General features: G+C 39.5%; 1 protein-coding gene across 1 annotated transcript; it reads right to left on the bottom strand.

Annotated features, from left to right (window-relative positions):
• Positions 1-4123: 4123 nt before the first annotated feature.
• Positions 4124-11837, bottom strand: LOC142505934 (uncharacterized). The gene is made up of 15 exons (XM_075619077.1): positions 10168-11837; positions 9944-10017; positions 9722-9866; positions 9547-9635; positions 9312-9462; positions 9186-9227; positions 9032-9141; positions 7661-7827; positions 7469-7567; positions 6566-6687; positions 6274-6375; positions 5816-5925; positions 5606-5693; positions 5129-5325; positions 4124-4523 (listed from the first exon to the last, which is right to left on the bottom strand). The coding sequence occupies exons 1-15, from the start codon at positions 10282-10284 to the stop codon at positions 4304-4306; spliced, it is 1833 nt and encodes a 610-aa protein (XP_075475192.1). The 5' UTR covers positions 10285-11837; the 3' UTR covers positions 4124-4303.
• Between the last annotated feature and the right edge of the window lie 49111 nt (positions 11838-60948).

The raw sequence follows: 60948 nt of genomic DNA, 5'->3' as shown, positions 1-60948 counted from the left end.
ACTGTGTCATCCCAGCTAGCATCTGGGCACTCATGTCAGGTGGGGGCGGTGGTGGAGGTGGAGGAGGAGAGGAGGAGGAGGTGTCTGCCTCTCTTGTCTCTGATCGTCATCGTCCTCGCGACGGTGCTCGCCACTACCTCTCGGGCGTCCTACTTGACGTCTAAGGGGCATACTATTCCAACATAACCCATACGTAACTAACATGCATAATTCCATAATTTATTTTAAATGAACACTGAAATGCTGTAAAAAAAATCTGGTCGAAATTATTTCATGGAAGCATGCTGTCAAAATAATTCATTCTTTAAATAAAATGCTGAACTGTAAAACTTACAGACCGAAGGCGTGGCTTCGTGAGCTTCTCGTGGTCAGTAGTAGTGTAACCCTATACAGAACCACCGCTCTGATACCAACTGTAAAGGCCCGAAAATTCTTACTTTGAAAATTTGCGGAGAATTAAAAATTTTCTTTTAAAAATAAATGGAGTGCCTCATCCATAAATTCAACTGATGAATCAAGTTCAATGTTTAAAAAAAATATAGCAGCGGAAGAAAATAAAGTTTGCCAAAAATAACAATTCAAAGAATGTCCAACAACTGGTAAAATGTTTGAGCATAAAATGACATGTGCTGAAACTGAGGTCCTCGGGTGCCACTACTGCCGACCCAAGCTGGCTCACTGGTCCCCGCCCTCGGCCTTGGCCTCATTAGTACCTACAACAATCAAGTCTAGTGAGCCTAAAGACTCAGTATGCAAATATCGTAGGTAAGAGAAAATGTAATTTGCATGGATAAAATATCATGTCATGAGGCATGCTTAAAATAACTTGTACTGAGCAATTATAATACGTGCATAACTGAACTGAAAGTCATAGTAAATAGAATGTTTGCTCCTTGGAGCCCTGTATTGAAATAACTGATAAAAATTTTCTGTTGAGATTATGGTCTACGCCTGTGGCCCCTGCACTGAACTGAACTGATCGGTAACTAGCTACCGGGGAGTATCAAACTGAACTGAGCTGACCGGTCACTGGCGACCGGGTGGTACCAAACTGAACTGATCGGTCACTGGCGACCGTATAAAATAATGCTCCCATAATAGTGAATTGACCACAAGCAATATCGCATAAATCTCAAAATAAGTATTTTCTATTTTCATGCACGTAATATAATTAAATTGCATAATGAAAATATCCTGTATATTTTACCAACTGGATTGGATCGCTCCCAGGCTCGCTGCAACCTAAATATGCCATAAAAAAATATGCAATAGCTTATACTTGACCAAACTATGCAATTAAGTTTGAAAATGTGACAATTACGTCTAACGACTTCGTATTTAATCATGACTCCGAACCAACCCGAACCAACACTGAACCGACGTATAGTCATGATTAAAATACGCTTAAAATTATGAACTAATGCTCCTAAAATGATGAGGGTCTAAACCTCGGTGAAATGGAGGCCAAAACAAGAAACGCTCTTTCGAGAGTCAATTTGGCACATCGCACCGTAAATTCTCGTACTGACCTCAAAAATGCTCCGAATCACGAACTGCCAAAAATATGACCTTCCTAACTCAATGGGGCACTGTCCAGTCCAAGGCCATAGGCTAAAAGCCGACCGAGAACTCGAACGAGCCTCCGAACCGACACAGCAACTTGCTGTAAATTTCCAGCGGCTGTACCATCGCGTATCTTGTGTTGTTTTCGAGACTACCGGCCATTGGGGCGTGAACCACCGAACAGAGACTCTTACCAACATCCCAAGGAATTATTTGAACCATGGCTAAGGGCCCTAGGCCAGCCACAATTCGAATTATTCCAGCAACATCAGAAAAGTTACACCCGAGAGCACCTTTGCGCGCGTGAGGGGTGCTTTGCTTTGCTTGCTGTCTCGACTCGTTCCAGTGGCCATTTGATTGACCATGGGATGATCTAGACATCCAGTGGTAGGGTATGAACCGTGGCTAAGGGCCATAGGCCAACCAAGATCCATACCATTCCACAAAACTCGAACACACACATGCTGTCAAAAACCGAAGGGGCCGAGAGGGGAGGGGCTGTTCTTGCATTTGATTTAAAACCGATGCACCATGGACCAAGCCACAAAAAGGGCAACTTAGTCACGTCTTAGACATGCTAGGGAAGTGATCCAACCATGGCTATAGGCCCCTAGGGCAGCCATGATCAGATGCTTACCCTTGGACAACGAAACTGAATTTTTGAAGCTCAATATGACACTCATGGGGGATGTGCTGTCATTGACGAATTCTAGTGTGTATGGGGCTGGAACCAACGTTCTATCATGACCTTAACATGTCCTAGTACATGTTCAGATGCAGCTTCGAGCCCCTGGAACGAGCCATCCCTGAAATCGAAACAAAACATACCAATCGTGAAGCATGGTAGAACCGAAAATCTGTGCAGAATTATTCCTTGTTCTAGTTGCTTAAAATTTCGGTTTTTGCTCATTAAAACATGATCATGTACTGAAAAATAATTGATAATAGGACTTGATTGAGGTTTGAAAGAATCTAGACATGCCTTGGTTTTCGTTTGAATGAAAAACGAAAGAATACGACGACTCGGCGCGGAGGAGGTGGAGCGTTTTCTTATCTTGCTTCTTGCTCGATTTTTCTCTCTTGTTTCTAGCTATGAGGGTCACAATTTTTCTACTCTATAAGCTCTGAATTTCGGTCATGGGGGGAGGGAGAATGATAGTTAGGAGAGTGAGGGAAGTGGGTGCAAGATATAGGGGACAACTCAAGACCAAGTCTCCACCTTTTGAATTTTGAATTCTAGTTTGATATCAAATGATTTGTTGGTGCTTGTTGGGGTGAGGTGGCCGATCATATTACCATCTAGACTAGGTGAGGATAAGGTTGATCATTAATTAAATGGTGCTCCCAAAAATAAAAGAATTATCCTACTAATTAAATACAAAGAAAGGGTCAAAGGTGTTGAGTTGGCATATCAATGCTTAATCAACTAAGGGTGGCCGAAATTACACAATAAAAATGAAGGGGAAATGTTGTTTAGTTGATAAATTTTAATACCTTAAGAGCCTTACCTATCCCTTAAATAATTTAGTGAACTAACCCCTTAATTATGGAACTTAAATGAATTTATTTTCTACTCACCTCAAGTAGCTTAAATAATTACTTAAACTTCTTTATTAACTTAAATTAACTTACTTGCTAGCTAAAATAAATTCTGGAAATGATTCTCGAATCTTAAATTCTATCTCAAAACTCCAACTCCAGTCCGGCCTCACTGAAATAACTGAAAGAATAAAATTAAACTGCTGGCTAAAATAATTAACTACAAAGGAAAGCATTTAAAAAGTCAATTAAATTCAAAATACTAGAATTATGCATGGCTCGTACTACATGATTAGTTGAACTGGCTGGGCTGATGATGCACTGAACCCGAGGACCTATTACTAGTTATTCCGCATAGTTGACTTTTGACAAGTATTTTAATTACTTTTATGTATTTTATGCGAATGAGTGGTTTTTTCGGCCGAAGCACTATTAAGTGTTTTAAAGAAAAAATATTTCATAATATAATTTAAAGAAAAACGAGCAAGAGACGTTACATTCGGTCTTCCAATATGCATAATACCTCGAGCTTCGGTTTAGATTCCAATTTTTTTATGCTGGTTATACAAACTAATATGAAGGGTCTTCCAAAATTAAGTGATGATTACATGTTTGGTCAAAAGCAACAAACGCATGGTCAAAGTTGTGATTGATCGTATTAAACTGGGCTTTTTAGTTTTAGTATAAATATTACAATTACAAAAGTCAAAAAATCTATATTACAAATTTTAGACTGTGTTAAATTATCCCAGTGAAAATGTCACGAGCTCATATATTCCCTGCTATGCTAGTTTTTTTCATGAGACAAACGATTTCCCTGTTAATAAATTTGTGCGTTTGATCTTAAAGTAATTTTTTTTGTATTATTTTAACTATTATTTAGTTCAAACGTAACCAGCAGCTTAAAGTTTTCAAAATCACTTCACGGTAAAAAAAAAAACAAAAACAAAATTAGTAGCAAACAAAATAATCTCCGTACAGTTTTTTTAAAAAACCTAAACGTATCACCTGAAATATTGCTGCCATTAACAAATTTTTCATTACCCCCAAAAATAGGTCTTCTATCGCATATAGAGCAGAATCGAAGAACAATACGAGTCAAATTGAAGCGGAGTACAAGGGTCACCTTTAAACTGATACAACATGATTAGCACAAAATGCAAATCGGTCCAGCTACGCCAAGATAAATGTCAATTTCTTTCTATACAACTGGTGATATAGAAGTCGTATACGAACCGCCACTGTATTTCAATCCTTTTAAAAATGCATTTTGTGTGTGAGGTGAAAGAGTCGCATAAGGAATATCAAAAGAGTGGCTGCTTTCTTGTAATGGTTTGTCTGTTACAGCTTGCTGAGCAGGTTGGTCCTCGGCTATGCCTAGACCAATGTTCAAGCCAATTGATGTGGATTTTGTCACAAAGCTGCATATCGATCAGAAGGTAATCGAACATTAGCTAATATGTCAGTGTCTGAATCCTTGGGATATGTAAAGGTTTAAACTCTTAATGCAAGTCATGGGTAAAAACAGAAAATAAAATAAGAAATCGGCTCCATGCAATAAGTAAAGCTCTATCTTTGAAAACATCGATTTGTGTTCAAGACAGTCAACTAGGGGAACGTCACTACAATTATGATACATTGGTTCTTGCAGAAAAAAAAACCAAAAACTGATGCTAAACGCATACATAGATAAGTATACATTAATTACTTCTGAAGGAAGTTTCACTTTGCCCTAATGGTGCTCAGATTTTCGAAGAGGAAGTAAAAGGCATTGCAACACTAGGTTATCACGATAAACTGCAGAATTGATGTGTAAAAACTGATGGTATACATATCCAATTTAATATATGAAAATTGCTTCCACTTTTCAGCCTTCTAATACTTGCAAAACGAAAAAATAGGTTTTATATAATAAATGACGAAGAAAAATTGGCGCAAGGTTGTCATTTAAAAATATAGCATTGACAAAACAGCAGCAAGAATAAATATTCAGCGGAGTCAAACTCAACAATGAAAATTTGTATACCTTGCTTGAAAGTCAACCCCGTTAGAGCGAATAGCATTGCAGATGCCACAGATCACCCATGGTGGGAGATAGACATCCATAATATCAATACTGTAGCAGATGCCGCTCAATGAATCACTATAAGGAGCACTATTCATGTCAGATTCCTTTTGCTGTAAAGATATGAAGTCAGCTTTCCTCAGTTCTCTACATATCACCTGCATAATAAACGGCGAGACAATTTTATAGATCCAACGGTGAAGCTGTCAAGAGCTTTTACAGAAAGTATCAATGCACTCAGTTTATCATGTCTTGGCAATTCTCAGTTCTTCTGAAACAATTTTGATAAGAAAAAAACTTAAATATTATTAAATCTATGAAGATTGCCTTAAATCAACTACAACTTCAAATGATTGATTGCAGGTTTCAATGCTGCTTTACTAATGATAATAAATTTCCATTATTTCTTGAGTAAAACCACATATCAGTGGGACCAACCTCTGGAGCAGAAAGAGCAGCATTTTCGAAAGCAACTGGTGAATAGAGCGTGGGAACATCACCACCAGTCAAAGAGGTCAAAAAGAATCTGTAAGCATACCAAACAAGAAATTTTGATGATTAAAGCATATCTCATATCACAAATTCCAGTGCATATCTTTTTTTGCTGACATATAATAACCGGACAAACAAAATTTACCAGATACTGACCTATACTTCAAAAGAAAATCATATAATGCATGAACGCTCGTGTTCCCAGTAAGCATCAGCAAAGATTGTGGACTGTTATCTATCCCAGTCATGGTCTCCATAGCTCGGGCCTGAAGCATAGATTATGGTTAAGCACAGTCACAATAATTTTAATTAAGTTTGTCTCATCTAATTTATTCACTTCATAGATTGTAAAAGACTGAAATGGGGATATCTAAAATATTTCATTTTCCTATAGCATAAAGCTAAGGATTGAATTGCAGTAAAACTTCACCACTATAAGAAATGTTTGTGGGGCATGAACAAGAGCAACATCTTATGGTTCAAAGCTTTCAAACAAGAAATGCTGATGATGACCAGTGAATAGTAATCATTATGCTAAAGATGCTTAACCTTTTATCTTGGACCTAAGTTCAGCTACACATAATATGCAAAAATGAAGATGGACAATTGCAAACCTGGCCAATATTATATTTTTCTATGTCAGAAAGTTCAACAAGGTCTTCTGCATCAGCTTCTTCCAGTTTTGAGTGGCAAAGAGGCATTGAGAAAGAAGCACCCTGCACTCAAATATACAAATTCAACAATGAATCTTTTGTGTTACTGATCAACAATGAAAGACTAGTAAAATGAAAATTTGCGTAATAAAAGAGACATGAAATTACAATCAGGAAGGCACTTAGGAATGTGATACGCTGATACTATAGCTGCTAAACCTAAAATTCGTCCTTTAGAAGAAAATAGCCTTACATGTTCTTTTAGAAGCGACCTTAAATTTGTGGTTGATTGAGATACATAGGCCAAGCAAGAGCAGTTGGTTTCCTTTGGACTACAGAGCCCGGTGAACATAACTACAAACTGCTCAGTGCACACTGCAAAAAGTTAAAACAATAACGGAAAAATGAACATGATTTTTCTCCTGATGAGGAAAGTCAAATAGAGTCAACTTCAAAAAACAATCTGATCGTAATTCGCAACTGCCAACTTTTTTAAGATAATAGATATTCCTTTCTAATTTGATCATCATTTGACTGTCATGTCTTATATCTATAGTTTTAATAAACAACTTATAGAACATGACGGAAAGCAGTTATGTAGAACTATAAAGCAAATCAGTGGTCACTTACAGCAATCTTTACCAGAGCAAAAGTTACTGTGATTTATTCTTACTGCTCTCTCGTGCATTTTATTTTCCTTTGTGAAGCTGCAAACATGATGCTGCTTCAGAAATTCTTCCAGGTTTCCAGGTGATTTGTATGATGTATCTCTAGGTTGAAGTATTTATTGAAAGCTTAACAAAAATAAATTGTAACAAGAGACATTTGAAGCATATTGGCCCCGACAATGGCCCTAGCTTTCACTAGATTTATGGGACGAAACCCACTATGGATCCATGGTGGGCTATAGTAATTTAGACATAAAGTGGGTTGGAAATGTTTACTCCTAGTTGGTCTACGAAAATTGGAACCGCGGGCAGATTTTATAACTGAACAAGAAATGGTGAGCACTGGAAAAGTCAAAACAGGCTACCTGTCCCATTAACTATAATAATGAACATTGTCTATTTAGAGCGTTCATGTGATGGAGAAATAATGAGCATCACAATTAAGAAGTAGAACAAATATTAAAAGAATGCAGCAAAATGTCAATTACCATAAAATATTTTACACATTTTTTTCCTAAGCATATAGTAAAGACATCGAAATGATTCCTCCCATGCCTGCTGCCGATTACTCAGGAAGTCCATTTGCCCTTAATAAACAAAATCAACATTAAGATGGGAACATAAAAACAGAAGTTCAAAAAACCAAGGCCAGAGTTTGAACAATGCTGCTATAACTGAACCGGGTAAAATTGATTGAGGGTGAACCCAAGAATGAAAATTCCGTGGATTCCTTGATTGGCAGTTATAGGTAGGCTCAGATGTGCAGCCTGTGCTTTCATTAGTACAACCAACTGACGTAAATTGAGACAAACCATTGGAGGTGCCACAATTCGTTAACCTATGAAACCTATGGGACCATGAAAAACAGTGGATGAGCACATAAATTGTGGCACACAAAATATTTATAGCTCAGGAAACAGGTTGCAACAATTTCAAAAATGACTTCCAGTCATATTGCCCCAGCAATTGCTTCTTTCCCCACCAAAACGACACAATTTTCATAGGATGAGCAGGAATCTTCCATCTCCCTCTCACTCCCTCACCCAAGAAAAATGGTGTCGATCCCAATTCCCACCCACTACTTGGCTCCTTCAATTCTCTTAGAATGCTTAATTCCCCAATTTCCCTCTGCCATCAAGGTTGTAAAAATTTTCCACTGCTTCTTCTTATTGACCACAAAGCAATCTTCTCTCCAAAAATTAATAACAAGAATTTAAACTGGCTTATCTGATGGAGAAATGGAAGAAATTTAGTCAGGATTCTGTTCATTCGATGCTTGTTCTCTGGTTTGCTCTTTCCTTTCATTTATTTGTATATGTTTGGCAACTCCTGAGACCTAAATCTCTAATTAGTCTATTGATTGATTTATTACTTTATTAAATTTTATGCAAATCTTGGTGAAATGCACAAATTATCATTTATAATCTTAATTAGTGAGCTTAAATTCTTCATTTGGGATTTATAATTCATAGTTTAATGATTAGATTGCTTGATATACATCAATTTTTCGTCACAGTGCCTTACTTTTGAAAGGCATGCGTATAGACTTTTGCGTCATACACTCTTAATGGTTATGATTTTTTTCTCAATTAGGGATCAAAATAAAATTTGATTTCCATAACTGGGACAAGGTATTAATGCATAAATATAAGCGCTTGGCGAGTATTTACGTATAGTTTTCAAGCTGCTAAGTAACCGGAAAGGATCAGTGTGGATCAAGTTCCAACAATGAGAAAAAGCACCTTAACGCATAGTTATCAATATAACTGATTGCTCAAAGAAATGACATCATAAAGTTTACCAATAAGAACATGAGCCGAATATTGGCACATAAAAAAAAAATTAAACATGAATAAACATAAGTTTGATGACTTGGTTAACATAACAGCATTCAAAAACGAAAATTTTTTATGTCCTCAACATGTCACCGTATTAAAGGGAAAATAATAGTTATAAAAAAAATTTAGGCACCGACTATTAGCATTATGTATGAATTAACAATATCTAGACAATGTTAAGATTAGCATCAATCGATGCATAGATAAACTCACCAATTCACAGAGGATGTAGATAGCACTCGCATAGTAGTTTTTATGGTCAAATCCAGAGGAATATTGTCTCCAGGTACATGAAATTCCGAACAAAAGCTTTTTGGCATAACCTGTCCTATATTATCAACAGAATCAACTAGTTGAGCTGACAGACCATGAGGGGTTCAGATGAAACTAATCCCTTTAAAGCTTTATCCTGTATATGAAAAAGATTCACAACACTTTTTGATTGAAAATGCTCTACTTCTGTTTCACATAGAACATTATGGTAAAACGTTACCATATCAACAAATGAGCAGCCATTTAACTTATCACCACCCAATGAAAGCTCTCGAACGCTCTGAAAAGTAATTTTGCTACATTTTTTGCTCGTCTTGCTCACTTGACTTGAGTAGTTTTTGCTACTTCCTGAAGCAACGGTATCATCCAAACTTCGAGGGAACACAAAATAAATCTACTAATCATAAATGTAATGGCATTGTCCTATCAATACTCTGAATCGAAACAAAAAGTACCGTGAATTTTGAGATTGATGGTTGCCATTCAAATCCATGGGAACAACAGAAGTTTTCAGGTTGCCAACATACTCATTAAAAACAGTTTCCTGCCAGTGTTAATTTCATAACAATTATATGGTGTAAGTAAAAAGGGGTGTGTAATGCAAGTAAAAAGGAGTAAAGCCAAAGTAACCTTAGGATTTTTAATTCTGGAAAGCAGCTTGAGGATGATATTGTTTTTAGTGACTGGAAACAGTTCATTCATCCGTGTGTCAATATATCTAGGTGCTTTAGATGAGTCATATTTCTTAGACCCAGAAAGCTCTCCATCTGCGTTTCTACAGTAACCAAGGAATACAAAACTAATGCAAAGAAATCCACAGAAACCTATAAAAAAATTAGAAAGAAAATTTACCTCATTGAACTAAGAACTAGGGCTGGAGAGTCATCGACAAGCTCCACTAAATTCTTTCTCTTCAGTAGTTCTCCCTACCAGAAGGGAAAAAGGCATAATTGTAAATCTCTCGACTCTGTCACACGCAATATCTTGTTAAAGCCGATTCCGTTCAGTAAATCAAACTTCATACACATCATTTCACCCTCGTATGCGTAATCTACATAGCATAACACAAATATCACCCGTAACTCTGAGGGAGTTTTCCGCTTCAATGTGGAAGTTGAAATATTTGAACCTCCACCACCAACCTGAAGAGCATTCGATGACAACATTTGACTAGAAGCAGAGAACTTTGTCATCCTCTTTGAACGCGACTACTATGCTTAACCGAAAAACATCAAATATAGTCCATAGATACAAAAGAAAAGAATCATAACTCCAATAAATTGGGTAAAATTATCAGCATTCATAACCACATGAAATAATTGGCAAAAGAATCGACTTGTTTGACTAAAATTATTGCACCAAAGAACAATGGTGCTTGAATCCATATGCAATATTAAAAACGGCCAATGCTATAGTCAAAACAATCCCATCCATTGAACCAAATTTTCCATTACAGTGAGCTGAGCCTCAATATAAGCCAATCTTACGAGATATAAACTGAAGAATAACAAATTGTGTAAACCTTGCAAGTGACTCTATTTTTCCTAAGAATGTGAGTTGACATCGAATAGAACCACAAATGCCCGTTCTTATAGCATCGGAAAAGCCTAAGGCAAGGCAAAGCTACATTTTATCACTCAACTGTAAAACACAGCAAGGCATGTAACAGATGGACGGGATATATATTGACGAAACAGAGGAAAATAACATAGGTACAGGTATTGATTTAATCGCAGAACGCTGGAAAATAATTTTCTCAAAGCTTAAGCAATGGCAGATGCCCAAACCATAATATTATACTTTAATACATTCCCCTCGTGTGTAAGTCAAAGAAAATGGAAACACAAGGCCAAAACTAATTTCCAAGATGTATCCTGATTGAGTATTGACCACCAAAAGTCTACAGATAAGCACCCAAGACCAGCTTCATGTTGAACTTTTTCCAACCTGACTCCGTCATCATATTATAATTACATTTCTCAAAGGCTAGAGCTCATGGTGGGCCCCTCCAACAGTGATTTAAATGATTTCAACTTAATTTTATCACATCTAAAAATGACACTAATAGATTATTCTAGCACATTATTAAGTATTTTTTAGAATAAAATGCGATTAATTAAAAATTAAAAATACATTACAATTCACAACGGAATTGAACATGTTGCCCCGATATTTGCAGTACCTAATGAAAAGAGAATCGATGAGTTGCTTCTCTTGCTTCTGTGCATTCAGTTTGGCTCGAAACAAGGCTCTCCTCTTTGCTTGCACATCCATTTTCAAATACTAATTCGATACGCAAACCAAAAAAAAAGGTGAATTCAATTCAACCCCAAAAATATAACGACAAAGATACCACTCTCAATTTCAAAGATTCAATTTCTAGAACTCCTAACATATGGAACCTAAGACAGTGTTAAACGGATGAATTTCGTTAAGAAAAATGAAACTTAAAATCAAGGCACAACCTTAGAATCTGCCACCAACAATCTGAGAACATAAGAAAAGTGAATTCATTCGAATTCCAAACTATAAAATAATGTCCAAAACCATCAAGCGAAACATCACAACTTCAGTGGCCGAGAAAGACAACCATCAAGCGAAGAAATACCGAGAGATAGTAGAAACCATACTGAGTAGATCCGAATGGTTGAATGTGAGTCGTCTGCTACTCTGCTTTCCCTCACACTTTCAGTCACTGAGAGAGAGAGAGAGAGAGAGACGGTGAACAGAACCAGAGCCGAGAGAAAGAAGGTTACTGCTTATGCTTATGGTTGAGTGTTAAAAATTATCATTAAAACAAAATTTTCTAATGGACATTAATTTACTATTTAATAATCATAAATATTTTTATCCCAAATACATATTATTTCGAAATTACCTTAATTTGAAAGAATTATTGCATTGTAGTTTTTTTCCAAAACCATATGTATATTGTATATCTTGAATATTCTTCTTAAAAATTCAAATCAGATAGCACAAAAAAATTAAAAAAGATAGATTCAAAAGAGTTTCAAATGAACATTAAATTACTCTCAATAAACATGTATATTACCCTCAAAAATCAGAAATATTTGACACTCACTGCATGCAACTCGGGATTTCCATAATTTGAAAGAGTTAATGTATGGTGTAATTCTGTCAAAAGCATCCAATGTATACTTTTTGTCCCTTGGGATGTCTTATTTGAATTTTAAATTATAAATAATGCAATATTGCATATTATATTATAAACCAATTTTATTAAAATTTATATAATTAAATTTATCTATTCCAAAATTGAATTCTGAAATGACTTTTCTTTTCAGTACCATATATGAGTTGAATCCTTTGAAGATGTAATGTTCTTTTAAATTTAGATTTGTTCGTTGTTATGAAATACCTATATATGGAAACAACGAAAACAACGAGACATTAAGTTTGAAATCTATCTTTCATGATCAAGAATTAAAAAATATTATTCTTCTATTTATACAAAATTTTAATTATTATTTATTACTAATGTCATAATTTTCTTCTATATTACAAAGTTCACGGATACATGATAGTATAATGTCCCGTAATGAAAATGATTAAACTAATTCTAAATAAAGCAAGCATCTTATTAGAAGACACCTTATAAAATTTGTTGACATTGTTTTGGAATACATTTAGTAAATGTTAATAAAATAACTTTTCTGATTTATACATAATCTACTTATGATCACATGTTTTATTTTTCTTTCGTAAATAATAGGTTGTTGTGTATATTATGAAGAGATTTTGTAAATTAAATCACAACCCTTATATATATATATATATAAACAGAGTTTTTGCCAAAAATAATAATTTCCCGCCAAAATGTCATTTCTAAAAAAAGAAAGATTTATCATCAATATTGATATATGTGCACTGCAATAAATGATCGCTTCAATTATTGTTTGCATTGATTGTATCAATTCATTTAATTCAATTTCGAATTTAATTTTTATATTAATTCAAATGTAATTGATGTATTATATGTTATTTTTATTTTTTTCTCAAATTAAAACTAAACTATATTGAAAAAGTAAACTATATTAAAAACTTTTGCATTAATTATATCAATCAGTTTAAGTAAAAACTGTATAAATAAATTTAAAATAAAAATGATTGCAATGTTCAGTATCACTCATGAAGTAAATCATCCAAAAATAAATTTTGCTATTTTAAGTAATTTACTACCCAAATTACTTACTAAAAAAGAAATACAATATTTAATTAGTTTATTTAAATTTTTTCTAAAAATAAAATTGATTGATTGTTAAAAATTATCATTACAACAAAGTTTTCCAATGGACATTAATTTACTATTTAATAATCATAAATATTTTTATCCCAAATACATATTATTTCGAAATTACCTTAATTTGAAAGAATTATTGCATTGTAGTTTTCTTCCAAAACCATATGTATATTGTATATCTTGAATATTCTTCTTAAAAATTCAAATCAGATAGCACAAAAAAATTAAAAGAGATAGATTCAAAAGAGTTTCAAATGAACATTAAATTACTCTCAATAAACATGTATATTACCCTCAATAATCAGAAATATTTGACACTCACTGTGTGGGGACCCAGACGCTAATCATGTTTTAATCATCATTAGGATAATTTAATCAATTATAATAAACAGGGTCTATTTTTATTTTTTTTAAATGCGGAACGTAATGGAGTCAACTTCATATACATATCAGTATAAAAGTACAAATCTGGTACTATATATACAATCATTCAAACTAGGGTTTAACAACTAGTTATCACGTGTCCGAACCCTATCTATGGCAACATCAAAGTCCGTGGTCTCCACTCTAATCATGATCTCTCGTCATCTCTTCGACCCTGATCCTGTCCCACCTGTTGTCATGCACACATACAAACACGACACTAGCCGGATAATTCCGACGAGAATATAATCTCAGTATAAATCAACGAATATGCAATCATATAATCAATCTAAAGCATGAAGCAAATATCGGATATATATCAAAATCTGAAACATAATTAATATCAAACTATCAATCATACTCGTGACTCCACGACTCAGACTAGACTCAATCCTAGTCTAGGGATCCCGGATTTCCAGATGTTGGTATTCCTATATCGGCCAACAGTAATAGAAGAAACTTCCGATTCTATCCACGTCGATATAACCAAACATCCAGTATCTTGACCTATCCGTCACAGACTGTGGCACTATCGCCAATACAATATCTTGTAACATCGTGCAATGTGCCCGTGGCGATCCCACACTATCAGGCACTTCTGTCACAAGATTACTCGTCTAATACTCGTCTAATACATGCTTCCTATAAATCAATAGAACATCAATATAAAATCAAATCAGTGCATATAACAACAATAAGTATGTGATTTAGGGAAACTCAAGTATATCCTACTTGAGTCGATCTCCCGATACCACATTGACTTATATCTTTCGTTTGTAATCTCGGTCTGAAGCAATATCAGTTCTGAACTCAAGACTTGTCTCTGTAAATCTGAACCGATATATCGAGAATCATAATATCAATATTCCATTCTCAATTCAACAGTGAATCTGATTAATCTGGATTTAAGTCAATTCAATGGCATAACGGCATAATCTCAGTATCCCCGTCAATACCATATCAACAGACATCAATTACAAATCATAACTCATATCCGATATAATTTGTAATTCATTCATAATCCAAATCTGTCCGATTTCCAAATCAATATAATCAGAAAATCATAACAATTATATAATCAATCTGTTTTTCGATCTGACTTCGATTCTACGATGTGTAGTATATCAAGAACACCATATATCAATCAAATCATAATTCCTGTAATATCACAATTTCAAATGATAACAGAACTCAATAAAACTTACGTCCTGTAGTAGCTGTCGACGAGAGAATCACAGAACTGTGTTCGGATCAAAATTCTGATAATCGGATCAAACAAAATCAAAATTCTAGCCTTGAGGAACTGTGAAGGAATTTGCTATGAAATTCTCCAATTCTTGCTGCCGAGCTTTGATGGAAGAAGATTATATATATATCAAGCAAAGCATGGCATGACAAGTGTCCCACTCAATTCCATAATTGCACTTTAGCCCCTGAATTCTTCACTATTTGCAATTCAGCCCTCAATAATTACGAAATTGCCATCAAATTTAAATCAAGTATTTTTCCACTTAATTACAAAATTGCCATCAAATTTAAATTAAGTATTTTTCCACTTAATTACAAAAATGCCATCCATAATATTTTCTTTTCGGGGTCTCATAAAATTGATAACATCTCGGGCCTTACAATTCTCCCCCTCAGAGACATGATTTCGTCCTCGAAATCTCAAGCAATCATATCACAGGTAATTAAATAAGAAATAACAGAAACTAAAATAGTAAACTCACATCAATGGAATAACTCTGGGAATTCCTGTCTGATATCTGATTCAGTCTCCGAAGTAGCTTCTTCAATGCCATGACGAGTCCACTGGACTTTCACAAGTGGGATGGTCTTCGGTCTGAGTTGCTTTTCTTTACGATCAATAATCTGAACCGGTTTCTCAATATAACTCAGAGACTCATCAAGCTCAGCCTCGTCTGGCTGGATAATATGGGAATCATCGGGGAGATATTTCCGTAACATAGATACATGAAAGACATCATGTATTCCAGATAGAGAAGACGGTAATGCAAGTCGATAGGCACGATCTCCTATCTTCTCGAGAATCTCATACGGCCCAATAAAACGTGGAGAAAACTTCCCTTTCTTGCCAAATCTGACAACTCCTCTGAAAGGTGAAATCTTTAGGAATACTCGGTCTCCAACCTCAAATACCAACGGTCTTCGTCGAACATTGGCATAATTGGCCTGTCTGTCCTGAGCTGTCTTCATTCTCTTCTGAATCAGCTTTACCTTTTCTGTCATCTCTCTAATCATATCAGGTCCAATCTCAGGAACCTCAGAGATATCATCCCAATACAGAGGGGATCTGCACTTCTTTCCGTACAATGCTTCAAATGGAGCCATCTCAATACTCGTCTGATAGCTGTTGTTGTACGAAAATTCACAAAGTGGCAATGCATCTTGCCATCCAGTGCTAAAATCAAGCACTACAGCTCTCAGCATATCCTCCAATGTCTGGATCGTCCGCTCTGACTGTCCGTCAGTCTGTGGATGATATGCGATACTCAGATGCAACTTCGTACCTAGAGCCTGCTGTAAACTCTGACAGAAGTGCGAAGTGAACCGAGGATCACGGTCTGAAACAATCGATTTCGGCACTCCGTGCAATCTGACCACTTCTCGTACATAAATATCGGCCATCTGGTCATATATGTATGTCATTTTGTATGGAATAAAGCATGCAGATTTGGTCAATCGATCAATCACGACCCAAATAGCATAACAACCTCTGGAGGACTTCGGTAACTGCGTCACAAAATCCATGGAAATGTGATCCCATTTCCATTCAGGAATGGACAAACTCTGTAACAATCCTCCTGATTTCTTCCTCTCGGCTTTCACCTGTTGGCAATTCAGACACTTGGCCACAAATTCAGTAACATCAGATTTCATTTGTTTCCACCAATACTGTGTCTTCAAATCATTATACATTTTCCTGCCACCAGGATGAATGCTAAATCTACTGTTATGCGCTTCTGTCAATATCTGATGTCTCAACTCTGAAACATTCGGTACAACAAGACGATTATTCACATATAGTACATCATCATGTACCTGAAACTCTTATCGATGACCTGATCTGACCATCTCAATCGATTTCTGTACTTTCTGATCAACTTTCTAAGCTGCTTTAATCCTCAAAATTAGCTCTGGTTCAGCTTGCACAGTATATAATCTCATCGGTTTACAATCTGTCTCAAATACCAATCCAGACAAACAACAATCCTCTATCAAATTTGAAACACCTATTGTCGATAAGGATAACGAACATACCTTTCGACTCAGTGCATCAGCTGCTGCATTCGACTTTCCAGGATAGTATTTGATTTCACAATCAAAGTCTTTCAGCAAATCTAGCCATCTTCGTTGTCTCATATTCAATTCTGATTGTGAAAACAGATACTTCAAGCTTTTGTGATCAGAATATATCTCAAATTTCTCACCGTAGAGGTAGTGTCGCCATATCTTCAGGGCAAACACGATAGCAGCCAATTCAAGATCATGAATCGGGTATCGAGTCTCATGTGGCTTCAACTGTCTCGAAGCATAAGCAATCACATGCCCTCGCTGCATCAGAATACAACCCAAACCTCTGTGAGAAATATCACAATAAACAACAAATCCACCAGTACCTGAGGGGATAGTCAATATCGGTGCACTGGTCAATCTCTTCTTCAACTCCAGAAAACTGGACTCACAGTCTTCTGACCAAACAAATGGAACATTCTTCTGAGTCAACTGAGTAATTGGTTTAGTAATGCTCGAGAAATCTTTAATAAATCGGCGATAATATCCTGCCAAACCCATAAAACTGCGAATCTCTGGCACTGATGTCGGTCTCGGCTAAGAAATCACAGCCTCAACCTTGCTGGGATCAACTGATATACCATCTCCGGATATGATATGACCCAGAAATACTACCTGTCTCAACCAGAACTCACATTTCGACAGTTTAGCATACAATTTCTCAGTTCTCAGAATTCTCAACACAGTCCTCAAATGCTCAGCATGCTCAATCATATTCTTTGAATAAATCAAAATATCATCAATGAATATGATAACAAAATCATCCAAATATTTCTGAAAGACTCGGTTCATCAGACCCATAAAAACAGCTGGGGCATTCGTAAGACCGAAAGGCATGACAATAAACTCGTAATGTCCATACCTGGTTCTGAATGCTGTCTTTGAGATATCAGAATCCCTGACTCTCAGCTGATGATATCCAGATCTCAGATCGATCTTGGAATAGACAGATGGTCCCTGCAACTGATCAAATAAATTATCAATACGAGGCCAAGGGTATTTGTTCTTTACCGTAGCCTTGTTCAGTTGTCGGTAGTCAATGCAAAGTCTCATCGATCCGTCTTTCTTTCGCACAAACAACACTGGAGCACCCCAAGGAGATACACTCGGTCTGATATACCCCTTGGCCAGTAAATCCTCCAACTATTATTTCAGCTCTTTCAATTCAATCGGTGCCATTCTGTACGGAGCCCTCGAAATCGGAACTGGCATCAACTCAATACTGAAGTCTAGCTCTCGAATCGGAGGTAATCCAGGAATCTCATCTGGGAAGACATCAGCAAACTCACACACCACTGGCAAGTCCGCCAATGATTGACTCGATTTCAGTAAATCCACTGAATAGACAAGGAATCCATCCGCTCCTTTCTGCAACAATCGAGTCATAGATAATACGGATATCAAAGGAATTCTGGCTCGAGAACCCTTACCGTAAAATTTCCACTCCTCGGCCATGTCAGGTCTGAATCTCACTATCTTGTGGAAACAATCAACTGTAGCTCTGTACTTGGTCAACATATCGATCCCGATAATACAGTCAAAATCAGACAACCCAATTACAATGCAGTCTAGCTCAATCTCATGCCCATCATATCATAGTATACAAGATCTAACAGAAGTCACTGATACAAGACCTTTCCTCAAAGGAGAAGAGACAGATACTACCGCAGATAGGGACTCAATAGGTAATGCATGCATCAATGCAAATCTCTCAGAAATAAATGTATATGATGCATCAGTATCAATCAATACATATGCAGGATAACCAGAAATAAAACAGTTACCTGCAACAACGTCATCAGGTGCATCCTGAGCCTGTTCCTCAGTCAAAGCAAAAACTCTGGCCTGCTGTCTCGGAGGCTGGCTCACTTTCTGGCTACCTCCTGGCCTCTGCTGTGACTGGGTCGATGGTGCTGGCTGAAATGAATGGACAGCAGATGGTCGTCTCCCTGTCTGAGCCACTGATCCAGATGACTCCGCTGCCTGGGATCTCTGGGCACCTCTCTGGGGACATACTAGGGCAAAATGTCCCTGCTGTCGGCATATACGAAAAGATCCAAACACTCCTCGGCACTGCTCTGTGGAATGCTTCCCTTCACAAGTGCTGCAATAGGGTCCTGTGTAACTCTGGCTCTGACCAGTCTGTCTCGACCCACTGAAACTGGAAGAACTGCTGCCAGACTTCTTGAACTGTCTTCCTCTAGCTTTCAGATAGTCCTTCTTTCCACCACTGCTCTTTCCACTCTCGAATCTAGGAGGGGGTTGCTGTGGTATTGGTGCTGGGGCCACAAACAAAGCTCCTCTCTGTCTCATCAGACCAGCTTCTGCTCCCTTTGCTCTGTTCAGGGCGTCAGCAAAGTTGTTTGGTCGCCCAGTGTTCACCAATGTAAATATCTCTGGATTCAAGCCATTGATGAACTGATCAGCCACCGCTTCTTCATTCTCAGCCACATGTGGAGCAAATCTCAGTAGTGTAGAGAATTTAGACACATATTCCTCAATGTTCAACTGCCATTGTCTCAGATTCGCAAACTCGGCCCCTTTGTCCTTCCTGTATGAAACTGGAAAGAACCGCTGATAAAATTCGGTCTTAAACACATTCCAGGTAATAGTCGTACCTCTATGCTCCAATGCCTTCTTCGTTGTAATCCACCAGTTCTTTGCAACGTCATGCAACTGGTGCCCTATCAGTTTCACTCTTCGCTCATCTGTATAGTCCAATGAGTCAAACAACATCTCTATGTCATCTAGCCAACTCTCACAATCCACTGCAGTCTCAGTACTCTTCAGAGTCGGTGGATGGAATGACTGAAATCTCTTCAGAAGTGTTTTTATCGGAGTTGTTGTGACATCCATCGGAGGATTTGAAGTACTGCCCTGTTCCGTAATTCTTCGGGGAGGCATATCTGATTATCAAAATGATTAGTAACCCAAAACAACAAACATGTTTCAGTCCTCCTCCGATCATCTTACTGCTGATCTAGAATCGGTGCTGATTCATTCTCAATAAAACATATTACCACATCAAATCAGATAAATCAAGTAACATGTATTAAAGCAGTAAGACATGCTAGCAATCAAAAGCAGGAGAGAAAACTCAATCTACCCCGCTCACTAGCTTCTATCTCGATCTAAAGGATCTATCGCTCTGATACCACCTGTTGTGGGGACCCGGACGCTAATCATGTTCTTAATCATCATTAGGACAATTTAATCAATTATAATAAACATGGTCTATTTTTATTTTTTTTTAAAATGCGGAACGTAATGGAGTCAACTTCATATACATATCAGTATAAAAGTACAAATCTGGTACTATATATTCAATCATTCAAACTAGGGTTTAACAACTAGGTATCACGTGTCCGAACCCTATCTATGGCAACATCAAAGTCCGTGGTCTCCACTCTAATCATGATCTCTCGTCATCTTCTCGACCCTGATCCTGTCCCACTTGTTGTCATGCACACATACAAACACGACAACAGCCGGATAATTCCTGTGATAATATAATCCCAGTATAATCAACGAACATTCAATCATATAATCAATCTAAAGCATGAAGCAGAGATCGGATATATATCAAAATCTGAAACATAATTAATATGAAACTATCAATCATACTCGTGACTCCACGACTCAGACTAGACTCAATCCTAGTCTAGGATCCCGATTTCCAGATGTTGGTATTCCTATATCGACCAACAGTAATAGAAGAAACTCCGATTCTATCCACGTCGATATAACCAAACATCCAGTGTCTTGACCTATCCATCACAGACTGTGGCACTATCGCCAATACACTATCTTGTAACATCGTGCAATGTGCCCGTGGCGATCCCATACTATCAGGCACTTCTGTCACAAGATTACTCGTCTAATACTCGTGTAATACATGCTTCCTATAAATCAATAGAACAGCAATATAAAATCAAATCAGTGCATATAACAACAATAAGTATGTGATTTAGGGAAACTCAAGTATATCCTACTTGAGTCGATCTCCCGATACCACATTGACTTATACCTTTCGTTTGTAATCTCGGTCTGAAGCAATATCAGTTCTGAACTCAAGACTGTCTCTGTAAATCTGAAACGATATGTCGAGAATCATAATATCAATATTCCATTCTCAATTCAACAGTGAATCTGATTAATCTGGATTTAAGTCAAATCAACGGCATAACGGCATAATCTCAGTATCCCCGTCAATACCATATCAACAGACATCAATTACAAATCATAACTCATATCCGATATAATTTGTAATTCATTCATAATCCAAATCTGTCCGATTTCCAAATCAATATAATCAGAAAATCATAACAATTCTATAATCAATCTGTTTTTCGATCTGACTTCGATTCTACGATGTGTAGTATATCAAGAACACTATATATCAATCAAATCATAATTCCTGTAATATCACAATTTCAAATGATAACAGAACTCAATAAAACTTACGTCCTGTAGTAGCTGTCGACGAGAGAATCACAGAACTGTGTTCGGATCAAAATTCTGATAATCGGATCAAACAAAATCAAAATTCTAGCCTTGAGGAACTGTGAAGGAATTTGCTATGAAATTCTCCAATTCTTGCTGTCGAGCTTTGATGGAAGAAGATTATATATATATCAAGCAAAGCATGGCATGACAAGTGTCCCACTCAATTCCATAATTGCACTTTAGCCCTTGAATTCTTCACTATTTGCAATTCAGCCCTCAATAATTACGAAATTGCCATCAAATTTAAATCAAGTATTTTTCCACTTAATTACAAAATTGCAATCAAATTTAAATTAAGTATTTTTCCACTTGATTACAAAAATGCCATCCATAATATTTTCTTTTCGGGGTGTCATAAAATTGATAACATCTCGGGCCTTACACACTGCATGCAACTCGGGATTTCCATAATTTGAAAGAGTTAATGTATGGTGTAATTCTGTCAAAAGCATCCAATGTATACTTTTTGTCCCTTGGGATGTTTTATTTGAATTTTAAATTATAAATAATGCAATATTGCATATTATGTTAGAAACCAATTTTATTAAAATTTATATAATTAAATTTATCTATTCCAAAATTGAATTCTGAAATGACTTTTCTTTTCAGTACCATATATGAGTTGAATCCTTTAAAGATGTAATGTTCTTTTAATTTAGATTTGTTCGTTGTTATGAAATACCTATATATGGAAACAACGAAAACAACGAGACATTAAGTTTGAAATCTATCTTTCATGATCAAGAATTAAAAAATATTAGTCTTCTATTTATACAAAATTTTAATTATTATTTATTACTAATGTCATAATTTTCTTCTATATTACAAAGTTCACGGATACATGATAGTATAATGTCCCGTAATGAAAATGATTAAACCAATTCTAAAGAAAGCAAGCATCTTATTAGAAGACACCTTATAAAATTTGTTGACATTGTTTTGGAATACATTTAGTAAATGTTAATAAAATAACTTTTCTGATTTATACATAATCTACTTATGATCACATGTTTCATTTTTCTTTCGTAAATAATAGGCTGTTGTGTATATTATGAAGAAATTTTGTAAATTAAATCACAACCCATTTGGATAAAGATATTGATGAAAAAATTATTTTTATCATTCAAACGTGTCAAGCACGTGTCATGTCACAAAATTGTTTGTGAATGTGGATTTAGACGAAATTACTGAATTTTTAAAAAAGTATTTCTCATTAATTTTGTTGAATGTGATTTAAAAATATTTTCTTATAACGTGTTAAAAAATAATAATATATAACTTCTCGAAAAGTAAAGAATTAAATATGTATTAAGGTTGATGTCCGACATCAATATACTAAACACGATAAGCATCATGTTATTGTCTTATGCTAACACGATCTAAAATTTTGATATATGATAGTGATTATTAACCAAAAAAATTAATCGACATGCGTTGTATTTAAGAAACTTTTTAAAATTAGCGAAAAAATAGTTTTTATTTTTATTTTTTATAATTGTATTATTTTTTAAAATTTAATATCTATTTTTTTTAACTAATTTTTAATAATATCATCCCGTGCATCGCACGGATTAAATACTAGTGAAACCAAAAAACAAAGATTTTAAAAACATTTTCCTTTTTCCAACTATTTTTTTTGTCAATCTCTTTCTTTTCCGTATGAGAATGATTAACACAATAATGCTACCAATATGTATAAATAGTATTAGGGCTACATCAATATACTTAAAATATCCTTAAATAAATAATTAATTTTCACACATATATTAAAAATCTTTATGTAAGGTACAGAAATTTAATTCACGTAACCAGAATGCATGCAATCTAGGGTTTTATTTTAAATTATGTGTTTAATTATTTTTATGCATTTTATGCATAATTATTGCATGGTAGTATTTACATCATGAAATTTTAAAAGTCCATGCATTAGGGTTTCTAGATGCATTTCGCAGTCGAACGAGGAACGAAAATCGGAAAATCATCAGGAAAATTATTTTATTACATGATTAAATTTTATTAATTTATTTAAGGTGTTTTTAATTGTGTTTTGCAAAAATAGGCTTAATTAGGTATTTTTACCCGCATGATTTTATTTTTATCTGGTGCGCAAATTTTATCGAATTGGGAGACTTTTTGAGGGTTTGACTATTATTTTCAAAAACTTTCCAACACGAAATATTTTTCGGGAGTGTGTTTGGATTTAATGGGTGACTTAATTATCTTTTTTAAACTTTTAATGATTAAATTAGGGCCCATTATCTATTTGCTTACTATTTAATTATCACCTAAACTACTCCTTAACCTAAACCTAAGTCATAAACCAGCCGACACCCTCCCCTCAGCTGCAAATCCTCTCGTTTCCAGCATCTAGCTTCAGCAAAACCATCGGCCATAGCACTTTTATTGCAAGAAATTTCTCTGGTGCCTTCCCGTTGCGCGGTTCTTCGAAGTTTTCGTTCATATACATCAAAGGCACGCTTGTATCTCTCCTTTTTCACTCATACACGCCATTATATACTGAAATATGTGTGTTGTGTTTCGAAAATTAAAGATCTCCCTTGTGGTGATGTTTTTGGCTCCAACTTGTCACGAATCATGCATGATATGATAATTCACTCACGTTTTTCTTGTACATTTGCGTAAGGGGGCTGCTAGATCATGGTGTTAAGTGGACATCTACGTCAAGGATCTCAGGGGGTCAAGTGCTAGGGTCGCATAGGGCTGAGGGAGTGAGCACAAGGCCGGATTGTGGGTTTTCTCGCGTGAGGAGGGAGAGATCGACGATGGGAGAAAGTTAGGCGGTGAGGGATTGGTCCCAGGACTTGGACTTGTCTCTGATGGGTCCGAACCATGACCCGGGAGGGCCCTAAGCACCGCTGCTCGAACCCTAGGGCAGCACGAGTGAGCTTGGTGCAAGGGAGTTGCGGGTGGGGTGATAGCGACTCCTAGGGTGAGGGTTCGGTGTGCAGGCTGCATGGGGCCGGGGCCATGAGTTCATGGGGTCCAATAGGGTCCTAGAGTGACCTTAGTGAGGTTGAGTCATGGCTGGTCATAGGTGGTTCGGTCTAGGATGATGAAAAGCGCGAGTGTGTACACTAGCTTTAGGTTGGTGGCACACTGGATTTTTCCAGCAATTGTTCCAGTAGGTTTTGAGTGATTAAGAGCTCGGTTGTGGGGTTTTTAGGACCTTTTAAGGGTTTTTAAGGTATGGTAAAAAGTTGGGAGAAATTTGGTTAGGTTTCGGGTCGATTCGGTTTAAAACTAGGACCCCATCTAAGTTTTAAAACGAATCGGTTAAGTTGTAAAATGAGCTCGAGTTTACGTCTAAGAATGCTTATAAATATGCTTTGGGATATTTTAAGAATTTTGGTAAACTTCGGGTCAATTTTAGAGATCTAGGGATAAAACGGTAATTTTTGGGTTTCTAGTGGCAAAATGGTCATTTTGCAACCGGGGTGAGATTTTTGTCCTGCAGCGCCCTGAGCACAAGTTTAACATGTTTTAAATGTTTATGCATCATGTTCATGATTTGTATGAAATTATGATAAATACGTTGCATGCTTGGTTTAAAGGAAAAATTACGTATATTCATGGTTTTATTTAAGTGGTGAATATGATGACACGTTTTGAATGATGGGAGTTTGCTGTGACTAACACGATGACACGATGACATGATGACACGATAGGTTGGGGCACGATGGATGGGTAATGCTGTCGCTGATGTCTCCGCCGCCGGGTAACTCGGTTACACATAGATAGATCCATCGAATGACATGATAATACGAAAGTCAGAGCTGACGAACGTAATTCAAATTAAAAAAATGAACATGTATATGTTGATACGATGATACATACTATGATTATTGACATGATTTGACAGGTCACGATTATGCATATGATTTTACCGCATACATGAAATGTATGTTGATTACGATATTTTTCAGTGCTGCTTGTTACGTATATGTATTTGTTATCACGGTACAGATGTGTTGAGTCTTTAGAGTTACTAGGCATGTGTGATGCAGGTGATCAGGATTTTGAGGGGGCTGGAGGTGCTGAACTCTGAGCCGACAGTCCTTGTGGGCGACACGACCTGAGGGCCTCATGATTTTCCGGACATTTACGATTTTATGTTATTGAGATTATTTGAGCATTTATACGCTGTTTTATTTTACTGATTGATGTTATGATTTTTACTCGTTTTTGCTCCGCTATATTTTTATTGATAATTACTTATGATTATTTTTAAATGGCATTTTCTTTAAAAGAGATGCATGCAATTTATTTAAATGATTTAATTCAAAATGTGAGCTTTACAAAAAAAATAAAAAAATTCCGCACTTTCAAAACGGTAGATTTTACAGTTGGTATCAGAGCAAGGGTTCTGTATAGGGTTGTGTCACCGCCAGCTTCTGTAGCTCAGTCTTCAAACCTCAAGTCTGTTAGCTTTTATGTCTTAAATGTTTAAAATGATTTACTGTTATTACCTGCATGCTTTCATGATTTACTATGCATGTTTAACTGCTTTTACGCTTTAAGGTTTATTATTTTAAAAAACTAGATTAATTGCATGATGAGTTACATTAATGAATTGGACTGTATTCAGATATGCCTCCCAGACGCGCTCCGAGAACAGACAGGCATGATGATATCCCTGAGGGTGGCAGGGGCCCTCCACCACCACCACCACTACTGGGAGACCCACCCAGCTACCTGAGTACTGGAGGGGATAGCTAGATTGATGGAGCAGGCCCAGCAGGCATCCCGACCACAGACTTATATCTATGAGCAGTTTAGACGGCTCGGCCCGAAGGAGTTCGGTGGTACCACTGACCCTTTCTTGGCAGAGGGATGGGTTAGATCGCTGGAGCTGCACTTTGAATACTTACAGATGGGAGATGGCGATCGGGTTAGGTGCGCCGTTTATATGTTGAGGGATGATGCGTCCCTATGGTGGGAGGGAGCCGCCCATGCAGTCAACTTGGCTACTCTCACTAGGGACAGGTTCAAGGAGATGTTTTATGGAAAGTTCTTCCCAGCTGATGTCAGGGGCCGCCTGACGAGAGAGTTTATGAGTCTCCGTCAGGGGGACTCGTTTGTGGCAGAGTTTATCAGCAAGTTTGACCGGGGCTGTCACTTCGTGCCTCTTATTGCCAGAGATGCCAGGCAGAAACTGCGGCAATTTATGGATGGACTGAGACATACCCTTCGCCGGGATGTGATGTTGATGAGGTCGGTGAGCTACGATGAGGCCACTTCCTATGCATTTCAGGCGGAGCAGGTGCTCCGAGACATAGATTTTGAGATGCAGCGGAAGCGGCATCAGGCCCAGTCCAGTTCTCAGCCGCAGAAGAAGCATTTTAGGGGACCATCGAGATAGCAGGGGCAGCAGAAGCCCCAAGGACAGCATAGGGGGCTAGGACAGCAGTAGCCACCTCAGGCACCAGGGGCTCCTAGGCAGGAGGGGGGACCACCGTGGAAGCAGTGCAACAAATATCACTATGGAAAATGCATGTGAGGCACCTACAGATGCTTCGTATGCAAACAGGAGGGGCACAAGGCTGCAGATTGCCCTAAAAACAAGGGTTCCACTACCGGCAGGGAATATGTGATGCATGCCGAGGAGGCTGAGGCGGAGCCAGATTCTACTTTGATAACCGGTAACCTTTATACTTAAGCTTTTATATGTTTACCGCTTTGATTGCTTGTATTTAATGCTTGCTTGAGGATTTATTTATTGGGATTGATAACATAGAAGGAATTAGGATGCATGCTCTACCTATTTAGGATTAAGAATTTAATGGTTTGATTTGAGAAATTTTAGGGACCCAATTGTATTAACTGGTAAATTGAGGACTTAATTGCTAAAATCGAGATTTTTGGGACTATTTTCGAAACCCCTGTAATTTAGAGGATTTATTGGTGACATTTCGAAAATTTTATCAATTTTTGGGGCTTTAAATCCGAAAATGAGGAAGGGCTGTATTGCAATTTTCGATAATGGAAAGACCAATGTGCAATTTTCGAAACTTTAAGGGGTTAAATTGCAATTTTCGATTTTTTTGAGGTTGAATTTCTAATTTTCGGGAACGATGTTTGGGTTTATTGCAGTGATATTTAGAGGACTTTGGGTTAATTGCCGATAAGAAGTTCTTAAGTTCAACTCTATTAGATTTGATGATATGTTTTGTCGCAGGGAAGATATATATATTTTAGGTGTAGCCACGCATGCACTGCTAGATTCAGGGGCTACACACTCGTTTATATCCGAATCTTTCGTAAAGCGATTAAGAATCATACAAGTAGCGATGGATTCAGGGTTCAGAGTCTCAGTCTCATCCGGGGTTCAAATGTTCACTTCTAAGATATTGAAGAAATTGGAGCTTCGGTTACAGAAGTATGCGGTACATGCAGATTTCATAGTGCTACCACTACCGGAGTTTGACATCATCTTGGGCATATAATGGTTATCTTCTCATGGTGCAGTCATAGATTTTCGACAGAGGTCAGTTTCTGTCAGATCGCCCGGTGGGAAAACATTTGTTTTCGAGGTAGCTAAACATCAGCAGATGCCGCACGTTATTTCCTGCATGTGTGTGAGGAAGCTTATCAAAAGATGCTGCCAGGCATTCTTAGCCAGCATTGTATCAGTGACAGAGCCAGTCAGTCAGAGGCTGGAAGATGTGGATGTGGTCAGTGAGTTCTTTAGTGTGTTTCCTGACGACGTTTCAGGCATTCCACCAGACAGAGAGGTGGATTTCTCTATTGAGCTTATGCCAGGGACAGTGCCGATATCTAAAGTACCTTACTGATTAGCGTCGGCAGAGATGAAAGAGCTCAAAGATCAGATTCAGGATCTGTTAGATAAGGGTTTCATCCACCCTTGCTTTTCTCCTTGGGGCGCACCAGTTCTTTTTGTAAAAAAGAAGGATGGCAACATGCGATTGTGCATTGATTACCGAGAGCTTAACAGAGTCACAGTTAAGAATAAGTATTCGTTGCCTAGGATTGAGGAATTATTTGATCAGCTTCAGGGAGCATCAATGTTCTCCAAGATAGACATTCGATACGGATACCATCAGCTGAAAGTGAGAGAGTCTGACGTGCATAAGACAGCCTTTTGGACGCGATACGGGCACTCTGAGTTTATGGGGATGCCCTTCAGACTGACGAACGCGCCAGCGATCTTCATGGATCTCATGAATCGCGTGTTGCTATCCATATTTAGATCAGTTCGTCATAGTCTTCATTGACGATATTCTGATCTATTCGAAGAGTAGGGAGGAGCACAGTCAGCATCTGAGCACAGTATTGCAGACTCTACAGGATAGAAAACTGTATGTCAAGTTCAACGAGTGTGAGTTATGGCTTGACAAGGTGGCATTCTTGGGCCACATTGTATCTCGGGATGGCATAGAGGTCGACCCCAGCAAGGTAGAGGTAGTCAGAGATTGGTCGGTTCCTAAGAGTTTGACAGAGATCCGTAGTTTCTTGGGATTGACAGGCTATTACAGGAAGTTCATCAAGAGCTTTTCTTCTATTACGGTACCTATGACCGCCTTGACAAAGAAGAATGCCAAGTTTATTTGGGGACCTGAGTGTTAGGAGAGCTTTGAAAGACTGAAGCTAGCATTGACCACTGCACCAGTGCTAGCTATGCCATCAGGGCAGGGAGAGTTTGTGGTTTATACATATACATCTAAGCTTGGGTTGGGCGCAGTTCTGATGCAGCAGTACAGAGTGATAGCCTATGTGTCCAGATAGCTGAAGGTCCATGAGAAGAACTATCCGACTCATGACCTCGAGCTAGCACCAGTGGTATTTGCCCTGAAGATCTGGAGACAGTACCTGTATGGGGAGAAGTGCACGATATTTACAGATCATAAGAGCCCGAAGTACTTCTTCACACAGAAGGAACTGAATATGCAACAGAGGAGATGGCTTGAGCTGGTGAAAGACTATGATTATGACATTAGTTACCATCTAGGTAAAGCTAATGTGGTTGCAGACGCTTTGAGCAGAAAGCACGCAATGATTGTCCATCTGTCAGTGCAGAGACCGCTATAGGCTGAGATTCAGAGATTTGAGCTTGCAGTTTATGCCAGGGACGAGGCCCCGAATCTTGCTACTCTGATAGTATAGCCGACTCTGTGAGACAGAATCCGGACATGGCAGACTTCTGACGAGCAGTTACAGAAATGGGGACAGAAAGACGAGGCTAAGGGCCAGAGACTGTATACAGTTGTGGACGTCATAGTCAGATATAGGGACCGCCTATGGGTTCCTGACAGTGATTCCCTTCAAGCAGATATCCTGAGTGAGGCCCACAGCACCCCGTACTCCATCCATCCAGGGAGTTCAAAGATGTATAGGGATCTACAGACTCTGTATTGGTGGCCGGGCATAAAGAGAGATATTTTGCGATTCGTCTCCGACTGTTTGACTTGCCAGCAGGTCAAGGCAGAGCATCAGAGACCTGCAGGGAAGTTGAGACCACTCCCTATTCCCAAATGGAAATGAGAGAACATTACTATTGATTTTGTCACAGGGCTTCTGAGGACTACTGGAGGATTCAATGCCATCTGGGTGATTGTTGATCGGCTCACTAAATCAGCTCATTTCTTACCGATCAGGAAGACATTCACCATGACTTAGTATGCAGAGCTGTACATCAGAGAGATAGTCAGACTGCACATGATTTCAGTGTCCATAGTGTCAGACAGGGATCCGAGGTTCACGTATGCTTTCTGAAAGAGTCTCCATTAGGCGTTGGGTACCAAGCTACTGTTCAGTACTGCTTTTCATCATTAGACAGATGGGCAGTCAGAGAGGGTGATTCAGATTCTGGAGGACCTACTCCGAGCATGCATGATCGACTTCCAGGGTAGCTGGGAACCAAAGTTACCTCTTGTGGAGTTCACATACAACAACAATTATCAGGCATCGATAGGTATGGCCCCATATGAGGCACTGTATGGGAGGAATTGTAGGTCGCCAGTTTATTGGGACGAGGTAGAAGAGCGAGCATAGTTGGGTCCGGATATTGTCAGGCAGACAGTGGATTTTGTGGCTAGGATTAGGGACAGGATGAAGACCGCACTGAGCCGTCAGAAGAGTTATGTGATCAAAGGCAGCAAGATCTTGAGTTCGCAATAGGGGATCATGTTTTCATGAAGGTCTCACCGATGAAGGGTGTGATGAGGTTCGGGAAGAAGGGCAAGCTTAGCCCTAGATTCATCGGACCCTTTGAGATCTTTGAGAGAGTTGGGACACTCGCATACAGGGTTGCTTTACCGCCGAATCTAACGGGAGTTCATAATGTGTTCCACATTTCCATGCTGCGGAAGTACATGTCGAATCCTTCACATGTGCTTAACTATGAGCCACTTCAGCTGACACCGCACCTATAATTTGAGGAGAAACCCACTCAGATTTTGACAGGCAGGAAAAGAGGCTCCGGAACAAGGTGATCCAGATGGTCAAGGTCAAGTGGCTGAATCATTCCGAGAAGAAGGCTACTTGGGAGACCGAGACCGAGACCCAGATGAGGAGTCGCTACCCGGAGTTATTCACTGCATTCTAAATTTCGAGGACAAAATTTTTGTTTAAGGGAGGGAGAGTTGTAAGGTTCAGGAATTTAATTCAAGTAACCTGAATGCATGAAATCTAGGGTTTTATTTTAAATTATGTGTTTAATAATTTTTATGCATTTTATGCAAAATTGTTGCATGGTAGTTATAATGGCCCGAAAATTTCGTGTTTGAAAATTTGCGGAAAAATTTAAAATTTTCTTTTTAAAATAATTAAAATGCCTCATTCACCAAAATAAACTGATAAATCAAGTTTAATGTTCAAAATAACAGCGAAAGAAATTATTGTTCGCAAAATAACAAGTTTAAAGTAATCCAACAACTGATAAAAATGTTTGAGCATAAAAATGGTAAATGCCGTAAATGAGGTTCTCGGGTTCCACTACTACCGACCCAAGCTGGCTCACTGGTCCTCGCCCTCGGTCTCGACCTCATCAGTACCTACAACAATCAAGTCTAGTGAGTCTAAAGACTCAGCATGCATATATTGTAAATAACGAGTAAATAATATAATAAAATTGAATGAGATAAAATATCATGTCATGAGGCATAACGAGAAAATAACTTATCATGAGCAATTATAATATGTGCATAACTGACTGAAAATCATAAGTGAAATGTTTGCTCAATCGAGCACTGTCATAAAATAACATGTCATAAATTTTCTGTTGAGATTATGTTCTACGCAAGTGGCCCCTGCACTGAACTGAACTGAACTGAACTGACCGGTAACTGACGACCGGGTGAAGTAATAATCGTCTGATCAGACTAATGCCACAGTATACTGGGTGGAACTGAACTGAACTGAACTGAATCGGTATCTGACGACCGAGTGATGCAATAATCCCATGATAGTGAAATGGCCACAAGCAATATCACATAAATCTCAAAAATGAATATTTTATATTTTTATGCACGTAATATAATTAAATGGCATAATGAAATATCCTATATTATTTTACCACATGGATTGGATCGTTCCCAAGCTCGCTGCGACCTAAATTTAACATGAAAAATATGCAAATGGTTTCTTGACCAAACTTTGTAATCGAATCCAAAAACGAGACAATTACGCCCAACGACTTCGTATTTAATCATGACTCCGTGCCAACCCGAACCAACACCGAACCATCATTTAGTCATGATTAAAATACACTTAAAAATGATGAAATAATGCTCCTAAAATGGTAAGGGCCGAAATTTTTGTTGAATGGAGGCCAAAACATGAAACGCTATTTCGAGAGTCAATTTGGCACATCGCACCGAAATTCCTCGTACGACCTCTAAAATGATCCGAATCACAAACGGCAAAAAACTCGACCTTCCCAACTTGATGAGGTACTGCCCAGTCCAAGCCCATAGGCTAAAAGCCAACCAAGAACCCGAATGCACCTCTGAACCGACGCACCACTTGCTGTCCACAAAATACAGCAGCAGCGCCTTCGTTTCCTTGCATCATTTTCGAGACTACCGGCCATTGGGGCTTGCACCACCGACCAGAGCCTCTTACCAACATCCTAGGGGATGATTTGAACCATAGCTAAGGGCCCTAAGCCAGCCACAATTCGAACCACACTAGAAACAAGCCACACGTCCCAACAGAGCACCAATTCTGCGCGCGTGGGGCATTGCTATTGTTTTGCTGTCATGGATCGTTCCTGGCCATTCGATTGACCATGGCACGATCTTGACATCAAGGGTTATGGTATGAACTGTGGCTAAGGGCCAGAGGCCAACCAAGATCAACACCACTCCCTAAAAACCGAACAACACATGCAATAAAGGGAAGGGCCGTGGGCTGTTCTTGTTTCTTTTGATTTGAAAACCGATTCACCATGGACCAAGCCTCAAAAAGGTGATTTGGTCACATCTTAGACATGATAGGGAGGTGTTTAAACCATGGTTATAGGCCCCTAGGGCATCCAAGATCAGCAACTCTCCTCTTTGACAGCAACATGACAGAAATCGAGACTCAAATGGCATGAAGGAGGAGTTGCTATCATTTTTCGATTTCCAGCATGCATGGGCTTCAACTATTGGACCAATATGATCCTAACATGTCCTAGTACATGTCTAGATGTAGCCTTGGGAGCCTAGGGTCGAACCAATACCTGATACAATGAAAATAAGCCAACCCGTGAGGTAGCAAAGGAAGACCGAAAAATTCTGCATGTGCATTTTCTGAAAATATTGATGTATTTCGGTTTTCTTGTATTAAAATCATGTACAAGTGATGTTTAAAAATATCTATATGACTTGATTGAAGAGCAAATAAAAATATATACATGCCTTGGTTCGTTTTGAAAGAAAAACGAACGAAACGACGACGCGGCGCGAAGGAGGCGGAGTGATCTTCTTGTACATGCTTCTACTCGATTTTTCTCTCCTATTTTCTATGGCTACCTCACGATTTCTCTCTGATTTTTCCTCTGAATTTCGGTTGTGAGGAGGGGGAATGATGATTAGGAGAGATGGAGGGAGTTGCAATATAAAAGGGATGGCAAGACCAAGTCTTGCTCTCTTTTGAATTTGAAATGGTTTGATATCAAAATGATTGTTGGAGGGATAGATAGGGTGACCGATTCTTCATGTCCACCAAGGCTAGGATAATGATCTACTATTAATTAATGGTGGTTAATAAATGAAAGGATTATCATGCTAAGAAATGACAAAGAAAGGTCAAAGGTTGTGAGTTGTCAAAGAAATGTTATCTCACTTAAGGGGTGACCGAAATTAATCTAATAAATGGAGGGGAAATATTGTTTAGTTAGTGTAATTTAAACCTTTAGAGCCTTACCTATCCTTTAAATAATTTAGTGAATTAACACATTAATTATGGAACCTAAATGAACTTATTTCCTACTTACCTCAAGTTACTTAAATAATTCCTTAAACCTTAATTTAACTTAAATTAACTTATTAGCTAGCTAAAAGAAACTCTGGGAATGATTTCTAAATCTTAAATATCTCAAAACTCCAACTCCAGTCCGGCCTCACTGAATTAACTGAAAAGATAAAAATTAAACTACTGCATAAAATAATTAAATTTAAAGGGAAGAATAAATCCTCATGCAATAATAATAAAAAATCATTTTACTTTAAATGCTAGAAATTATGCATGACTTATACGTAGTCTGGTTTACGGGTTCTACAACTCTCCCCCCCCTTTAAAAGAAATTTTGTTCTCGAAATTAAAACTTACCGAATAACTCGGGGTACCGACTCCTCATCTCTGGCTCAGACTCCCACGTAGCTTCCTTCTCTGAATGGTTGAGCCATTTGACTTTCACTCGCTTAACTAACTTGTTCCGAAGCTTCTTCTCCTGTCTGTCTAAGATCTGCACTGGTCTCTCCTCATAAGACAGATTCGGAGTAAGCTGCAACGGCTCGAAGTTCAAAACATACGAAGGATTTGCCATGTACTTCCTCAGCATAGAGACGTGGAACACATTGTGTACTCCGGCCAGATTCGGCGGAAGAGCCACACGATAGGCTAGAGTCCCAACTCTATCGAGGATCTCAAATGGTCCAATGAATCTCGGACTGAGCTTTCTTTTCTTCCCAAATCGCACGACACCCTTCATAGGTGCTACCTTCACAAAGACATGGTCTGCAACGGCAAACTCTAGGTCTCTCCTCCTCCGATCTGCATAACTTTTCTGTCGACTCTGAGCAGTCCTCATCCTATCACGGATCTTGACTATTACATCGGCAGCCTGCTGAATAATCTCCGGACCCAACTCTGATCTCTCCCCAACTTCGTCCCAATGAACAGGAGATCTGCACTTGCGGCCATATAGTGCTTCATACGGAGCCATACCAATAGACGACTGGAAGCTGTTGTTATAGATGAACTCCACTAATGGCAAGTTCGACTACCAACTCCCAGAGAAATCAATAACACAAGCACGGAGAAGATCCTCCAAAATCTAAATAACTCGCTCTGACTGCCCATCTGTCTGCGGATGGAAAGCTGTGCTAAACAGCAACTTCGTACCCATGGTCGAATGCAAACTCTTCCAAAACGAGGAAGTTAACCTGGGGTCTCTGTCAGATACGATAGAAACAGGAATACCATGAAGTCGGACTATCTCCCGGATATACAACTCTGCATACTGAATCATGGTGAAAGTCTTCTTAATAGGCAAGAAATGCGCTGATTTGGTAAGACGATCAACAATCACCCAGATGGCATTTGATCCTCTGACTGACTTCGGCAAACCAGTCACGAAGTCCATGGTAACATTCTCCCACTTCCACTCGGGAATGGGAAGAGGTTTGAGCAAACCTGCTGGTCTCTGATGCTCCGCCTTCACTAACTGGCAAGTCAGACACTCGGATACAAATTGTCTGATGTCTTTCTTCATCCCAGGCCACCAATACAATAACTGCAGATCTTGGTATATCTTCGTACTCCCTGGATGAATAGAGTACGGCGACATGTGGGCCTCTGATAGAATATCTGCTCGAATAGGACCACTGCTAGGAACCTACCTCCTGTCTCGATATCTCACAATACCGTCGCTGACTGAATACAAGACACTGCCCTTGGCCTCATCTCTCTGCTTCCACTTTGCTAACTGTTCATCTGCTGCCTGACCACTGCGAATACGGTCAATAAGGAAAGACTGGATCGTCAAAGTAGATAGACGAGGAACTCTACCTTGAGGATATGACTCTAGATCAAACCTCTGCATCTCAAGCTGAAGAGGTCTCTTGTGAAGGGCCTAAAACTCCTTTCTTGAAAATTTGCGGAAAATTAAAAATTTTCTTTTTAAAAGAACTTAAATGGCCTCATTCATAAAATCACTGGTGAATCAAGTTCAATATTTCAAATTGCAGCGGAAGAAAATTAAAGTTTTGCCAACAACAACGATTTAAAAATATCCAACGACTGATAAAATTGTTTGCGGAAAAAAAATAACAACTGCTGCTCTGAGGTCCTCGGGTGCCACTACTGCCGACCTAAGCTGGCTCACTGGTCCCCGCCCTCGGCCCTGGCCTCATCAGTACCTACAACAATCAAGTCTAGTGAGCCTAAAGACTCAGCATGCATATATCACAGGTAACGAGTAAAAATCTGAATTAAAAATATGCATGAGTTAACATATCATGTCCTGAGGCATACTGAAAATAATCTGTACTGAGCAATTATAATACGTGTATAACTGAACTGATAATCACAGTAAAAATGTTTGCTCCTTGGAGCCTGTACTGAAATATCTGGTAAAATTTTTCTGTTGAGATTATGTTTTACGCCTGTGGCCACTGCACTAAGCTGAACTGATCGGTAACTGGCTACCGGGGAGGCTGAAACTGAACTGAGCTGGCCGGTCACTGGCGACCGGGTGGTACCATACTGAACTGATCGGTCACTGGCGACCGTATAAAATAACACTCCCACATAGTGAATGAACCACAAGCCATATCGCATAAATCTAAAAAATAATCATTTTCTATTTAATGCACATAAAATAATTAACTGGCATAATGAAAATGTCCCGTAATTTTACCAACTGGATTGGATTGGATCGTCCCCAGGCTCGCTGCAACCTAACTGTGCCATGAAAAATATGCAATAGCTTAAACTTGACCAACTATGCAATTTACGTTCAAAAGATGCGACTATGACGCCTATTGACTTCGCATTTAATCATGACTCCGAGCCAACCTGAACCGACACCGAACCAACGTATAGTCATGATTAAAATACGCTGAAAAATCATAAAATAATGCTCCTAAAATGATAGGGTCGAAATCTAGGTGAAATGGAGGCCAAAACACGAAACGCTCTTTCGAGAGTCAATTTGGCACATTGCACCGTAAATTCTCGTACGACCTCAAAAATGATCCAAATGACAAACGGTTGACAACATGACCTTCCTAACTCAATGGGGCACTGTCCAGTCCAAGGCCATGGGCTAAAAGCCAACCAAGAACTCGAACGAGCCTCTGAACCGACACAGCAACTTGCTGTAATTTCCAGCAGCTGCGCAACTACAAGACTTGCGTTGGTTTCGAGACTATCGGCCATTAGGGGAGTGAACCACCAACCAGAGACTCTTACCAACATCCCAAGGAATGATTTGAACCATGGCTAAGGGCCCTAGGCCAGCCACAATCCGCATCACACCATAACTCAACCGAAGGGTCCAACCGAGAGCATCTTGAATGCGTGTGTAGTGTTTATGCTATGATCGATGTCTTGCGTCATTACAGTGGCCATTTGATTGACCATGGCACGATCTAGACATCTAGGAGCATGATATGAACCATGGCTAAGGGCCATAGGCCAACCAAGATCCATACCAAGCAACAAAAGAACGAACCAAAAGCTGAACAAATGAAGAAGCCGAAGGGGTATAGGGGCTGTTTTGACGTTTTTATTAAAAACCGATGAACCATGGACCAAGCCACCAAAAGGGCAACTTAGTCACGTCTTAGACATGCTAGGGAAGTGATCCAACCATGGCTATAGGCCCTTGGGGCAGCCAAGATCAGATCCTTCCTCCATGACAAGAAACTGAATTTTTCGAACAACATTCTGCACTAATGGGGAGGTTGCTGTCATGTGCTCGTTCCAGCATGTATGGAACTGAAACTCACGATCTATCATGGCCCTAACATGTCCTAGTACATGTCTATATGAAGCCTCGAGCCCCTGGAACGATCCATCCCTGAAATCGAAACAAAACATACCAATCGTGAAGCATGGAAGTCGATAAAAATCTGTGCAGAATTTTCTTTCTTGTTTTGCTGAAAATTTCGGTTTTTGAAATGATAAAATCTGATCATGTACTGAAAAATAATTAATAATATGACTTGATTGAGGTTTGAAAGAGATCTAGACATGCCTGGTTTCGTTTCGAAAGAAAACGAACGAAACGACGACGACGCGGCACGGAGGAGGTGGAGCGCCTTTTGTCTACCTTTCTTGCCCTCGATTTCTCTCCCTTATTTTCCTACTGGATTCCCACGGTTCTCAGCTTAAAATTTCACTCAGATTTTGAAAGAAAAGAGAGGGGGAAAAATGGTTAGGAAGGTGAGGAGAAAGGGTGCAAGATATAAGGAATGAATCAAGACTAAGTCCACTCTCCTTTGAAATTTGAATTGTTGTTTGATATCAAGTCTACTTGGGGATGAGGTGGCCGAATATTAGCTTGTTTTCTAGTCTAGGATATGTCCATTAATTAATTAAATTGTGCTCCCAAAAATCCTAGAATTATCCTACTAATTACATGCAAAGAATTGGTCAAAGTTGATGAGTTGGAAAATGAATCTTCTAGCAACTAAGGGTGGCCGAAAAATGCATAATAAAATAAAAGGGAAATGTTGGTTATCTAGTCAACTAATAATCCTTGAAAGCCTTACTAATCCTTTAAATAATTTTAGTGAGCTAACCCCTTAATTTAATAACTTAAATGAGTTCATTTCTTAATCACCTCAAATAATTAAATTAAATCCTCAAACCTCCCTTTCTAACTTAAATGAACTTGGTTGCTAGCTAAATTAACTTCTGGAAATATTTCTCGAATCTTAAATTCTATCTCAAAACTCCAACTCCGGTCCGGCCTCACTGAAATAACTGAAATGCTAAAATCAAACTACTGAACTGAAATAATAAAATAATTAACTTCAAATAAATGCATTTAAAATAATCATGCAATGAAGTCAATTAAATTTAAAAATCTAGAATTATGCACGGCTTATACGTCTACTGACTTACGGGTTCTACAATCCTTCCCCACTTAAATAAATTTCGTCCTCGAAATTTGAACTCACCGAATAACTCAGGGTATCGACTTCTCATCTCCGGCTCAGACTCCCACGTAGCTTCCTCCTCTGAATGGTTGAGCCATTTGACTTTGACTCGCTTAACCAACTTGTTCCGAAGTTTCTTCTCCTGTCTGTCTAGGATCTGCACGGGTCTCTCCTCATAAGATAAGTTCTAAGTAAGCTGCAACGGCTCGAAATTCAGCACATGCGAAGGATTTGCCATATACTTCCTCAGCATGGAGACGTGAAAGACATTGTGTACTCCGGCCAGATTTGGCGGAAGAGCCACACGATAAGCAAGCGTCCCAACTCTGTCAAGGATCTCAAACGGTCCAATGAATCTCGGACTGAGCTTCCCTTTCTTGCCAAATCTCATGACACCCTTCATAGGTGCCACTTTCACGAAGACATGATCGCCCACTGCAAACTCTAACTCTCTCCTCCGCTGATCGGCATAACTCTTCTGTCGACTCTGAGCAGTCCTCATTCTATCACGGATCTTGACTACTACATCTGCTGCCTGCTGAACAATCTCTGGACCCAACTCTGCTCTCTCTCCTACTTCATCCCAATGAACAGGAGATCTACACTTGCGGCCATACAGTGCCTCATACGGAGCCATACCTATAGACGACTGGAAACTGTTGTTATAGGTGAACTCTACCAATGGTAAGTTCGACTCCCAACTCCCAGAGAAATCAATGACGCAAGCATGGAGAAGATCCTCTAAGATCTGAATAACTCGCTCCGACTGTCCATCTGTCTGCGGATGGAAAGCTGTGCTAAACAGCAACTTCGTACCCATAGTCGAATGCAAACTCTTCCGAAACGAGGAAGTGAATCTGGGATCTCTGTCGGATACGATAGAAACTGGAATACCATGGAGTCGGACTATCTCTCGGATATACAACTCTGCATACTGAACCATGGTGAAAGTCGTCTTAATAGGCAAGAAGTGCGCTGATTTGGTAAGACGATCTACAATCACCCAAATGGCATTCGATCCTCTGGCTGACCTCGGCAATCCGGTCACAAAGTCCATGGTAACATTCTCCCACTTCCACTCGGGAATAGGGAGAGGCTTGAGCAAACCTGCTTGTCTCTGATGCTCGGCCTTCACTAACTGGCAAGTCAGGCACTCGGACACAAATCGCCTGATGTCCTTCTTCATTCCTGGCCACCAATACAATAGCTGCAGATCTTTGTACATCTTCGTACTCCCAGGGTGAATGGAGTACGGGGACGTATGGGCCTCTGATAAGATGTCTGCTCGGATAGAATCACTGCTAGGAACCCATATCCTATCTCGGTATCTCACAATACCGTCGCTGACTGAATACAAAACACTGCCCTTGGCTTCATCTCTCTTCTTCCACTGTGCCAACTGCTCATCTGCTGCCTGACCGCTGCGAATACGGTCAATAAGAGAGGACTGGATAGTCAAGGTAGATAAACGAGGAACTCTACCTCGAGGATAAGTCTCAAGATCAAACCTCTGCATCTCAATCTGAAGAGGTTTCTGCATCGTCAAATGAGCCATCACTGCGACTTTCCTGCTCAAAGCATCCGCAACTACATTAGCTTTACCCGGGTGGTAGCTAATGTCACAATCGTAGTCTTTCACAAGCTCCAACCAACGCCTCTGACGCATGTTCAGCTCCTTCTGCATAAAGAAATACTTGAGGCTCTTATGGTCGGTAAAGATCTGGCACTTCTCTCCATACAGATAGTGCCTCCAAATCTTCAAAGCAAAAACTACGGCCGCTAACTCCAGATCATGGGTAGGGTAATTCTTCTCGTGGATTTTCAGCTGTCGAGAAGCATACGCTATCACTCTCCCATGCTGCATCAAAACTGCACCTAAACCAAGCTTCGAAGCATCGGTATAAAGGACAAACTCGCCGGGCCCTGATGGCATGGCCAAAACTGGTGCTGAAATAAGAGCTTGCTTCAAAGTATCGAAGCTCTTCTGACACTCCTCGCTCCACACAAACTTCACATTTTTCTTTGTCAGTGCTGTGAGTGGAACGGCGATAGAGGAAAATCCTTGGATGAATTTTCTGTAATATCCTGCTAGCCCAAGGAAACTGCGGATCTCGGATGCATTCTGAGGCACAACCCAATCTCTGACTGCTACAACTTTTGCGGGGTCTACCTCAATACCACTGCTAGAAACAATGTGTCCCAAGAACGCCACCTTCTCTAACCAGAATTCGCACTTACTGAACTTTGCGAATAATTTGTGCTTCTGCAATGTCTGCAACACTGTGGTCAGATGCCTGCTGTGCTCCTCCCGATTCTTGGAGTAGACGAGAATGTCATCTATGAACACTATCACAAACTGGTCGAGGTACGGCTGAAATACGCGATTCATGAGATCCATGAAGATCGCTGGCGCATTCGTCAGACCGAACGGCATCACAAGGAACTCGTAGTGACCATAACGAGTCCTGAAAGCTGTCTTCGAAACATCAGCACCTCTCACCCTCAACTGGTGATAACCAGAACGCAGATCTATCTTGGAGAAAATCGAAGCTCCCTGCAACTGGTCAAACAGATCATCAATCCTCGGCAGTGGGTATTTATTCTTCACTGTAACCCTGTTCAACTCCCGGTAGTCAATGCAAAGCCTCATCGTGCCATCCTTCTTTTTCACGAATAAGACTGGCGCGCCCCATGGAGAAAAGCTCGGGCGAATGAACTCCTTGTCGAGAAGTTCCTGGATCTGCTTCTTAAGCTCTGCCATCTCTGTCGGTGCTAGTCGGTACGACGCTTTGGATATCGGAGCCGTACCTGGCATAAGCTCAATGGAAAACTCCACCTCTCTCTCTGGTGGCATACCAGAGACGTCTTCGGGAAAAACGTCTAAGAAATCTCTGACAATCGGAACATCTGAGGCTGACTGGCTGGGTTCCTCGGGGACAGATAAAAAGGTTTCTAGAAATGCCCGACACCCTCTGTGCATGAGCTTCCTAGCCTGAACATAAGGAATAATGCGCGGTAAAGGAAAGTACATGTCCGGCTCAAATAAGAACTGCTCCATTCCAGGCGGTCGGACAAGAACAGATCTCCACTGGAAGTCTATCAACACTCTGTTCCTCAATAGCCAGTCCATCCCTAGGATGATGTCAAATTCCGGCATCGGTAGCACAATCAGATCCGCATAAACAAGATTACCGTGCAACTCAAGGTCTATATCTCGGATAACATTGGTAGCTGCCATCTCCTCGCCTGACGGAAATACTACTGAAAAGGCTGTATCTAGCCCAATGGTCTGGATCTTGAGGAAGTTAGCAAAGACCTCCGAAATAAACGAGTGAGTGGCCCCTGAATCTATCAAGGCCTTGGTAGCGGAACCAGATATAAAAATTCTCCCTGTCAACAACATAGTCTCCGGGTTGGTTTCCGCGGCATGGAGAGCAAAAACTCTGCCTTGGGTAGGCAGATTCCTCTGAGGGCACTGCAGCAATATGTGGTCTGGACTGCCACACTTAAAACACTTTCCTGAGCCAGCCATACATGCTCCAGGATGGCGACGTGAGCACCTGGGACAGACTGGGTGCTCCTGAGTCCTCGGGGCTGTGCGTCCCCGCTGCTGCTGCTGCTGCTGCTGGCCTCGGTTCCTGGGCGGTCCATGAAAAGGCCTCTTATTCTGCTGCTGATGCTGATGAGGAGGAGGGCGGTGCGGTGCCTGGACTGGGCGCTTGCCCTGGCGATCCCTCTCGATATCCCGCAGATCCTGCTCTGCGGCTAAGGCCTTGGAGACGGCAACCTCATAAGTAGCAGGGTCAGATACCCTAACATCCCGGCGCAAGATCGGCCGTAAGCCCACCACGAAGTGCATCAGCTTGGCTCTGGCATCATTCGCTATCAGGGGCACAAAGTGACAGCCCCTCTCGAACTTACGGATAAACTCCGTAACCGACATATCCCCCTGTCTCAGACTCATGAACTCGGTGGTCAGCCTGGTGCAAACCTCCTCAGCAAAATACTTGGAGTAGAAAACCTCCGTAAAGCGGGTCCAAGAAGCTCCTTCCCACCATAAGCGGGCGTCTCCAGTGAACAGGTAGGTGACACATCGGACTCGGTCTGCGTCCCCCAGCTCCATAAAATCGAAGATAACCTCGAGGGATTTGATCCATCCCTCGGCAATTATGGGGTCAGATGCCCCAGAGAATTCCTTCGGGCGCATCTTCATGAATCGCTCATACACAGCCTCGGGCCCTGTCGGCCTGGCTGCGGCTGCGGCTACGGCTGCGGCATTGCCCCCCGCAAACTGTGCGAAGAACTGTGCCATCCCAGCTAACATCTGGGCACTCATGTCCGGTGGGGGCGGTGGAGGAGGTGGTAGGTCTCCCTCTGGTCTACGCTCCTCCCTGTCTTCTCGGCGAGGCTCCTCCTCTCTGTTGCGCTCTAAAATGCGTCTAGGGGGCATACTGTTCCAACATAACCCATACGTAACTAACATGCATAATTCCATAATTTATTTTAAATGAACTCTGAAATACTGAAAATCTGGAAGCATGCTGACAAACTAATTCATGCTTTAACTAAAATGCTGAACAAAATGCTGAACTGAAAAACTTACAGACCAAAGGCGTGGCTTCGTGAGCTTCTCGCGGTCAGTAGTAGTGAAACCCTATACAGAACCACCGCTCTGATACCAACTGTGAAGGGCCTAAAACTCCTTTCTTGAAAATTTGCGGAAAATTAAAAATTTTCTTTTTAAAAGAACTTAAATGGCCTCATTCATAAAATCACTGGTGAATCAAGTTCAATATTTCAAAATATTGCAGCGGAAGAAAATTAAAGTTTTGCCAACAACAACGATTTAAAAATATCCAACGACTGATAAAATTGTTTGCGGAAAAAAAATAACAACTGCTGCTCTGAGGTCCTCGGGTGCCACTACTGCCGACCTAAGCTGGCTCACTGGTCCCCGCCCTCGGCCCTGGCCTCATCAGTACCTACAACAATCAAGTTTAGTGAGCCTAAAGACTCAGCATGCATATATCACAGGTAACGAGTAAAAATCTGAATTAAAAATATGCATGAGTTAACATATCCTGTCCTGAGGCATACTGAAAATAATCTGTACTGAGCAATTATAATACGTGCATAACTGAACTGATAATCACAGTAAAAATGTTTGCTCCTTGGAGCCTGTACTGAAATAACTGGTAAAATTTTTCTGTTGAGATTATGTTTTACGCCTGTGGCCACTGCACTAAGCTGAACTGATCGGTAACTGGCTACCGGGGAGGCTGAAACTGAACTGAGCTGGCCGGTCACTGGCGACCGGGTGGTACCATACTGAACTGATCGGTCACTGGCGACCGTATAAAATAACACTCCCACATAGTGAATGAACCACAAGCCATATCGCATAAATCTCAAAAATAATCATTTTCTATTTAATGCACGTAAAATAATTAACTGGCATAATGAAAATGTCCCGTAATTTTACCAACTGGATTGGATTGGATCGTCCCCAGGCTCGCTGCAACCTAACTGTGCCATGAAAAATATGCAATAGCTTAAACTTGACCAACTATGCAATTTACGTTCAAAAGATGCGACTATGACGCCTATTGACTTCGCATTTAATCATGACTCCGAGCCAACCTGAACCGACACCGAACCAACGTATAGTCATGATTAAAATACGCTGAAAAATCATAAAATAATGCTCCTAAAATGATAGGGTCGAAATCTAGGTGAAATGGAGGCCAAAACACGAAACGCTCTTTCGAGAGTCAATTTGGCACATTGCACCGTAAATTCTCGTACAACCTCAAAAATGATCCAAATGACAAACAGTCAAAAACATGACCTTCCTAACTCAATGAGGCACTGTCCAGTCCAAGGCCATGGGCTAAAAGCCAACCAAGAACTCGAACGAGCCTCTGAACCGACACAGAAACTTGCTGTAATTTCCAGCAGCTGTGCAACTACAAGACTTGCGTTGGTTTCGAGACTATCGGCCATTAGGGGAGTGAACCACCAACCAGAGACTCTTAACAACATCCCAAGGAATGATTTGAACCATGGCTAAGGGCCCTAGGCCAGCCACAATCCGCATCACACCATAACTCAACCGAAGGGTCCAACCGAGAGCATCTTGAATGCGTGTGTAGTGTTTATGCTATGATCGATGTCTTGCGTCATTCCAGTGGCCATTTGATTGACCATGGCACGATCTAGACATCTAGGAGCATGATATGAACTGTGGATAAGGGCCATAGGCCAACCAAGATCCATACCAAGCAACAAAAGAACGAACCAAAAGCTGAACAAATGAAGAAGCCGAAGGGGTATAGGGGCTGTTTTGACGTTTTTATTAAAAACCGATGAACCATGGACCAAGCCACCAAAAGGGCAACTTAGTCACGTCTTAGACATGCAATGGAAGTGATCCAACCATGGCTATAGGCCCTTGGGGCAGCCAAGATCAGATCCTTCCTCCATGACAAGAAACTGAATTTTTCGAACAACATTCTGCACTAATGGGGAGGTTGCTGTCATGTGCTCGTTCCATCATGTATGGAACTGAAACTCACGATCTATCATGGCCCTAACATGTCCTAGTACATGTATATATGAAGCCTCGAGCCCCTGGAACGATCCATCCCTGAAATCGAAACAAAACATACCAATCGTGAAGCATGGAAGTCGATAAAAATCTGTGCAGAATTTTCTTTCTTGTTTTGCTGAAAATTTCGGTTTTTGAAATGATAAAATCTGATCATGTACTGAAAAATAATTAATAATATGACTTGATTGAGGTTTGAAAGAGATCTAGACATGCCTGGTTTCGTTTCGAAAGAAAACGAACGAAACGACGACGACGCGGCACGGAGGAGGTGGAGCGCTTTTTGTCTACCTTTCTTGCTCTCGATTTCTCTCCCTTATTTTCCTACTGGATTCCCACGGTTCTCAGCTTAAAATTTCACTCAGATTTCGAAAGAAAAGAGAGGGGGAAAAATGGTTAGGAAGGTGAGGAGAAAGGGTGCAAGATATAAGGAATGAATCAAGACTAAGTCCACTCTCCTTTGAAATTTGAATTGTTGTTTGATATCAAGTCTACTTGGGGATGAGGTGGCCGAATATTAGCTTGTTTTCTAGTCTAGGATATGTCCATTAATTAATTAAATTGTGCTCCCAAAAATTCTAGAATTATCCTACTAATTACATGCAAAGAATTGGTCAAAGTTGATGAGTTGAAAAATGAATCTTCTAGCAACTAAGGGTGGCCGAAAAATGCATAATAAAATAAAGGGGAAATGTTGGTTATCTAGTCAACTAATAATCCTTGAAAGCCTTACTAATCCTTTAAATAATTTTAGTGAGCTAACCCCTTAATTTAATAACTTAAATGAGTTCATTTCTTAATCACCTCAAATAATTAAATTAAATCCTCAAACCTCCCTTTCTAACTTAAATGAACTTGGTTGCTAGCTAAATTAACTTCTGGAAATATTTCTCGAATCTTAAATTCTATCTCAAAACTCCAACTCCGGTCCGGCCTCACTGAAATAACTGAAATGCTAAAATCAAACTACTGAACTGAAATAATAAAATAATTAACTTCAAATAAATGCATTTAAAATAATCATGCAATGAAGTCAATTAAATTTAAAAATCTAGAATTATGCACGGCTTATACGTCTACTGACTTACGGGTTCTACATCTCTGAATCGTCAAATGAGCCATCACTGCGACTTTTCTGCTCAATGCATCCGCAACTACATTAGCTTTACCTGGGTGGTAGCTAATGTCACAGTCATAATCCTTCACAAGCTCCAACCAACGCCTATGACGCATGTTTAGCTCCTTCTGCGTAAAGAAATACTTGAGGCTCTTGTGGTCGGTAAAGATCTGGCACTTCTCTCCATACAAATAATGCCTTCGAATCTTCAGGGCAAATACTACGGCTGCCAACTCTAGATCATGGGTAGGGTAGTTCTTCTCATGGATTTTCAACTGTCGAGAAGCATACGCTATCACCTTCCCATGCTGCATCAATACTGCGCCCAAACCGAGCTTCGAAGCATCGGTGTACAGAACAAACTCACCGGGCCCTGACAGCATGGCCAAAACTGGCGCTGAGATAAGAGCTTGCTTCAAATTATCGAAGCTCTTCTGACACTCCTTGCTCCACACAAATTTAGCATTCTTCTTGGTCAATGATGTGAGTGGAACGGCAATAGAGGAGAATCCCTTAATGAACTTCCGATAATATCCTGCTAGCCCAAGAAAACTGCGGATCTCTGATGCATTCTGTGGCACAACCCAATCTCTGACTGCGGCAACTTTCGCTGGGTCTACCTCAATACCACTTCTAGAAACAATGTGGCCTAAGAACGCCACCTTCTCTAACCAAAATTCGCACTTACTGAACTTTGCGAATAACTTGTGCTTCTGCAAGGTCTGTAGCACTGTGGTCAGATGTCTGCTGTGATCCTCCTGATTCTTGGAGTAGACGAGAATGTCGTCTATGAATACTATCACAAACTGGTCAAGATACGGCTGAAATACGCGATTCTTGAGATCCATGAAGATCGCTGGCGCATTCGTCAGACCGAACGACATCACAAGGAACTCATAGTGGCCATAACGAGTCCTAAAAGCAGTCTTGGAAACATCATCATCTTTAACCCTCAACTGGTGATAACCGGAACGCAGATCTATCTTGGAAAATACCGAAGCTCCCTGCAACTGATCAAATAGATCCTCAATCCGCGGAAGTGGGTACTTGTTCTTCACTGTAACCCTGTTCAATTCCCGGTAATCAATGCAAAGTCTCATCGTGCCATCCTTCTTCTTCACAAATAAGACTGGCGCGCCCCATGGTGAAAAACTCGGGCGAATGAACTCCTTGTCTAGAAGTTCCTGAATCTGCTTCTTAAGCTCTGCCATCTCTGTCGGTGCTAGTCGGTACGGTGCTTTGGAGATCGGAGCCGTACCTGGCATGAGCTCAATAGAAAACTCCACCTCTCGCTCGGGTGGTATACCAGAGACATCCTCAGGAAAAACGTCTAAGAAGTCTCTAACAATTGGAACGTCTACGGCTGACTGACTGGGCGCCTCGGGGACAGATATAAAAGTTGCTAAAAACACCCGACACCCTCTATGCATGAGCTTCCTAGCCTTGACATAAGGAATAATGCGCGGTAAGGGAAAGTTCCTGTCCGGCTCAAATAAGAACTGCGTCATTCTAGGCGGTCGGACTAGAACAGATCTCCACTGGAAGTCAATCAAAACTCTGTTCCGCAATAGCCAGTCCATCCCTAGGATGATGTCAAACTCCGGCATCAGCAACACGATCAGATCTGCATAAACGAGGTTGCCATGGAGCTCAAGATCTATGTCTCGGATCACATTGGTAGCTGCCATCTCCTCACCAGAAGGCAACACTACTGAATAGGCTACATCTAGCCCTTCGGTCTTGACCTTGAGGAAATTAGCAAAGACTTCCGAAATAAAGAAGTGAGTGGCCCTTGAATCTATCAAGGCCTTCGTAGCGGAACCAGATATAAATATTCTCCCTGAAAGGTTGAAATACTAAGCTGAACCCAATAATCACAAGAACTAACTTATAGACATGTAAAGGTCAAAGTTCTTCTAACTTAAATTCCCAAAATAATACTGAGTAGAGCATGCAATCCTACAGCAATTCTATGTTCAAAAATCTTAACCCAAAACATTAAATCCCAAATGTAAACTTAAAGCTTAAAGGTACCTGTCATAAGCATGGTCTCCGGGTTCCCCTCCGTGGCATGGAGAACAAAAACTCTGCCTTGGGTAGGCAGATTCCTCTGAGGGCACTGCAGAAGTAAGTGGTCTGGACTATCACACTTATAACACTTCCCTGAACCATACATACACGCTCCAGCATGGCGGCGTGTGCACCTAGGACAGACTGGATGCTCAAAAGTCCTTGGGACTGGGCGTCCCCGCTGCTGCTGCTGACCTCTGTTTCTAGGTGGGCCGTGAAAAGGCCTCTTGTTCTGATGTTGTTGCTGAAGAGGAGGGCGGTGCGGTACCTGGATTGGGCGCTTGCCCTGGCGATCCCGCTCAATGTCACGCTGGTCCTGCTCTGCAGCTAGAGCACTAGAGACGGCGACCTCATAAGTAGTAGGGTCAGCTACCCTAACATCACGGCGCAAGATCGGCCGTAGACCCACCAGGAAATGCATTAACTTGGCTTTAGCATCGTTTGCGATCAGGGGCACAAAATGACAACCCCTCTCAAACTTACGGATGAACTCCGTAACAGTCAGATCTCCCTGTCTCAGGCTCATGAATTTCGTGGTCAACCTGGTGCGCACCTCCTCAGTGAAATATTTGGAGTAGAATATCTCCGTGAAGCGTGTCCAGCTCAGCGTAGCCAAGTTCAGGGCTACTAACGCTCCTTCCCACCATAAGCGGGCATCTCCTCCGAATAAGTAGGTGGCACATCGGACTCTTTCTGCATCTCCAAGCTCCATGAACTCGAAGATAACCTTGAGAGACTTGATCCAGCCCTCGGCAACCATGGGATCAGACATCCCTGAAAACTCCTTCGGCCTCATCTTCATGAAGCGCTCATAAGTAGCCTCGGGCCCTGTCGACCTGGCTGTCACAGCATGGTTCCCCGCGAACTGTGCGAAGAACTGAGTCATCCCAGCTAGCATCTGGGCATTCATGTCAGGTGGAGGGGGTGGTGGAGGTGGTAAGTCCCTCTCCTGCCTCCGGTTCATGCCGTCCTCCTGGCGAGGCTCATCCTCTCTAGTGCGCTCGAGGATGCGTCTAGGGGGCATACTGTTCCATACATAACCCATACGTAACCAACATGCATAATCTCTATAATTTATTTAAATTTAAATACTGAACAATAAAAATCTTGACGTAAAACATTTCATGAAAACATGCTGTTAAAATATTTCATGCTGTAAACGAAATGCGTAAATGTAAAACTTACAGACTGAAGACGTGACTACATGAGCTTCTCGTGGTCAGTAGTAGTACAACCCTTTACAGAACCATTGCTCTGATACCAGCTATAATGGCCCGAAAATTTCGTGTATGAAAATTTGCGGAAAAATTTATAATTTTTTTTTAAAATAATTAAAATGTCTCATTCACCAAAATAAACTGATAAATCAAGTTTAATGTTCAAAATAGTAGCGGAAGAAATTATTGTTCGCAAAATAACAAGTTTAAAGTAATCCAACAACTGATAAAAATGTTTGAGCATAAAAATGGTAAATTCCGTAAATGAGGTCCTCGGGTTCTACTACTGCCGACCCAAGCTATCTCACTGGTCCTCACCCTCGGTCTCAACCTCATCAGTACCTACAACAATCAAGTCTAGTGAGTCTAAAGACTCAACATGCATATATTGTAAATAACGAGTAAATAATATAATAAAATTGCATGGGATAAAATATCATGTCATGAGGCATAACGTGAAAATAACTTATCATGAGCAATTATAATACGTGCATAACTGACTGAAAATCATAAGTGAAATGTTTGCTCAATCGAGCCCTGTCATAAAATAACATGTCATAAATTTTCTGTTGAGATTATGTTCAACGCAAGTGGCCCCTGCACTGAACTGAACTGACCGGTAACTGACGACCGGGTGAAGTAATAATCGTCTGATCATACTAATGCCACAGTATACTGGGTGGAGCTGAACTGAACTGAACCGGTATCTGACGAGCGGGTGATGCAATAATCCCATGATAAGTGAAATGGCCACAAGCAATATCACATAAATCTCAAAAATGAATATTTTATTTTTATGCACGTAATATAATTAAATGGCATAATGAAATATTCTGTATTATTTTATCCACATGGATTGGATCGTTCCCAGGCTCGCTGCGACCTAAATTTAACATGAAAAATATGCAAATGATTTCTTGACCAAACTTTGTAATCGAATCCAAAAACGAGACAATTACGCCCAACGACTTCGTATTTAATCATGACTCCGTGCCAACCCGAACCAACACCGAACCATCATTTAGTCATGATTAAAATACACTTAAAAATGATGAAATAATGCTCCTAAAATGGTAAGGGCCGAAATTTTTGGTGAATGGAGGCCAAAACATGAAACGCTCTTTCGAGAGTCAATTTGGCACATCGCACCGAAATTCCTCGTACGACCTCTAAAATGATCCGAATCACGAACGGACAAAAACACAACCTTCTTAACTTGATGAGGTACTGTCCAGTCCAAGGCCATAGGCTAAAAGCCAACCAAGAACCCTAAATTCACCTCTGAACCGACGTACCACTTTCTGTCCACACAATACAGCAGCAGCGCCTTTGTTTCCTTGCGTCGGTTTTGAGACTACCGGCCATTGGGGCTTGCACCACCAACCAGAGCCTCTTCCCAACATCCTAAGGGATGATTTGAACCATAGCTAAGGGCTCTAAGCCAGCCAGAATTCGAACCACACCAGAAACAAACCACACGTCCCAACCGAGCACCAATTCTGCGCGCGTGGGGCATTGCTATTGTTTTGCTGTCATGGATCGTTCCGTGGCCATTCGATTGACCATGACATGATCTTGACATCAAGGGTTATGCTATGAACCGTGGCTAAGGGCCAGAGGCCAACCAAGATCCACACCACTCCCTAAAAACTGAACAACACATGCAATAAGGGGAAGGGCTGTGGGTTGTTTTTGTTTCTTTTGATTTGAAAACCGATTCACCATGGACCAAGCCTCAAAAGGGCAACTTGGTCACGTTTTAGACATGATAGAGAGGTGTTATAACCATGGCTATAGGCCCCTAGGGCAGCCAAGATCAGCAACTCTCCTCTTTGACAACAACATGACAGAAATCGAGACTCAAATGGCATGAAGGAGGAGTTTCTGTCATTTTTCGATTTCCAGCATGCATGGGATTGAACTATTGGACCAATATGATCCTAACTATGTCCTAGTACATGTCTAGATGCAGCCTTGGGAGCCTAGGGTCGAACCAATACCTGATACAATGAAAACAAGCCAACCCGTGAGGTAGCGAAGGAAGACCGAAAAATTCTGCATGTGCATTTTCTGAAAATATGTTGATGTTTTCGGTTTTCTTGTATTAAAATCATGTACAAGTGATGTTTAAAAATATCTATATGAATTGATTGAAGAGTAAATAAAAATATATACATGCCTTTGTTCGTTTTGAAAGAAAAACGAACGAAACGACGACGCGGCGCGGAGGAGGCGGAGTGATCTTCTTGTTCTTGCTTCTACTCGATTTTTCTCTCCTATTTTCTATGGCTACCTCAGGATTTCTCTTTGGTTTTTCCTCTGAATTTTGGTGGTGAGGAGGGGGAATGATGGTTAGGAGAGATGGAGGGAGTTGTAATATAAAAGGGATGGAAAGACCAAGTCTTGCTCTCTTTTTAATTTGAAATGGTTTGATATCAAAATGAATGTTGGAGGGAGATTTGGGGTGATCGATTCTTCATGTCCACCAAGGATAGGATAATGATCTACTATTAATTAATGGTGGTTAATAAATGAAAGGATTATCATGCTAAGAAATGACAAGGAAAGGGTCAAAGGTTGTGAGTTGTCAAAGAAATGTTATCTCACTTAAGGGGTGACCGAAATTAATCTAATAAATGGAGGGGAAATATTGTTTAGTTAGTGTATTTTAAACCTTTAGAGCCTTACCTATCCTTTAAATAATTTAGTGAATTAACACATTAATTATGGAACCTAAATGAACTTATTTCCTACTTACCTCAAGTTACTTAAATAATTCCTTAAACCTTCTTTTAACTTAAATTAACTTATTAGCTAGCTAAAAGAAACTCTGGGAATGATTTTTAAATCTTAAATTTTATCTCAAAACTTCAACTCCAGTCCGGCCTCACTGAATTAACTGAAATATAAAAATTAAACTACTGCATAAAATAATTAAGTTTAAAGGGAAGAATAAATACTCATGCAATAATAATAAAAAATCATTTTACTTTAAATCCTATAAATTATGCATGACTTATACGTAGCCTGGTTTACGGGTTCTACAGTAGTATTTAGTTCATGAAATTTTAAAAGTCCATACATTAGGGTTTCTAGATGAATTTTGCGCTCGAACGAGGAACGGAGATCGGAGATTTATCAGGAAAATTATTTTATTACATGATTAAATTTTATTTAAGGTGTTTTTAAGTGTGTTTTGCAAAAATGGGCTTTATTGGATATTTTTACCCGCAAGATTTTATTTTTATCCTGTACGCAAATTTTATCGAATCGGGGGACTTTTTGAGGGTTCGGCTATTATTTTCAAAAACTTCCCAACACGAAATATTTTTAGAGAGTGTGTTTGGATTTAATGGGCCTAATTTTAACCGTATTGGGCTTAATTATCTTTTTTAAACTTTTAATGATCAAATTATGGCCCATTATCTATTAGCTTACTATTTAATTATCACCTAAACTACTCCTTAACCTAAACCTAAGTCATAAACCAACCGACACCCTCCCCTCAGCTGCAAATCCTCTCGTTTCCAGCATCTAGCTTCAGCAAAACCATCGGCCATAGAACTTTTATTGCAAGAAATTTCTCTGGTGCCTTCCCGTTGCGCGGTTCTTCGAAGTTTTCGTTCATATACATCAAAGGCACGCTTGTATCTCTCCTTTTTCACTCATACACGCCATTATATACTGAAATATGTGTGTTGTGTTTCGAAAATTAAAGATCTCCCTTGTGGTGATGTTTTTGGCTCCAACTTGTCACGAATCATGCATGATATGATAATTCACTCACAGTTTTTCTTGTACTTTGCGTAAGGGGGCGGCTAGATCATGGTGTTAAGTGGCCATCTACGTCAAGGATCTCAGGGGGTCAAGTGCTAGCATTGCATAGGGCTGAGGGAGTGAGCACACGGCCGGATCGTGGGTTTTCTCGTGTGAGGAGGGAGAGATCGGCGATGGGAAAAGGTTAGCGGTGAGGGATTGGTCCTTGGTCTTGGACCATTCTCTGATGGGTCCGAACCATGACATGGGAGGGCCCTAAGCACCGCTGCTTGAACCCTAGGGCATCACGAGTGAGCTTGGTGCAAGGGAGTTGTGGGTGGGGTGATAGCGACTCCTAGGGTGAGGGTGGGGTGTGCAGGCTGCATGGGGCCGGGGCCATGAGTTCATGGGGTCCAGTAGTGTCCTATAGCGGTCTTAGGAGGTCGAGTCATGGCTGTTAGTAGGTGGTTTGGTCTAGGATGGTGAAAAGCGCGAGTGGGTGCACTAGCTTTAGGTTGGTGGCGTACTTGATTTTTCCAGCAACTGTTCCAATAGGGTTCGAGTGGTTAAGAGATCGGTTGTGGGGTTGTTAGGACCTATTAAGGGTTTTTAAGGTATGGTATAAAGTTGGGAGAAATTTGGTTAGGTTTCGGTCGATTCAAGTTAAAACCTAGACCCCGGTCCAAGTTTTAAAACGAATCGGTTAAGTTGTAAAATGAGCTCCAGTTTACGTCTAGGAATGCTTATAAATATTCTTTGGGATATTTTAAGAAGCTTGGTAAGCTTCGGGTCAATTTTAGAGGTACATGGATAAAACGGTAATTTTTGGGTTTCTAGAGGCAAAATGGTCATTTTGTACCAGGGGTGAGATTTTGGTCCTGGCAACGCCCTGAGCACAACTTTAACATGTTTTAAATATTTATGCATCAAGTTCATGATTTTTATCGAATTACGATAAATACGTTTCATGCTTGGTTTAAAGGAAAAATACGTATATACATGCTTTTATTTAAGTGGTGAATATGATGACACATTTTGAATGATGGGAGTTGGCTGTGACTAACACGATGACATGATGACACGATAGGTTGGGGCACGGTGGACGGGTAATGCTGTCTGTTACGTGTTTTCTTGATTGCTCGCAAGCGCACGACGTCAACTTATAGTAAAATGTATTTTTGAGTGCAAGTATCGATCCCACGAGGAGTGTAAATAAAATATATATCAATGCTTGTAATTAAAATAGTCAAGATTTTATCTAGAAAAATCAATAACCAGATTAGTTTGTTTGAACAAATTAATTGAAAACATTGAATTAATTTGATCACCGACTGGAGAAATAACTATGAGAGGGAATATCTAGAGGAATGATTTCACTAAGTTTCTACGATAATTCTTCTGGTTGTATTTAACTTCATGAATTCCTATTATTTAATGGCTAAGAACACTTACGTGTTTTATGAAAAAGGATCGGTTACGGTGACCGGAAGCGCAACGGAAGTTTAAAAAATCAAATTTTTCATCAAAATTTTCGGCCACCCCTTATAATGTGTAGCAAATACAATAAAACACAAAAATGACATTCATAGTGTGTTTAGAATTTTACCTATCAATCACAAGGATTGATACATGGCTCCAACTAAGGTGTAAACACTTTAGCTCTTCAATGGTCGAAACTATCTTCAAGCTTCCTTTGAGCACTCCTTGCTCAACTATTAAGCCCACCACCAACTAGGTAGATCATCTCTTAATTTGCACTAGTATTCCCCAACTCTTCACCTCCCAAGCATGCAATGTGACTTGGGCTTGTAACTATTACAAGGCCCATGGACTATTTAAATTGTCTCAAACATATTTGAGCCCAATTAGACTTTACTTGATTTTACTCAAGCCCACTAGTTAAATAATTATTTCCAATTGGGCTCTACAAGGCCCAATGTTATTTAATTAATTCAACACTTGAATTAATTTAATTATTTGGACTCTACTAGGCCCACTAATGTTTAATTAATTCAACACTTGAATTAATTTAATTTAGTCCATAATAATATTTATGAAAATCACAATTTTCAAATACATTATTTACTTGGCCTATTTTTAATTTAGGAACACATTCATAAATTAAAAATTACATTTCTCTCATAGAAGTCATAATTCTATTTTTCTCAACGCTTATAAACTCATTTATAAGCCGTTCAACACATTGAACTATTTTTACTTCTCAATGGGATCTAGAAAGCTAGTACTTGTATAGCCCTCAATGGTTCATTGATACAACTAGCCGTGGGTTCACATCTCCATGTGATTCGGACTAAACATGTCCTTATATGAGCATACCCCAATTGCTCCATTCTTACTTATCAACTCCTTGATAAAAAAAAACGTCAGAACTCAAGTCTGATAGTACCCAACCAATCATGTTAAACGCCTAGCAGCATCGCTTACATGATTCCCTAGGTATCAAATGATAGTGCCTGCAAGAACCATTCAATTATGGTTAGCATACAGTACGGTCCCTTCAACTCATATATCCCGACCGATTCGACAACCATTGGTTTATCGAGAGTTGTCAATGAATCGATACTATGTGTCATGTCGTAGTTGCATCGATGGTGTAATCTATGAAACCCCTTTCATAATTACCACCATATTCTGATCAGAGATTTCAACCTACATACACATGATAACACATAGGATATCCATACCCGAAGGTAAGCGGTGAATCCCCGACTACAATGCATCGACTCCTATATGTTTCGACAGAACACCCAACCTTGCCACCTGATGACCCCATGAGAGTCGGTAAACAAGTCAAAGTGTAATTCTAGCACATAGAGTCTCAATGTTGTCCCGGGTCATAAGGACTAATGGTGTACAACCATAAACTAGGACTTTTCCACTCGATAAGTGAGAACCACTTGGAAAGTCCTTTATGAAGGGTTGTTCAGTGCACTCTACAAGGAGCACCTATCTGCATGCTCGGACATCACAATGTCCCCTACCAATGAAACATGGTACTCACATCGCAGATACTAGTCTCGAACTCGAGCGGCCTATATCCTTCTTAGTGGCGGCTGAATCGACTAGGAACTGTTTAGAATATACAGTATTCCAAATATGAGTTTCATGATACTCATCATATGAGCATCTCATATTCTTTCTACTATTTGTATATTCAAGGACTTTATCTATGCAACTAGCATGTGTATACAGATAAAGAAGTGCCAAAATGATAAATTCAAATATTATTAAAATAAAGACTGCTTATACATAGAGATTTCATTGTGAACACTCGGCCAACACTTGGCTCGACGGGCACCTACTCTAACATTTTATTCCCCCTTTCCCAAGTGACGAATAAATTGTATCAATCAAACTTCGATTCAATTATTCCTAATAAAAATTTAAGTTTAATTGATAAATATAAACAATGTTCTTACCTAAGCCTCGCTAAAGTTATACGCCTTCCGAACGATATAAACATTCAACGATGTGTCTCTAATGATCTATAATCCTAGTCCCTTTCCCGAGTTGTAGAATTAATCATACAACACACAATTTATGGCCAGTAAATTGCAGTAAAATAAATGTAGAGAACAAAATTAAACAAAAACGGAATTCAATCATCAAAATAACAACGTCAAATCATCGTATAGACAAAGCTACGTCAACCTCTAGAATGGAAATTTAGTTCATCACAGAATCCAAGCAAAGACAAGACATATTCATAGGTTTAAACATCACTACACAATAAAATAAAGAAGCGAAGGAAAAGATAACAAATCCGAAATGTCGTCTCTGTCCCCAGATCCGTCGTTCTTCGTATTTGTGATTGTTCTTCGCTTCCCGAATCTTCGTCTCGTGTGTGCTTTCGGTTTCTCGCGTCTTTTCTTTCCCAAGGTTGCAGTTCGTGCGTGTTCTATTCTCCCACAGCGGCTCTCCCTTTCTGACCTAAGAATCGCGCAATTTATAACTTTCTGGAACGCGGCGTGCAAGGTTGCGCATGATCTCGCGCGGTTGCGCGTGCGCTTCTGCTCATCTGCTTGTGTTTGCGCGCGCGGTCGTGCGAGTTGTGGTGTGACCGCGCGCTCCTCTCGGGTCTTCATTTTCTTCTGTGCGCGCGCGGATGCGCATGATTTGGCGCGGCCGCGCGCGCGCCTTTGTCTGCCTTCTGGCATTTCAGCGCGAGTGGATGCGTTGGAAGTGGCGCGGCCGCGCGCGCACCTCTCTCCGTGGGTGTGTTCTCGGCTGCGCACTACTCTGTTTTCTTAGTCCACTTGGTTTCGTGCCCACTATTTTCTCCATTCCTGAAATTACAACAAAAACAAACCAAAAACGCATAATTCTGTTCGAAACAAGCATAATTCAAAATTGATTCTAATATAAATTAAGTGCAAATCTTGCACTTATCAAACCCCCAAACTTGAACTTTTGCTAGTCCCGAGCGAAATAAAATAAACGCAAATAATCAAGGAAAAATTAACGCTAACGACTATAGTCATGGATATGCAAAAAGTGATATTGGCCTCCGATGTGTCTAATTTCATGTAATTCACGATTTCCCAAGAGTCACGTGCGTGTGTGATATGTCAATGTTCATTTACCCAATCGAATGCTCAAATAGAGTTGTCATACCCATTCGTCTTACAAACTCAAGAAATCATCAGCTCAGTGTTGCTCACACTTCATTAATACAAATTCACATTCATAGATCACATAGGACTTTATCGGTGATTAATTGGCTCAATAAATATTCAACAAAAATATACCAAAGATGAAATCACACCATGAGATGCTTGTATGCAAATGTTAAAGTCTATACGTGTTGACAATGTTTTTCAGGTATCCATAGGCTTGACTTGGACAACTTTTCTCCTCTAGTATATTGGATAAATCTGACAAGGTTAATAGGTCTTGTAGGCTTGTAACATTAGGCTACGGCTCATGGCTACAATAAAGGTATGGAGATCAAAATTTGAGAGAAATAATTGAATTTTCATAATTCTCATCCTCATTTCATTCACCAGCCATTTATTGTTTTCTTCTCATTCATATCCTTCATCTCCCATATATTTTCTTTTTCACCCCTTTTGATTCACATTTTTTTTTGAATATTTTTCTTCTTTTTGTCTCTTTTCAACTCCTTTTAGCACATTTAACTTTTTCTTTTCTTTTCAAGGAGTATTTGAATCATTACAACACCCATGAACTTATTACTCTCGAAATTAGGTATGACAATAAGTGTATAAGCTTCATTAGGTAGTCGTTGTGGGATGTAAATAGATACAAGTGGGGACTAATTGTATGTCATTGACATACACCACTTGATTTTTAATAGGCTCAAAATGGGACACTAGGGATATTTCATGTTCATTTGGTAGGCTCGAAGGCACAAAACGGCTCCAAAGATCGCCTAAATCATTCTTATGTCACATATTATTCGTATTTCGCCTCGAAAAGTGCTCAAACAAGTTCTAGATTTTCGACAATCCATAGGTCAACTCATACAAACCAATCACATGCAATTTTCAATCAACATGATATATGAGTTAGGTACAAAAGATATTTTAAGCATCTCAATTAACTCGAAGCTCAAAGGGCTACAATTGACAGTAATTAAAGAATAGAGGCCCAAAGATATTGTGAAAAATTGCCTAGATCATTTCTATGTTTGCAAAAGTGTCAATCAATGTCATGCAAGAATTACCAAGAATCAGATCTCCATCGTCTATTTAGCATCACATGTATGCAACTTTTCTCTAAGCAACGATAGTATCAACAAACACGACAGTGCAAAATAATTGTGACTTCAGGACCACAATTCAATTTTCATCATCGGTCACACATTTTACTTATCCATGACTCTTCCTAACAAATCTAACGTGCAATAAAATAAATAAAAAACTAAAGAAGAAAGAAAAAAAAATCAATTTAACTACTGAGCAATAAAAAAAAAAAAATTTTAAAAAGCAAGCAAATTCACCCCGCCAAACTTAAAGTATGCATTGTCCTCAATGTATAGAAATAAAGAACACGACAACACATACCTTGCGCACGAGTGTCAGAACTCGGGGCTCGAGTTGTTGTCCGCAGCATCTTCATCATCCTCGTCCATGGGTTGCGGCGGTGATAGATCTGGTGGTGGGTAAAATTAACAACTAAGGGAGTAAAATAAAATAAAATAATAAAAACAAAATGAATGCTAAAAAATAAAAATTGTGGGTTGCCTCTCACACATCGCTTGGTTTAACGTCGTCAGCCCGACTGTCACTAGACTGCTCAAGGTGGGTGCTACTACTTAAATAATAATTCACCCAAGTGTAGGTTGTCTGCAAGTAATATATTTCGTAAGTACGAGATCGATCTTTAGAGATGTTATTTTGAGTTTAAATTTATTAATTTATAGATTACCAAATGCAAGAATGAAGTTTACAAATTATAAATTTTGTCAAGGCTTGAGGATTTATTCTTGGTTTATTTAATATTGTTTAACTAAAAGTAAAACAAAAAAAAAAAAAACCACCATAAATAATGGTTCCAAGAAAATTAAACACACACATAATATAATATAGTTCCCACTATAGAAAATACCGAATTAACCGATATTTTATATATGGTACCTATGATTATAATTATAACTAGTATAAATAAATAATTGCATAAAGTAAATGTTAAATTAAATCATTATATTTCATTTAGAACAACCGGCAGAGCCACGCTATTGCCTAAATGAAATATATTGATTTAATAAGTTAGTTGCGGTAAAGTAAAATTTAGTTGCGATAAAGTAAACGTTAGTTGCAGAAAAGTAAAAGTTAGTTGCGAGAAAGTAAAAGTTAGATGCGAAAAATAAAAGTTAGTTACGATAAAGTAAATGTTAGATTGTTAGATGTTAGTATTAAATTATAATATTTCATTTAGAACAACCGGCAGAGTCCACGCTATCAGTCTAAATGAAATATTATGATATTATTATATAAAAATATATATATATATATATAAATATATATATATATATATATATATATATATATAATAATAAGTGATGAAATATTTATTGTATCAAAATTAAACAACAAATCAAGATAACCACTTTAATGGTATAATGCATTTGATGTAAATTGATAACAACAAATAATTCACTTTTATGCCTACAATAAAAATAAGTTAGCTAAATGAAAAGAAATAAAGAAAGAATATACAAAATATAAACAATCTTACTTCACCAAGAATG

This window comes from Primulina tabacum, chromosome 10 (genome assembly GCF_025594145.1).
Source record: "Primulina tabacum isolate GXHZ01 chromosome 10, ASM2559414v2, whole genome shotgun sequence".
NCBI lineage: Eukaryota > Viridiplantae > Streptophyta > Magnoliopsida > Lamiales > Gesneriaceae > Primulina > Primulina tabacum.
The sequence above is the reverse complement of the archived record's forward strand: the minus strand, read 5'-3'. Positions and strand labels throughout refer to the sequence as shown.

Coding starts and splice junctions, on each gene's coding strand:
- LOC142505934 (XM_075619077.1), bottom strand. CDS start 10,284: ATGACAAAGTTCTCTGCTTCTAGTCAAATGTTGTCATCGAATGCTCTT. Junction 7,568..7,660: donor CCCTCAATCAATTTTACCCG/GTTCAGTTATAG, acceptor TTGTTTATTAAG/GGCAAATGGACTTCCTGAGT. Junction 5,926..6,273: donor AAAAATATAATATTGGCCAG/GTTTGCAATTGT, acceptor TCTATGCTTCAG/GCCCGAGCTATGGAGACCAT.